Source organism: Muscardinus avellanarius, assembly GCF_963383645.1.
Source record: "Muscardinus avellanarius genome assembly, chromosome: 1".
Taxonomy (NCBI): domain Eukaryota; kingdom Metazoa; phylum Chordata; class Mammalia; order Rodentia; family Gliridae; genus Muscardinus; species Muscardinus avellanarius.
The window spans coordinates 139,021,397-139,093,485 of NC_137786.1; the positions used below are offsets into that span (position 1 = coordinate 139,021,397).

Here is a 72,089-nt window from a genome sequence, read left to right on the forward strand (position 1 = left end):
AGGGATGGAGCAAGGTAATTCATGCTAACAGAACTCAAAGGCAAGCAGGAGTATCAACTATGATATCAGACAAGTTATACTTCAAACCCAAACTTATTAGAAGAGACAAAGAAGGTCATATTTTACTGGTAAAAGGAATAATCCAGCAAGAGGAAATAATAATTAACATATATGCTCCAAACATAGTTGGAACTACTTTCATAAAACAAACTCTTTGTGACATGAATTCACACATAAAGCCCAATACAGTAATATGGGGAGACTTTAACACAACTCTTACACCATTAGACAGATCTTCCAGACTAAAGGTCAGTAAAGTTGCCTCAGAACTAAAGAACACCACTAATCAAATGGATCTGTTGGACATATATAGAATATTTCACCCAACTACAGCAGAGTTTACATTTTCTCAGCTGCTCAAGGAACCTTCTCCAAAATCACATCCTGAACCACAAAATGAGCACTAACAAATGCAAAAAAAGTTAATACTTCCCTTTGACATTTCAAACCATAATGGAATGAAACTAGAAATCAACTATAAGAAGACCCAGAGAAACAACATAAACATGTGGATACTGAACACCACACTTCTGAATGAAGAATGGGTCATAGAAGACATAAGAGGTGAAATCAAGAAATTTCTAGAAACAAATGAAAATAAAGATACAATATATTAAAACCTCTGGGACACTTTGAAGGCAGTATTAAGAGGAAATTTTATAGCACTGAATGCTCTTTTCACATAAGAAAAACAGAAAATCTTCAAATAAATAACCTAACAACATACCTCAAAGGCCTTAAAAAACAGGAACAATTGAACCCCAGAGCCAGTAGAAGACAGGAAATTATTAAAAATTAGAGCAGAAATTAATGAAATAGAGAATAAAAAACAATACAGAAAATCAACAAAACCAAAAGCTGAAAAAATTGAAAAAATTAACAAGATAGATAAACCACTAGCCAACCTAACTAAAAAAAAAGAGAATCAACCCAAATTATGAAGATAAAAGATGAAAAAGGAGACATTACTACTGATGGTGTAGAAAACCAGAGAATTATCAGAAACTACTTTGAAAAACTGTACTCCAACAAAATGGAAACTCTGGAGGAAATTGACAACTTTCTAGATAAATACAAACTTCCTAAACTGAGTCAAGAAGATATAGAAAATTTAAACCAACCAGTAGCAATCAAAGAGATTGAAACAGCAATAAAAAGTTTACCATAGAGACTTCTGGGAAGATGGCGATGGAGCAAAACAGGGCTTACGAGCCCCGCTAACAACCAATATATATTACCACAAAATCAGCGCCTTTCATAGCCAGAAAACACCATCAGCAAAGAAACAAAAAATGTGATTTTAAGGGACAGAGAAAAAGAGGGCTGGAAAAACGAGACACCAGAAACCAACCGCAGTGCTGCAGCCGGAGCCATGGCGTGAAGCGGCGGGCGCCATTTTGCCTTGCGGCACCAGGCTCCAGAGAGGAAGGGAACTCATAACGGAGCTCAGAAACCAGAGAGGAGATACACCGGCCTCACGCCCGAGAACGCGGCAGCAGTACCTTACTGCTGGCTGCAGCGGCGAGTTCACCAGACGGCACCAGACCAACACACTCAACAGCCTACCAAGCTCCAGAGAGGAGTGGCGGACAGCAAGCCGAGGTGAGCCGCTGCGGATCAGCTGGGCGGGATTCGGCAGATTTCTCAGCACAGAGAGCACCTAAAGCTCCCAGGGGCTGTGCTCAGCGCACCCTGCAGGGACCCATAGTGGAGTTCAAAAACAGAAAAGAAATACGCCAGCCTCACGGCTGAGGGCGCAGCAGCAGCGCCATATTGCTACCGGTGGCAGCAGCAGTGAATTCACCGAGTCCTCGACACCTCCATCTTCACACTAAACAGTGAGTCAAATTGGGGACCCTAGAGGAGAAATCCCAGTACTGACACCCAGGGACTTGACCCAGTGGGGGAGTGGTGGTGACAGAGATATTACACCATAGGAGAATGCCCAACCTGGCACACCCCATGTTCTAAAGCAGCCTCGATTGACTCCCTGGGTCTGTGACTCTGCGAAACAACCCAGTAGAGGAGTAGTGGGAACTGAGATACCATAGTCTCGAGAGCCACAGCACCTTAAGTGAAATTGTAGTGACCCAAGGGAAGAACCCAGAGAAGGCACAAACTTCCAAAATCATGGGAAAGAGGAATAACAATGGAGCAATGAATGCCCACAATCCCACAACAATAGAACCTGATAAAATAGAAATGCAGAGATTTATAGATCAAATCAGGAAAATAACTGTAGAAATAATAGAGGTGTTTCGAAAAGAATTCAGAGAGAGCCAAAGAGAGATAAAGGATGCAATTAATGAAGTAAAGGCCTCAATTCAAAGTACAAACAACCGATTAGACCACATGGAGAATAGAATCTTCCTCCTAGAAGATGATCATTCAAAAAATGAACGCATAGTTTCTAATTTAGAAAAAAAAATCTGACAGCAGGAATCTGACATTGAAGAAATATGAGCCCATTTTAAGAGAGCTAACCTAAGAATAATTGGAATAGAGGAGGGAAAAGAAAGTGAAACCAAAGGGATCAACAATCTCTTCAAGGAAGTAATAGCAGAAAATTTTCCAAACATAGAGCAAGAGGTTGATACACAGGTCCAGGAAACTTATAGAACTCCCTTTAGACAGGATGGAAGAAGAGGATCCCCATGCCACATAATTGTCAAAATGACCAATGTGGAAGCCAAGCAGAGAATCTTAAAGGTAACAAAAACAAAGGGCCAAGTGACATTCAGAGGCAAACCAATTAGAATCACTCCAGACTTCCCAAACCAAGTCATGAGAGCCAGAAGGGCTTGGAGTAACATATTCCAAACTCTGAAAGAAAACAACTTCCAGCCAAAAATTTCCTACCCAGCAAAACTTTCTATCAAATTAGATGGGGAAATAAGAAGCTTCCATGACAAACAGAAACTGAAGGAATTTATGTCTTCAAAACCAGCGCTAGAGAAAATAATCAAAGAGATTAACTACAAAGAAGAAATAGGTAACACACACCAGAACCAGAGAAACAAGATTTTCCATCCAACAGACAACTAAGATTGGTTATCTGTGGAGATTCTTTATTTATGTTAGTCTTTTACCTATCTCTAAATTGTATTGTTTGCTTTTATTGTTGCTAATTTTTAGGATTTCTATTTGGAATATTAATATACCTTCAGATATAGCATTTGGAAATATTTTATCCCATTCTATCAGTAACTTTTAACTCTGTTTACATTGTCTTTGGATATACAATATTTTTTTTATTTTTTAGGGAGTTTATTTACCCTTTTGTTGCCTGCGCCATTGAAATCATATCCAAGAAATCACTGCCAATTTCAATGTCATGAGGTTTTATGACCCAGATTTTCTTCTAAAAGTTTATAGTATTAAGATTTATACTTAGGTCTTTTATCTATTTTGAGTTAATATTTGTAAATATGTTAGGTAAGGGTCCAATTTTATTATTTTTCATGTAATTATTATTTTTCAACAATATTTAGTTAAAAGATTAGTATTTCCACCACCAAATCTTTGTGGAAACCTTGTCAAAAATTTCTTGACAATATAGGGAAGAAGTTAGCTCTAGGCTTTTATTTAACTCCAATGGTTTATATATCTGACTCTGGAACAGTACTACACTGTTTCAATTATTGTAGCTTTATATGGTTTTAAATCAGAAAGTATACATCTTCAAGCTTTGTTCTTCTTTGAGATTGTTTTGGGTATCTAGAGTCCATATTCCATATCAGGATAGATTTTTTCTGAAAAATAAATAAATAAATGTATGATAGCTTCACCTAAAAAAAAAAGAAAAGAAAAAAAATATTCTCTGGTAAGAAAGAAAGCAAAAAGAAATATTGAACTGTTATCTTTTAGTCATCAAAAGCTTGGTATCAGACAAATGAAACTGTTTTGTGAGATTATCATCGTTAATATTGGATAAATTGCTATAAAACCTGATGTCAACCACTAAGCCAAGCATGGGAAGGAGGGATGGGGAGGGAGCGAGGTGGGGATCGGGTAGGGGCTAACTGGGCGATGTGTGCATGTATGTCTACAAAAGTATTTTCTTTATACCATTATGATGTATGAATACATTGCACCAATAAAAAAAAAAGCTTACCATAGAAGAAAATCCCAGAACCAGATGGTTTTCCAAGTGAATTCTATAAAACCTTTATAAAATAGATAACCCCAATACTCCTCAACGTATTTTGTGAAATAGAAAAAATGCGAGTCACCCAAATACATTCTATGAAGCCAACATTATACTAACAGCAAAACCAAATAAAGACAGTTCAAGGAAGGAAAACTACAGGACTATATCTTTGATAATGCAAAAATACTAAACAAAATACTAGCAACATGCATTCAAAACCACATAAAGAAAATCATACACCATGACCAGGTAGGGTTTATCTCAGAAATGCAAGGCTGGTTCAACATATGAAAATCGATCCATGTAATTCATCATATAAACAGAATCAAAGAAAAAGTCACACGATAATTTCAATAGATTCTGAAAAAGCATTTGATAAAATCCAACATCCATTTATGATAAAAACACTGCAGAGAATTGGAATAGAAGGACCAGATTTCAACACCATAAAGGCAATCTACAATAAGCCCACAGCCAACATTACACTAAATGGGGAAAAACTTCAAGAATTTCCCCTAACAACTGGAAAAAGACAAGCATGTCCATTATCACCACTTCTCTTCAATATAGTACCAGAGACTCTAGCCAGAGCAATAAGGCAAGAAAAGGAAATCAATGGAGTACAAATAGGAAAAGAAGAACTAAATTTTTCACTATTTGCAGATGACATGATACTATATTTAGAAAACCCAATAAACTCAACCAAAAGGCTTATAGAACTGATCAATAAATTCATCAAAGTGGATACAAAATCAATCTTAAACATTAGTAGCTTTTCTGTACACCAACCATAAACTCCCTGAAAAATTCAGAAAACACCTCCACTCAGGATCTCCCACACAAAAAAAATAAAATACTTAGGAATAAACTTAACCAAGGAGGTAAAAGAACTCTATAAAGAAAATTATAGAATGTTAAAAAAAATCAAAGAAGATCTTAGAAGATGGAAAGATCTTCCATGTTCATGGATAGACAAAATAAATATTAAAATGCTCATCCTTGCCGGGCGTGGTGGTGCACGCATGTAATCCTCACGCTTGGGAGGCAGAGACAGGAGGATTGTGCTGGTTCAAAGCCAGCTACGCACACTGGCTTAAGAGACCCTGTTTCCAGATTTTTTTTTAAAGCATAAAAATAGGTCTGGGAGTGCAGCCTAGAGGTAGAAGGGTTTCCCTGTACCACCAAAAAAAAAAAAAAAAAAAAATGGCCATCCTTCCAAAAGTGATCTACAGATTCAATGCAATGCCCATTAAACTACCAAGATCATTCCTCACAGACATAGAAAAATCAGTCCTTAAATTTATTTGGAATAATGAAAAGTCTAGAATAGCCAAAGTAGTTCTCAAAAACAAAAACCATACAGGAGGAATCACAATACCTGACTTTAAACTATACTACAAAGCCATTGTAATAAAAACAGCATAGTACTGGCACAAAAACAGATACATAGACCAATGGAGCAGAATAGAAAACCTGGAAACAAGCTCACACACTTTCAGCCAATTAATTTTTGACAAAGGGGCCAAAAACATACACTGGAAAAAAGATAGCCTCTTCAACAAATGGTGTTGGCAAAACTGGTTAATCATATGCAGAAAATTGGATATTAATCCCACTTTCTCAGCCTGCACAAGAGTCAATTCAAGATGGATCAAAGACTTGGAAATTAAACCAGATACCTTGAAGCTCCTTGAAGAGGGCATAGGTCCAACACTGCAACATAAAAACTTTTTCAACAAGACCCCGAAAGCACAACAAACTAAAAGATGAATCAATATATGGAATTGCATGAAACTGAAGAGCGTCTATTCAAAGGAAACTGTGAAGAAACTTAAAAGAGAGCCAAGAGAATGGGAGATTTTTGCCACCTACACCTCCAATAGATAAATAATATCTAGAATATACAGAGAACTCAAGAAACTCAACACTAAGAAAATAAAGCATCCAATAACAAAATGGGCAAGCAAACTAAATAGACACATCACAAAAGAAGAAATTCAAATGGCACCATATATGCATGAAAAAATGCTCAACATCATTGGCAATCAGAGAGATACAAATCAAAACAACCCTGATATTTTACCTAACTCCAACTAGAATGGCAATCATTCAAAACACAAACAATAACAGATACTGGCAAGGATGTGGGGAAGTAAGAACCCTAAAACATTGTTGGTGGGATTGCAGATTAGTGCATCCACTTTGGAAAACAGTATGGAGAATCCTCAGAAGAATGGGAACAAATCTACCATTTAATTCAGCAATACCACTTCTGGGTATCTACCCCAAAGAAAGGAAACCAAACTACCAAACTAATGCATGTGTATCTATGTTCATAGCTGCACAATTCACCATATTCAAACCATGGAACCAGCCATGATGTCCATCAACAGATGAATGGATTACAAAACTGTGGGATATGTACACAATGGAATTTTACTCAGCCATAAAAAAACTCAATTACATCATTTTCAGGGAAATGGATGGAACTAGAGGACATTATGCTAAGTGAGATTAGTCCGTCACAAAAAATAAGAAATCGGGTGCTTTCCCTAATACATGAAATCTAAAGAGAAATGGGTCATAGGAGGAACTCTAGATGAAAAAGGAAATCCTACAGAGGAGCAAACAAGACAACCTAAATGAGGGGATTGGAGGTGGGAAGAAGGAAATTTCTAAAGCACACAGTGTATTTAAACATATCAAAGTCAACCACTAAGCCAAGCTTGGGAAGGAGGGATGGGGAGGGAATGGGGTGGGAATTGGGTAGGTGCTATATGGGTAATGTCTACATGTATGTCCACACAAGTTTTTTACCCCATTATGATGTATGAATATAATGCACCAATAAAAAATTTTAAAAAGTATATATAGCATGTGTAATATATGCTATACTTTTATGTGACTGGCAGTTTGTTTACACTAGCATCACCACAAATGTGAGTAATGTGTAGCACTACCATGTTACAACAGCTACAATACCACTAGGCAATGGGAATTTTTCAGCTTCATTATAATCTGATGGGAACACCTTAGTATGTGCAGCCAGTTTTCAAGTGGAATATCAGTATGTGGCACATGACGATAACCCTATCTGAAAATCAAGATGGTGACCAAAAAAAACTACATTTTTTTCTCTCTGTGTTTAATGGATTTAAAAACATTTTGAAAGCCAGGCGTGGTGGCGGAGACAGGAGGATCGGGCAGGTTCGAAGCCAGCTGCACACGCTGGCTTAGGAGACCCTGTTTCCAAAATGAAAATGTAAAAATAGGTCTGGGAGTGTAGCCCGGAGGTAGAAGGGCTTCCAGGAACCCCAGTACCACCAAAAAAAAAAAAAAAAAAAAAAAAAAAAAAAAAAAACCATTTTGACTATACTTTTCTAGTGAAATATAAAAGGATAAATAAGAGTAAAAATTAATGCCAAGCTTTACACAATAGTGTGTGTGCATGTGTGTGTGCGTGTGTGTTGTGTGTGTACCCCAGAGTTACATGCCTAGCCCTATTTTTTTATTTTTTATTTTAAGACAAAGTCTCACTAAGTTGCAGAGGGAGGACCTCACCTTACTAAGTAACCGAGGCTGTCCATGAACCTGCAATTCTCCTGTTTCAAAGGCTCCTAAGCACTGGGATTACAAATGTGTGCCACCATGCCTATCTAATAGCTTCTTTTTAATTAGAAGTAATATTCATATTATTATTGTTCAAGTGTTTTTATATTTTATTGGATAAAGTAAATGATTGCAATGACATTAGGAAATTAGATTTTAAGTGCAAGTTTAAAAAATTACGTTTTTTTTTTAAATTATGGGGATGTACCTATGAGTTATACCACAAGGCTTATTTTATTTTAGTTTTTTTTATTTAAACAGAATCTCACTAGGTTGTTGAGAGTCTCACAGCTTGCTGAGGCTGTTCTCAAACCTATGATCCTCTTGTCTCAGCCTCTAAAGTACTGGGATTATAGGCATATACCACCATGCTTGGATAGATTGTGGTTTTAAGAACCCTTCCTCACTAAAAGAAATCAGGCATCCTTGGGTGAAAGGCTAATTCCAAGAGTAAGTAATGTATATTTTTTTTTATATACCATGAGCCTGGATAACTTGTTATGCCAGAAAGCAAATTATCAAAAACAACTGAATCATATCATAGCACATGGTGCTAAACCAGAAAGGTCTTTCCATTGGCCAGAGATGGAACAATATCAGCAACAAAAAGAATATCTGCAGTCAATTAAAATACAGGATATGAGATAAGTCGGGTCCCTCCCCCACGTGATCTCGCAGTGAGGCAGGAGGTGGAACCCTGGAGGCAGAGTACACTCTGCAGACTACACATATCGCGAGAGGAGCAGCGTTTCCATGCTTAGTGCCACCCACCCCAAAATACTGGCTTAAAAGGACTACTTCCACCCTGGAACCCAGATGACTCCAATGGCCGATTGGGACTATTCCCTTTCCCCACGGCTGGCAGACCCATCCTAAAGGGTGCTGAATAAAACAGATTGCTGGCTGATTGTCTCCTTCGTAATTTTTTTGCCTCTATCGGAAATCTTTCATCTGGAGCTTTAACTCCAGATGAATGTGATCATATAGTAAGGGTGCCCGGTAGAAGGCTGACAAGGCTCACCTAACCAACCCACAGCTCCCTACCGGAACAACTGCAGTTCCTTCCAAGGATCCCCACTGGAATTATAATGATGGGGTGAGGGAATAAAAAACAAATCACATGATACTATGCCTTCTTGATGGCATGCGAGATGCCTCCCACAGAGCAGTTAATTATGATAAGCTTAAGGAAATCATGCAGGGTCCAGATGAAAAGCCAGCTGTTTTGCTTAATTGGTGGCAGGAGGCTTTTACCCTCTATACCCACTTAGATCCATCTTGTGAGGCAGTCTCTGTAGTATTGGTAACTCATTTTCTTGGGCAATCAGCCCCTGATATTTGGAAAACATTTAAAAAGGCTGAGGATGGTCCTCAAACGCCTATCTGATTTGGTGAACATGGCATTTAAAGTTTTTAATTCCAGAGACAAACAGGCGGAAGTGGAGCATACACTCCAACTTTGCCAGAAGGCAGAATTGCAAGCCTGAACCCTGATAGCTGCCCAGTGGAGGATCAGCCCTCAGGGTGATGAGTGCCACCTAGGGGTGGAGGACAGCAATGACAACGACCTCCAAGAGCCTATTTTAAGTATGGATTTACTGGGCACGTGGTTGCCTCCAGCCATGTCCACCAACCAGACCATGCCCGGCGTGTGGCCAGGAGGGACAATAAAAAAGAGGGTGCCCTTGGAAAAGTGGTGAGCCCCAGTTGCCTCAACACAGGGAAACCTGTGACGGATCAGCTCAGCTGGGCACTAGGGACTCTGCCGGGGTGTCGGGACACTTTGGGACTGATTTCTCAAAAGGTGGACAAAGGCTTCGGTTGTGGTTCTGCAGCCACTTATCTGCAGCAATTTTTACCTTTTTGTGAAATAAACTCCTTCAAGTTTCTGTTTACGATGCTAAAAGTGGAGATTCCTCTCTGGGAAAAATCTGAAATGACTGACACGGACAATTGCCTCCTCTCGCATGCAACTGACCACTTTATTTTAAAAACAAGATTTTTTATATTTCCCTATTTCCCAGTGATTCCCTAGTAGAAAAGTGTAAACACCAAAAAACAATAGTGAAATATACATGTAAATCACCAACCCTAAACAAGACAAAAGTAAGGCCTGTGACATCACAGGTCTTTTGTGATTGAAATCAGTCCCATGACCCTGCAGGTGGGTCTTGTGATTTAAGTCAGCCCCTTTGGCCTTGCCTTGGCCTTGCAGCTGCAGAGGCTTTTAATGGGCAAATTCCAGAAGAATAAAAGTCACACCCAAAATCATTTGAAGAGTTCAGTTCTTAGAATTTCTTTTTTAACCCTTTCGGAATGCATTTATAATGAGCCAAAGGGCTGCGGTGGAAATCTGTCCGGACCTGTCTGCTCCGCCATCTGAAGTCTGAAAGCTTAAACAAGCTCACAACACAGTTTAGCAGATAAACACCAAAAAGTAACCTGAAGTTCTTAGATTTAATTCTCAGGTGTACTCCTTTAGCCTCTACCATCCTCTTTTAATAATCCATCTTCATTACATATGCATATCACAAACCTTCTGGTTTTTTATCCTGGTCCTTTCTTTTCCCATTTGGGACAATCTTAGGATAAACTTTACTTTATACAAAATGCTTTCTTATTCTCACAAGATTTCTTAACCACGTGGCGTTGCCCTATCTCCAGGCAGTGCACGTCCTAGGTGCAAAGGTCAAGATTCTTTCTACCCTCGGCTCTATTGTAATGATTAAAATGAAGGTCAAAGATAGGGAGGAACTTCGCATCCCTCCCCTACCTAAATTCTTTCACAGCACCTAAATTATAACTTAGAGTAAGGCAGAGAAAGTCTGAGGGCTCAGACATTTTACTAGAAAATTTATCTTTCACGGACTCAACTTCTCCCACAGTCCTGATCTTACATCACTGGAGCAATTCGTGTGGAAAGTTAAAAGAATCATTACCAAAAGAATAATAGCTATGAAAGAATATCTAAGAGTGAGGAGTACTCTGGCCAGAGACAACGCTCCCTCCTCAGGGCTCTGCTTCCGTTAAGCATTCAGCCAATCATGCACGCAAATTTTTCACACACGCAGATGCTGAGGAAGAGGATGCGGCAGCAGGGACCACCTTTCCAGACCATACCCTGTAGCTGGCCCTACTCAGCCTGGCCGAAGACTGGCAGCTCCTGGACCCCTCAAAATCCATCCTCATTGCCAGCCCAGGGTAACTTTCCAGGTAGCAGATAAGCCAATATCCTTTTTGGTTGCCTGCTCGGTCCTTCCTACCTTTCAGGTCCTAGTTTTCCTTTTCCAATCTCAGTACAGGGGATTGACAGCAAGCTCTCCTGCCCATGCGCTACAGGCTCTCTTTTACAGTACAAAATTGCACTGCCTGAAGACCAGGCCAAGTCTAAACAGGGCTCCACTACAACATCCTCATGACAAATTCTCTTATACAGTGTTGGGGCCCATTAAGCTTCATTTTTATTGGCATAATTCTCTTTAATCTTTTTATTTTAGCAGATCCACTTTACATAGCACGGTGCTTTCCCTCTTCGGATGCCAGACAGCCATAAGTATTAAACTCCCTAAAATTCATTACTGATGCTCCTGACCCAATAGCATGTTTTCTCAGGAAAACTACTACTATCATATTAATAAATCTAGTGACAATCTACCTCATATTTATAAGGGCTCCAAGTGCCAGCAGCTGCTGGGCTTCTTCCCTTCCAGGCAAGGGCCAGTAGCTGGCGGGCTCCTGCCCAACATGGGGCCTGCTCTCATGAATTCCCTTTTCTTTTAATAGCTCCTTGTCTGTTAAAGTCTCTTCAAACACACATTACCAAGCTGTCCAGGGTAACCTCCAACTCCCACTGCAGCCATACTCCCACCTGTCCACTTCTGGAGGACCTGACCTCTCCCAGCCAAGGGGCCTCCTACGATGCCCCCTGACAACCGGAAGTAGCTTAAGACTCGGTCTCTGCCCATTATCACCAAAAGGCCGGGATGATAAGTCAGGTCCTTCCCCCACATGATCACACAGTGAGGGCAGGAGGTGGAACACCGAAGGTGGAGAGTACGCTCTGCAGACTACAGATATCACGAGAGGAGTGGCGTTCCCATGTTTAGTCCCACCCCATCCCCAAGTACTGGCTTAAAAGGACTACTTCCGCCCTGGAATCCAGATGACTCCAACAGCCTATTGGGACTGATCCCTTTACCCATGGCCGATGGACCCAACCTGAAGGGCGCCAATGGACCCAACCTGAAGGGCACTGAATAAAACAGATAGTTGGCTGATTGTCTCCTTTGTAATTTGTTGCCTCTATTGGAAACCTTTCAATACGTAAAACCAGTAGTTCACCGTGCTACCAAAAAAAAGAGACCTGAAATAGCAAAAACAAAAATGCTTAGGATACAATAGTGAAAATGGCCAAGTCCTTACTCTGAAAATTAGCAATTAAGGGGAAAGATACAAACATAAGCCCTCTTTCCTGTTACAGAGAAAGCCAGTAGCCCTAACACTTGAAGGAAAATTTATCTTTGGAGGAAGATTGTGATGAAACCCAGGACCTTTCTACCTCCAAACTACACCCCCAGCCTTTTTGTATTTTTTATTTTGAAACAGAGTTTCACTAAATCACTGAGAATCTCACCAAGTTGCTGAGGTTAGTCTTGAACTTGCAAGCCTTTCTTAGCCTCTCACATACTGGGATTACAAGTCTGTGTCACCACAGTAGACTAAAGGAAATTCCTCCTTTTTTGCATAAAAATTATAGTAATGTGTATGGAAGGAATGACAGAATAAAGAAAGCACCTTTTTAAAACGTCTGCATAAGTAATTAAGGTAGATATTGTCAGTGGGTGAAAATGCTGAAAAAGGTTGACTAAGAACTTTACTGTGGACACAGCAGGCCATGACCTCTGAACCCACGGACCAAGCTTAGCTTTATAAACAGCATGAAAACCCATCATTATATCAGTAGAGTGTGAGGATTGCAGGTAGTTATATTGTATATTTGACATTTTGCTTATGTGAATGATAGATATGCTAATTTGCTTGACCTTAATGATTTCACTATAAAAATATATAATTTCTAAAAATCCTCACACAATTTCATTCTAAAAATGGATTCCCACGCAATTCAAATACTTGTTCAAATACGCCAGTCTTCCCTACTTTTATGCCTCCCTCTGCCACAGCTCCTTCCCAGTCTGGACATGAGCAAGGCTCTGTCTAGTGGATTCCTGCAAGGCAGAAGATTCCAGGAAATGAGATGTGGCCTCTCCTTCTGGGGAATAGTTATATTGTGGGCTTCTCGGGAATTACATTCACAACCTGTTTGATATTACCTAAATGGATTCTGAAAAAATGTTACAAAAGCAAAATGTATCAGGTGATATAAACTATCCCTCTTAAAAGCAGGACAAGCTATTCTACCAGATATGCCTAATAAAGTGTTCTGGGACAGAGACAGTAATAAAATGGTAAGAGTCAATAATAGATGGGTTCCAAATCACACATTAAGATCATGGGATAAAATAAAGAAATCAGGACTTCCCTTGGTGTTAGTTAACTAAAGATTAAAAATGTAAACATATTAGACAAATTGACCTTTATTACAGGATAATTGGGCACCCAGAATGGATACGAGCTATAAATAATATAAAATAATTAATAAAACATGACCTTATAAACTTTCCAGGAACGCTTATAAAGAATGTAAAAGATCTGTGTTTAACATAGAACAAAAGGCCATGTTAAAGTCAGTGCCTAGACTATTTCCACTTATGACTTCATTCTGTAAACCGCAGAGCTTCTTAATATGCCAAAAAAGAAGTATAAAAACTGCTTGCTTAGTATGAATAAATCAGACATGTTTCTCCTTACACTGGTGTGCTGTCTCATTCTTCCCAGTCTACTCGAGTCACTCCACCAATCGAAGACCCCCGACTCCTGCTAGGGCTGGACCCCGGCATTTGTCCATGCTGTTTCTTGACTAACGTACCCTCCTGCCCTTCCTTCTGTCACAGAAAAAACAAGTCCGTGAAGGTTGTGGAGGAGTTCCCACAGTGGGAGAGGTGAACTCAACTCAGCAGAGACGGGCTCCTTGGCTAATGTAATGAAAAAAGAAGGTCAGCATGAGCCAGAGAATTACAGACTTATTTAGGAGAGCAAGAAATATATTCAAGGGAGAATGTGGGCCCTCTCCAGAGTGAGAGACATACTTTGGGGGCTCACAACTCTTAGGGAAACCTGGGTGAAGGGTGGGCAGAGAAGAGGTCTTTGGGGATAACATGAGCCCAAGCCCTGCAGTTGCAAGATGATTTGAGATGTTGTGGTCATGTTTTAGTTCCTGAGGGCCTTCATTGTCTAATCCATAGGTATATCTTCCATTTAAATTATTCCCAAGTGGGAGGGCTAACAGTGCAATTATCTTATCCTAAGTGAATGGGTTTCTTGTTTTGGTGGTCTTTCTGGATCCTTTGTGGAGCCTCCTGCTAAGAGATTACTAGGTGGAATAACTTAACATTTCTCAAGGAATTTACCAAATGAATGAATTCCCAGTACTGTATGAAGTCACCTTAAAGATATGCAAATTTCCCAGAAACCTGGGAGTGGGAGGCCTGGATTAGGAAGTGAAGAACTTTAGCACAGGCGAAGTTACATATTCCCCTTCCTTTATATCTCCTTTCCACCTATTTTTTTCTCTCCTACCTCACTTCCACTTGTCAAACTCTTTAAAACAGTTTGAGCCAGGTGTGGTGGTGCACGCTTATAAAACCAGCACTCAGGCGGCTGAGACCGGAGAATAACAGTTCTCGGACAGCCTCAGATACTTAGTGAGGCCCTCTGCAACTCAATAATACCCAGTTTCAATATAAAGAATAAAATATAGGGCAGGAGGTGCAGCTCAGAGGTCAAATGCCCCTGGATTCCATCCCCAGACCTGCAATAAATAAATAAATAAATAAATAAATAAATAAATAAATAAAACAGTTTGAATTGCCTTTCTTCTGTGAAGCCTCTCACAGGAAAAATGCTTAGACAGTATTTTGTATTTATTTTATAATTGAAAACAAAATGTGTATTTTTTCCTTCTTTTTTTTTTTCTTTGCATTGAAGGTTGAATCCAGAGGCATTCTACCTATGAGCTACACCCTAGCCCTACTTTTTTAACTTTTGAAACAGGGTCTCACTAAGTTGCTAAGGGAACTCACTAAGTTACTGAGGCTGTGTTCAAACCTGTCTCAACCTCCCAAGTACTAGAATTAAAGGCATGTGCTACCACATGTAGCAAAAAAAAATGTGTATTTAAAATTTGTCTCTCAGCTCTGTCTGAGGAAAGTTTAACTTTGCTTTCCCTCTAGTCTCAAGGAGAAATTCACCAAAACATTTCAGGGGTGAAAGTGTTAGGTAGTTAGAAATGAGCAGGTGGGCTGGCTTGAGACAGACCCGAAATAGGAATACCCTAAGGCTAAACCCCTGCAAGGCCCCACTTAGCCCTCCTTCTGGTGGGAAGTGGCAGACCCAGACTCCCAAGGTGGGCAGGGAAAGAGGTAGTGACTCCCCCAAATGCATTTGCATTAGGGAGGAAGTTTCTGGGATTCCTTTGAATAAAACTCACCCTGTAGAAGACTACACATTGTTTTGGACTCCCAGAAAGTGACTGCTTCAGACTCACCAAAGCATTGCTCCTTGGCCCATGCTATGTCTCAGCTCAAGGAAGCAGGTTCTCTTGGATTCTCTCTTCACCATGGTAACCTGACTCTTTCTCTGGAGTATAGCCCTCTTTCCCAGGGCCTTCTCTTAGTAATGCTCTCACTTCCTTAAACCTCTCATATTCCCTAGTTTTGTTTTTTGTTTAAAATCGTTCTCAGGAAGCAAAGACTGAGGAAGAGGGATTACCACCCTATATTTCTAGGTGGGAATTATTACCTGGTAGCAAAAGCTCTAGAAAGCTCCAGAATCTACAACCAGGAGTGTTACCAGGAAATAAATCAAAGCTATGACAGCATGTAATCCTGAAATGCCCTTTATAATCAACACAAATTCATTGGGCTCACTGAATTAGCCTAATTTTACCTAATTAGAAAACAAAGAGTTATGAAAGTATCTTTAGAAAACTACATATAATTCCATAGGTAATCAAAATTTAACCTATAACATACAAAGTGTACACAGCTGTGCCTCTAACCACTACCCATCTGTCATCTTGTTTAAGCTTTGGACACACTATGCCTGGACATTCTGGCTTGGTTCCTGAGGTTCTTGCTGATGGTTCTGATTCTGTAAGAGGAGGAGATGCAGAAACCTTGTCCCTGTGATTAACATGCATCCCACTGCCACAAGAAAAGTGGCCTATTAGCATTTAAACAGATTGCAAAGGTAATCACATTGTATGAAATTAACTAGAGGAATAATTATTTAAAACATGATTGTATAAATGTTTAAATCTTCATAATAACCTTAAGAATTAATGTCTAGTTATCACCCCTTATATTCAACATAATTGTAAATTGACATATTTGATCTACAGGGACTGAGATAAGTAAATTTGCAAACATTTAGTTAAAAGATTCCTTTCTTTTCTCTCAATTATTCCCCTGATTTCACAGCCCTACCTCAGATGAGTCAAAATTTTTGCTCAGCACAGAGAGAGAGACCTCAGATGGAGGGTGGCCTCCTCACTCAACTCCCCACCCACTCCCTCTGTATTTGTATTCCACTTCCAACAACTAAAATTAATTTCAAAATACACCCATCAGAACTTTAAAATTCTATTAAAGCACATACTTGTATATGGTAAAAACCTTCCTTCTTTATTGAGGTCTATTTTCTGGTCTTCACCTGATGCTGGCACTGGCAGCATCTTCTCTAATGACGGGGCATTATCCATTGAAATCCTCCATGCAGCTCTGTGGCTAACTAGGTGTTTTCCAGCCTAAAAGTATAAAACTTAAAGAAGAACTTCTCTGTGGTGGATCTGGACATGTCGAGCTCATCCTAAAGTTTTCTGCAGCTCTCAGCAGCTCTCAGCAAGGCAAAGCTGAAGCTGCAAAGCACAGTGAGTCCTGCCACTGATCTGGGTCTCAAAGCATCAGGCATGCGAAGGTGAACATGACACCCAACCCAGAGGTTTGTAACCAGAGTGTGGGAACTGTAACATTAAAATGGAGTCAGGATGTCAAGGGAGGCAAAACCCAGCAAAGGAGTGTGAGACAAGGCACTTTTTAACTAACTGGCATCCCCAGGTGAGGTCTGCCAACTGATAGTGTGAGGGGAGAACCAATAGGTCAGCAGTTGTGCTCAAAAGAGGAAGTGAGGGTATTTATGTAGCTGGGGTGTTGGGGTGGGGCTAGCAAGGCCGAAGAATGCTGATCCTCTCATGATATCTGGAGTCTGCCCCACCTCTGCTTCCAGCTTCCAGGGCCCCCTCTTCCTGTCCCAGCTGTAGAGTTCTGTGAGGGGAGGGGGAAGGGACCTGACTTATCATCCCGGCCTTTTGGTGATATTGGTTGATGATGACCGAGTCAATGACTACTTCCTGCTGGCAGAGTGGACATCATAGGGGCTCCTTGGCCAAGAGAGGTCAGGTCATTCGGAAGTGGGCAGGCGGGAGTATGGCTGCAGTGGGAGTTGGTTGAAGGTTAGTTATGCTAGGAAAAATGGAGCTTAGTGGGCCCCAACACTATACAGGAAATTTTTTCATGAGGCTATTGGAAGAGAGCCCTTTTTAGCCAAGTAAAGTGATGACAGTTGGGGTCACCCAGCAGTTTGGCCACAGTAGGTATGGTGAGGATAACTGTGAAGGGCCCAGACCACTGTGGTTGGAAATGTCTTGGTTGAGTGACTTAAGAAGAACTTGGTCTAAGGGCCTTGGTTGCAGGGTGTAAAGCCACTTCTTCAGTCCCAGGTTGGGAAAGCTATCAGTCAGTGTGTTCCCAAAGGAGGTGCCTGAGAAAAGACAAGTAAGGGAGATAGGAAGCCAAGGGAGGGGCAGCTGAAGGGAAAGAGTGATTAAGCAAAAAAGGGCAATGATACAACAATTCTAAGGGGCTCATGAAGGTGAGGCTTCAAGGGGTGGCCTGTATGTGAGCCAGAGCCAGTGGTAGGAGTTTGGGCTATGGCACCCACAGCTCCAGGGAAAGTTTTCCCATGGATCTATGCTACCTGTTGGGTAACTGTGCCAGTATTGGGAAATGGCTTCAAAATGTATTTGAAAATAACTTTGGTATTAGAAAGTCAGAGCTTGGGTGCAGGAAGGCATTCAGATAGGGAAGGGACCCTGCAGAGATCCAGGCAGCAAGGGTGATTAGCAAGAAAATAGAGGGAGGCCAGGGTCTTTTACATTTCTAAAACAAGCAGAATTCCCCAAGGATGGAGGGGGGATTCCATAAGCCTTCAAGAGATCCTAGACTCTGATAATCAATTAACACATTTTGGGGAGGAACAAAAGGCTTAGGGTCTGTACTCAAGACAGTGCAGGCCTATAGGAAGAAATCCCCACATCAAAAGACCTGCCCAGAGAAGGGGCAGATATAGTCAGGTCAGAAGACTATTGGTATAAAACTGTTCTGTATCCAAAAAAACCTTAAGTGACTTATTTTCAAGTCACCCCACTATGCAACTCTCTATGATGTAGTGCTTTAATCTAAGTTCTTCTTTCCATCTTTGTAATAATAAAATCACTTAAGCTTACAGCAAACAGAGTTCGGGCTATTCTTTTCTAAGATAGCTCAGAACAGGAACCCGCAGCTACATCTCACACGGGTACAGTTTTGTTATCCCACTGCAACAGTAACCTTAGAAATGAAAGCCAGTATCAGACTAATGAATTAGGTAGTAAAAACTGAGCGATCTTTAAGATCAATAACAGAGAAATGAGTGGTTGTGCTATAGCCTGGCAAAAGATGTGTGGGCTATCTCAGAAATCTTTGGGAATTACAGTCCAAGTGAATTGTTGAGTGACCTGTGTGTCAGGGTCCTCCCATGTCAACCTTTTGTGAGAGGGCATATGGGTGAAATCAATCTGCCAGTCCTGGCAAATATTCTCTCATTGGTGGGTAGGAAAAATAGTTGTTGCAGGAGGGAAGAATAGGAGGCCCAGTGTGTAGGGAATTATGTATTAGGTTAATGACCACTTTGGCCTGAGCCTCAGGCAGATCATAAGCCATCTGTCCTCTATGCAGGATGCCCCAAGTTAGGTCAGGTGCTCTTGTTCAGCCAAACTGTAGCTAGGCGTCATTATGGGACAAGTTAAAAATAAGATAGGGACAGGTAGATTCAATTGTGGTTGTTGTGACAGGTGCCTTGCCATGGAATCAGCCTTCTTTTATTACAAAGCAAGAGTCTACCTGGTGAGCCTTTCAGTTCCTTAAAGGGGATAATAGGGATATATGGGGAATTAGTAGAGACAAGCAGGCCCTGGACTAGGAGGTAAAAGATAATTGGTTTAAGTCTACACCGGTGGTGGAGGGGAATAGGGAACTGAGAATGGGCAGGAAAATAGTGGGGTCATAGAGGACAATCCAAACCAGAGTGTGGTGGGTTGCAACAACTGGAGTAGTGATGTTCTATACAATAGAATCTCTAAGGATGGGAGGTTTGGCCATCTGGTCATTATCTGTAAAAACAGTCATTAAAAGCATAAAAAAGTTCTAGCAGGAAAGGATAATCAGGCACAAGATGATTGGTATTCAATCTATGAATAAGTTCTTGGCATCTGCACAGTGGAAATAAGAAATTGAAGCACTTGATGGTTTTTACATGCACTCGTCATTGGAAACCCATGCCATACAAGAATCTCCATCTCAGTTATTTTGTGAACCACAGTGTAAATTAGAGAAAAAATACTGGAATCAATCTTGCTAAAGCAGGAACTTTTATTTATATGATTTTATACCAAACGAATGCATGTGTATCTATGTTCATAGCTTCACAAGTCACAATTGCCAAACTATGGCACCAGCCAAGATGTCCATCAATAGATGAATGGATTACAAAACTATGGAATATGTACACATGGAATTTTACTCAGCCATAAAGAAAAACACAATTATGTCATTTATGGTGAAATGGATGGAACTGGAGAACATTATGCTAAGTGAGATTAATCAGTCACAAAAAAATAAGAAATTGGATGCTCTCCCTAATATGTGAAAGCTAGGGGAAAAAATGGATTATAGGAGGAACTCTAGACTAAGAAGGAGATTTTATAGATGAGTAACTAAGACAACCTAACTGAGGCAATGGGTGGAGAAAGAAGGAAATTATCTAATATTCATAATGTACATTAACAAACATATCAAAGTCAATCACTGAGCCAAACATGAGGAGGAAAAAGGGGGAGGAGTGGGGCAGGAATTGGGTGAGGGCTAATTGGATGATGTATGCATGTATGCCTCTACCATCTTGTACTCCATTAAGATGTATGACTACAATGTAAAAATAAAAAAAATTTAAAAATACTTGGGAATAAACCTAACCAAGGAGGTGAAATATCTCTAAGGAAAATCAGAAAACATTAAAAAAGGAAATAGAAGACCTTTGGAAATGGAAAGATCTTCCCTGCTCTTGGATAGGCAGAATAAATATCATCAAAATAGCCATTCTTCCAAAAGTGATCTACATATTCAATGCAATACTCATTAAATTACCAAGGCTATTCTTTACAGACATAGAAAAACTAGTCCTGAAATTAATTTGGAACAACAAAAATCCAGAAGAGCCAGAGTAGTTCTCAGCAACAAGAACCATGCAGGAGGCTTCACAATACGTGACTTCAAATTCTACTACAAAGCCATAGTAATAAAAATAGCATGGTATTGACACAAAACAGGCACATAGACCAATGGGGCAGAATAGAAGACTCAGAAACAAATCTATATACTTACCGCCAATTGAGTTTTGACAAAGGAGCAAAAAACACACACTGGAAAACAGATGGCCTCTTCAACAAATGGCGTTGACAAAACTGGTTAACCATACTTAGAAAAATAGAAATAAATTCAACTTTCTCACCCTGCACAAGATGAATCAAAAACCTGGAAATTAGACCAGAGACTTTGTCATTACTTGAAGCAGCGGGAATAGGACCAACAATTCAACAGAGGCAAAGGTAAAAACTTCCTCAAAAGCCAGACATGGTGGTACTCATTTGTAACCCCAGTACTTGACAGGCTGAGACAGGAATATCACAGGTTTACATCCAGTCTCAGTTACTTAGTGAGGCCCTCTACAACTTAGTGAAACCCTATTTTAAAATAAATAATTAAAAATAGGGCTGAGGCATAGCTTAGAGGTAGAATGACCCTGGGTTCAATCCCCAGAATGGGAAAAATAAAACAAGGATTAATACATGGACTTGCATTAAATTGGAGAGTTTCTGTGCAGCAAAGAAAACTATCAAGAATCTCAAGGGAAGGCCTACAGAATGGGAGAAGAACTTTACCAGTTACTCCTCTAATAGAGGACTAATATCTAAAAACCCAATTAACAAATAGGTAAGCGAACTAAATAGACACTTCACAAAAAAAGAAATACAAATGGCCAATAAATATATGAAAAACTGTTCAACATCATTAGCAATCAGAGTTAAAATCAAAACCACCATGATATTTCACCTAACTCCAATTGGAATGGTAGTCATTAAAAACACAAACAATAGCTGGGTGTGGTGGCACACACCTGTAATCCCAATTGGGAGGCTGAGACAGGAGGATTGCAGGTTCACAGCCAGCCCCAGCTACATACTGATGCCCTCCACAACTTAGTGAGACCCTGTTTCAAAATAAAGAATAAAAAATAGGGCTGGGCGTGCAGCTCAAAGGTAGAATGCCCCTGTGTTCAATCCCTAGTACCACAAACAAAACAAAACAAGAAAAACACAATAATAACTGCTGATAGGATGTAGAGAAGTAGAAACTCTGATACATCGTTGGTGGGATTGCGAATTAGTGCAGACACGTTGGAAAACACTGTGGAGGATTCTCAGAAGAATAGGAATGTACCTACCATGTGATCCAGCTATTCCACTTTTGGGCACCTACCCAAAAAGACTGAAACCAGACTACCCTAGCAATGCATGCATATCTATGTTTATGGCTGCCTAATTCATAATTGTCAAACTATGGAATCAGATGAGATGTCCATCAACAGATTAAAGTATTACATGTGTATGAGATATATTACATGTGTTTGGGATACATACTCAATGGAATTCTACTCAGCTATAAAAAACAAAATTATATCATTTTCAAGGATGAATGGAACTGATGAATATTATGTTAAGTGAGATTAATCAGTCACAAAATAAATGAGTTAGATGTTCTCCCTCAACTGTAGAAGCTAAGAAGAAACTAGGACCCAGAAGAGACTCAGACAAAGGAGAAACCTGAGTAGAATTAAGGAAGTGAGTGAGATGGAAAGGGAGAGGAAGACATGAAGAGACATGATGGACATGATGTGCATACACAACCTTACCAAAGTCCATCACCGTGCTGAGCTTGGCAAGGTGGAGAGAAAAAAAGTGGGGTGGGGATGGATGGAGGGTGTATGGATGCCTCTACTGCCTGAACTGCATCAAGATATATGATTACAATGTACCAGTGAGAGAGAGAGAGAGAGAGAGAGAGAGAGAGAGAGAGAGAGAGAGAGCGATAGAACATTAATGAGCAATAGACTTCCAAGGGGAAGCCCACGAAGTGTATGGCCCAAGGTTGAGGGGCTGCAACTGGTAACTATTTTCTTGCTGACAAAGCCCCACTAGGGGGCAGAGCACCACACAGGGAGAGAGCCCTACAATATTTTTCTTAATAAACTATTATACAGATAATATGCTACTTCAGATGTGGTGTGAGTCCTTTAAGATAGTTTTTCCAACATTCTACCTTTCATGCTTTGTTCTTTTGTTGTTATGCAACTTAAAGTGTACTGGAAACACATACTTCAGTGTTTACTATTTTTGCATATTGAGTCATTTATCTTTCAGAGCAATTAAAAGTATGAAAAAATCAACTGTATTTCACCTTCTTTGCCTTCTTAATTATTTTCAACACTATATTTTTTGTGCATTTCTGACTTTCTCTCTGATATCATATTCCTGTTACTAAAGGCAAAACATCTGCTGGTAGTAATAACATGAATTCTGCTTTTGTTTTAGAAAGTATTTCTACTTTGTTTTTTAAAGGTATTTCTGCTGGGCTTACGATTCTGGATGTATTTTTTTCAGGGCATTAAAGATGTCATTATTGTAGTTGCATGGGTCCTGGTGATCTGCTATAATTCTTCTTACATGTGATTTGTCCTTTTTCTCCAACTGCCTTTGATATTTTCCTCTTTGTCTTTTGTTTCCAGCAGTTTGAATGTTGTCCACCATTTTGTTAGAGACTTGATCTAATTAATCGTAGTATTTTATAATTCCCTATTAGATTCTCTCAGGGTATGTGTCATATGTGAGGCTCATTCTATTAATGAATCTTGCCTCATACAAGTGTGTCATTTTGTTTCTTGCCTCTCTATATGCCCCACATTTTAGGTTGAAGTTGGGACATTCTTTACAGATAGTATAGATCTGAGTAAATAATTATTGTTTTATTTTTTATTTTATTTTAGTGGTACTGGGGTTCCTGGAAACCCTTCTACCTCCGGGCTACACTCCCAGACCTATTTTATATTTTTTATTTGGAAACAGGGTCTCTTAAGTCAGCAAGGCTGGCTTCAAACCTGTGCGATCCTCCTGTCTCCACCTCCCAAGAGTGGGGATTACAAGTGTGCGCCACCATGCCTGGCAATTATTCTGTTTTAAAACTGGCATATGTTTCTTCTAGTAGGATTATAATGTGGTGAATTGTGCTATTTTAGGCAGGAATTGGGCAAGTTTGAAGTTAATTGTTAGTGTGGCTGTCCTCAATATAACAAAGCTTCAAATTTTTTTTTTAGCAATATATAATGTTTGGAATAGAGGCTAGTTTTCCATAGGAATTTTCTCAATATCTGTTTCAACCATAGTTTTAGGTCTTCCTTAGTGTTATATCTGAGGATATCTTTCAGTATTTACCATAGAAATTTCTTGTAGTACTTAGCTGTTGCTCAATATCTACTAGGCTGGTGGTAGGGTCTGAGAAAATATAGGAGGTTCTGTTGTTCTGAGTAAGCCCTTTTGCTGTGTCTCAAGTATAGCTTAGGCCCTTGCTTTCATTTTTTAAAATCAGACCTGAGTTTAGGCTATAATTTTCAATAGCTATCAGTGCAAAGGTAAAAGAAAGAAGACAGTACAATGAAAAAAATCTAATTTTTAATTGAATATTACTACACACAGAGACTCAAACCCCAAACTAGATCTTTTGCATCTACTTCTACCTCCCTAGACACAGCTTATTCTTAAAAAGAGAGAGAAAGAGATTAAGAAAACTCCATACTTTGAAATCCACATCAAATTGACTATCAGGGAAAGTTTCATCATGAACATTAATAGTACAAGCCAGTCTCCACTGGGTAAATGGAAGTCATTAATCCTTACAGTCTCTGTTCCAACCACAGGTGACTAGGGAATCAACCCTGCATTTCTTTCTACTGCTGGTCAGGATCTCTATTTGCAGTTAATGGTAAGCAGCTACTTAAATGGAAACAAAAACCCTGAAAGAGGAAGCAGTAATTTACACAAGTGGAACAATTCCAGTTTAAATAGAGAACCAGGCAAGGTAACCTTCTGAGAAAGCATGCACCTCAATCATGCATCTATTTACATTATGTAATGGAATGTTCTGCATTCTAAAACATCTGCATTCAAGTTAGTCACTCATGTTTTCTGCAAGAAGGGGAGCTCACACTTGCTTTGCAATTATACAAAAGGACCTAGATGGTGGAAGGGAGCCAGCCAATCTTAAAAGGAAAAAAAACTGCTTGCAAATGAAAAATATAAGCTCCTCCTCTATTTATTTGGGGTATGGATAAAATCTCAGGTAGGCAAACGTGTTATATCAAACACAGGCTTAAATCAACCAGACAACCAACTGCCCATGTTCTCCTGTTGAGGTATAAACCCATTAAAGTCACTCAGGAAATCAACCACATGACTTATCTGGACAAACATATTTGTTTGTCCACTACCTTTTTCAAAGAGGTAAAGACACAGCAGTCACTGTGAGCTCCATACATTTCTCTATACATGACTGAAAACTCCACAGAGTCCATGACCCTCTGTAACTAGCAACTCTGGATCCATGGTGAACCGTCTGCTCATGTACCCAGCATTGGCCTTTTCATTGGTGAAATAGAGGTTGGGCTGCAACAGCCTGTGCCTTTCATTTCCTGACCAGTCCTGTGCCAAGTGCTCACTGCTGGAATTTTGGGTCATTCTTAGTGTTGTGTCTTCTCTAGTCTTAACATCCACCCTTCCAGAGTAGGGAACTCCCCTCCCCGGTATTCAAATCCCATAGAAATGAGACTTTCTACCATGTAGCATGATACGGTTTCGGAAAATGTCCCCAAGGATCTTTGTTAGACCCCTGGGAATAATTTCCTGAAAACTCACCAAAGAAAGAAAAAAAAACAGAAAAAGAGAAAAAGAGAGAAATACAGAAAATAGTTACAGCCCCATGCCAAAATGGCATGGTGGGGGAGAGGGTGGTCCGAGCCGATTCACCCCCTCACCCCAAGATACAGCATGTGGACGGAACTTACGTGAACAAGATGGAGGTCATCGGTATAAAAAAGGTCGAGTCCACGTGTATTCATCCTTTGGTGTATTCATTCGAGTCCCCCCTCCATGCCAGTCTGGTATGGAGCTGTACCTATCCTCTGTATTTCTATCTTTTAATAAACTTCTTTAAATCTTCAGCAAGAGTTCGGGCTAATGTGTATTTATACTTAGCTCAGAACAGGATCCTGTGGTTTTTCTGTTTTTGGTCGTTTTGGGTTTTGCTGTGGTTTGAGGGAAATTGTGTCCGGGACCCTAACAGGGGTCCCTGGGAACAGTTTCCCCACAACCATACTCTCCCAAACCATATCACTGAGTAGTGAAAAGTGTTCTTCATCAGTGATCAAAATGACGAGAACCCTAAATTAACCACATTTCGAAACTTACTAGATGTCCTGGAACAACGTGTTTAAACTCTTCTGTGCTCTTAGTTCTTAAAATCAAGAACATCTAGTATATCTTTTTCATAAAAAGATGCCAGATTCACATTGTTAATATCTATTTAAAGTAAATTAAAATCTATAAATATAGTTTATTCAAAGTAGGCTCTGAGCTTGAGTGGTTGCTGGCATCAGTCTCCTAAAAAGCAGCCAAACCAAGCCCACTGAAGATATTTTTATTTTATTATAGGTTCCTTAGAACAGAGTTGAACAATCCTAGACCCAGCTACATAAGGTTAAGACAGTCTTTGCAGCCGTCATATAAAGACATTAGTAAGTATTTTTTATGATACTGAGAATTAATCCCAGGGGTGTTCTATTGCTGAGCTATGTGCCACAGCTCTTTTTATTTTTTATTTTATTTATTTATTTATTTTGTAGTACTAGGGATTGAACCCAAGGGCCTTGTGACCTCCAGGCTACACTCTCAGACCTATTTTATACTTTGTTTGGAAACAAGGTCTCACTAAGTTGCTGAGAGCCTCATTAAGTAGTTGAGGCCGGCTTCGAACCTGTGCAATCCTCCTGTCTCAGCCTCCCAAGCACTAGGACTACAAGCATGTGCCACCATGCCCAGTTCTTTCTTTCTTTCTTTATTATTTTTTTTGAAACAAGTTCTCAGTAAATTGCTGAGGTTTTCATTGAGCTGTGGAGGCTGGCTTGAAATCTGTGTTCCTCCTGTCTTAACCTCCCAAGCTTTCGGATTATTATGGTGTGTACCGCCATATCTGGCTAAAAAGTATTTCTGAAGCTAGTTTGGTAGGGCAGCATAAATGAGACCAGAGAAGGAACTACATTGCACCCAGCTCCTGCTTCCTTATAGCGCGGGTGGGTGCATCCTGGGCACCTGTTCTTCTTGGCACAACTTTTATCAGATCAAAACTTTAAAACCCTGATGGATTCACGCCTATGAAGGCAAGCAGTCGTTTTCTCCACCAGAGAAATAATCGAGATTGTTGTCTTTGTCTTTGTTGTATTTGAGGTTCTTTCAGTTCGATTAAGCAAATTTTACTGAATATGCACCATATACAAGATAATACACACTCAATTCTGGCAACTGAGTTTTGATGATAAGGCTCCAGTGGAAACTAAGTTCAGCTCTCCTTGGGTGATTACTCTCTCTGCTCCCAATCATTCAAACTTTTGACTTCAACCACTTTTCCCTTGTCAGGTACCTATCACATGCTTACTAGAATTAGATTTCTCAAGTCTCAGGGCATTGAAATAATTTTTCTGCTTGTCAAGAGTATTTCCTTTCTCCCTCCCGCCTCTGCCTGACATGATGGAAAGCATTTGTGAACCAGGCCACTCCTTAAGGTGGAGCTTGCATACCTAACATTTCTGAATTTAATCAAGTCGAAGGTTATAAGAACGTCCAGGCTGGAATCTATGCTTGCGACTTGTTTTTGTCCAGAGAAGAGGCACTCAGTAGCAAGTGGCTTCAGAAAAAAAATCTTCCAAACCCACTCACCTGAATTTCTAGGTATGGGACTGAACAAAGTCTTTATATTGAAGGAGGAAAAACTTTGCAAAAGGAAGGCGAGGGGAAATGGTAACATTTGTTGTTGGGTGCAGAAACCTCTAATATTTATATATGAACTGGGGATCCAGGGTAGGAGGCATTTGTATGGGAGAGCAGCTGTTCAGGATAGAAAATTTTAGAGGGCAGCATTCAAGCAATCGGCTTTCTTTGTTTCTTTGTTTCTTTCTTTTTTCATGCTGGGGATCAAACATAGAGCCTCATGCATGATAGACAGGCACTGGACCAGAGCTTCTGATTTTAAGACTACTTAAAATTTCAAGTCAAAGGCAAATATAAATATTAATGAGAGAAAAATGCTGATAAAGCCTGAAAGTTTTAAAAATAAAATAATAAAGGAATTTAAAATATATGTATTTTCAGGGTTGTGCTGGGCGTGGTGGCGCACACTTGTAATCCCCGACTTGGGAGGCAGAGACTGGAAGATCATGCCGGTTCAAAGCCAGCCATGCTGGGTTAAGAGACTCTGTTTCCAAATTAAAAAAAAAAAAAAAAAAAAAAAAATATATATATATATATATATATATATATATATATATATATATATATATATATAGTCTGGGAGTGTAGCCCAGAGGTAGAAGGGCTTCCAGAAACCCCAGGGTTGCTAGAAAGGCTGGTTAAACAAAAAAAAAGAGGGAAACATTTTTACAGAAAGGGATTAATAAAGCTGGGAAAAATAAATTTACCTTAGACCCTGTGAGAATATGGCTCTCAATATCAATATTTGCTGAAGTGTATAGTTTGCTCCCATGTTTAGGAGAAGAAAATAGGGAATTTGTGAGAAATAAGATCCTGAAACGTCACCCTGGCATGAGCAACCTGCATCCTTGAGGTGCTTAGTAGCTGCCCAGTTAAGTCCACAGTGGGCTCCACAGCTCAGCTCTTGGTGGAATGTACATGCTGACGGCCAAGGACAGCACCTGGTAGGAGACAAAGGTTAGTTCTAGGAGTAACTTGAGGACAAAAATCAGGAGGCATAAAAATTCATGTGTTTCCATGTTTTGTTTTCTGTTCTGTTTCATTGTGTGTTTGTTTTAGCATTTTGTAGTATCCTGACCATGAAAAGAGTTGTGACATTTCCCAAGTCACTGTTGGTACTGTTGCTCATATTAACCTTCTGGATCACTTTTATACTTTTCCAAAACTCCAAAAAGGTAGGAATTGCTTTCTTTCTATATTTTATGAAAGTATATTTGAACTTAATACCTCATCTGTTCTAGGAAAGTCCAAACGACAAGATCTAAAAATTATAGTGGAAGAATTTCAAAAATCCAAACTATAAGACATATAGATTGTAGTGGAGGAGTTTCAGCCCTTTGTAAAGCCTCATTTAAAACAGGCGTGGTGCCACATGCCTGTCATCCTAGTACTGGAGGGTGAAACAAGAGAAGTGCAGGTTCAAAGCCAGTCTCCACTACTTAGCAAGATCTTGTTTCAAACTAAAAGAAAATAAGAATGGAGCTGGGGAGTTTGGCTCAGAGAGAGGTAGAATGCCCCTGAGTTTAATCCCCAGTACCACACACAAACAGTACGTGAGAGGATAAGACATTCTTCCTTTCCCACCTGTTTAAGCACTGTAACTCACTTTCCACAGCATTTAGCCTATCTTTACAGCTTCTTTAAGGAAACTTCTGAAGAACAGAATATTTTCATTTTTAGATAGTAAAATTTATCTGTTTTTAAGAATAGTTTATGCTTTTTGAAGAGAAGCATTTCCCTACCCCAACATGAGAGTATTTCTCTAAATGTTCTACTAAAACTTTTCGATGCAGCCTTCTAATGCCCATGTTTTATTCTGGATTGGTGTTTTGCTGATTGTTCTTTTATTTCGATAAGGATCATCACTTTTCCACCTTCATTTATTTATTACAGTCATTTCTTTCCAGGCCATCCCAGCTTCACTCTGTATCAAGTGTCCCTATAAGCCAAGGTCCCTTTCAGGATTCTTTGTTTTGTTGCATTATCCATTGGTCTTCCCTGAGCCAGTGACTACATGGCTATGAGTAACAGCCTCATAATTAGTCTCGAGCTGGGCGTGGTGGCGCACGCTTGTAATCCCTGTGCTTGGGAGGCTGAGACAGGAGGATCACACAGGTTCTAAGCCAGCCTCAGCTACTTAGTGAGGCTCTCAGCAACTTAGTGAGACCCTGTTTCCAAATAAAGTATAAAATAGGTCTGGGAGTATAGACCAGAGGTAGAAAGCCTCTGGGTTCCACCCCCAGTACCACAAAAAATAAAATAAAATAAAATAAAATAAAATAAAATAAAATAAAATAAAATAAATAATAATAATAATTAGTCTTGAAAACTTTAAGGCCATGCTCTCATTGTTTATTCTACTTCAGAAGGTTCTTGAAAAAATCCTGTTTAAGTTAAATATGCATTACGTTAACTATCTGGTCAAAGTGGGAAAACTGACTTTATATTTTTCTCTGTAGCAACATCTACTATCTATTTACTTAGGTTTTCTCCAAAATCTTTCAGTATATTTTTATAGTTCTTAACTGTAGGTTTTACACATTTTTTATAGTTTTAACCTACAGGTTTTAAGTATCTTGTTATATTTATTTCTAGGTATTTAATAATTATGTGTTGCTCTAATTTTTTGTTTGTAATTGCTATTATTTTTAAATTACATTCTTATTGATTGTTGCTGGCATAAACAAGAGTGCAATCGACTTTTGCCTATTAAACAGCAAAATTTTAACTTCTTAGTTCTTTAATGTCCAGTATCCCTCTTTAACATTCAGTATCCCTCTAAGGATAAAATGTATATTTTTGCTAAAGCTTCCATCTTTATAGAACTCTCATCTGTGTTTTGTTTTGTTTTGTTTGTTGCCGGTCTGGGGATAGAACCCAGGGGTATTCCACCTCTGAGCTACACCCCCTGCCCTATTTTTTTTATTCTTTATTTTGAAACAGGGTCTCACTAAGTTGCAGAGGGCCTAAGTAGCTTAGGCTGTCCACGAACCATAATCCTCCAGTCTCAGCCTCCCAAATGCTGGGATTACAAGCGTGCACCACCATGCCCGGCTTTCATGTGTGTTTGAAGATACAATTTTCTTCCCTAATTTTATCTCATCTGTCTTTATTTTTCAGGAAATTCACCATAAGTATTTATTTCATTAAGGTATTGCTTTATAGAGTTCTTTCCCATCTTTTATAGGACTTTTATGACAAGAAATTGAAGCTGCAGTATTTGCTTAGTCCTGCATCTTTAATCAGAATTTTATGGTTATATTTCAACCCCAAATCCTGAGCACAGAAAATTATTACACAATTCTAAAAATCACTTATCATTTTTATTTGAAATTGTAATCATAAAAATAACCTACCTGAGCATGGTGGTGCATGCCTATAATCCCAGTACTTGGGAGGCTGAGACAAGTAGGATCTCAGGTTCAAGGCCAGCTTTAGCAACTTAATGAGACTCTGTTTCAAAATAAAAATTAAAGGACGGGCGTGGTGGCGCACGCTTGTAATCCTCGCGTTTGGGGGCTGAGACAGGAGGATCGCACGGGTTCGTAGCCAGCCTCAGCTACTTAGTCAGGCTCTTAGCAACTTAGTGAAATTCTGTTTCCAAATAAAGTATAAAATGTCTAGAAGTATATCCCGGAGGTAGAAAAGCCCCTGGGTTTCACCCCCACTACCACACAAAAAAGAAAAGAAATATTAAAATAGAGGTGGGGTCTAGCTTTGAGGTAGAATGCCTCTAGGTTTAATCCCTGTACCAAAAATAAATTATAAAGAGAGTAGTGTAGTGTTATCATACATTCTACATGATAATGTTGTTTAGTTCCTCTGGATTCTTGCTCATTTTTTCATGTAGTTCTCATAGCAACTGCTTAAAGAGGTTATTAAATTTCCAATTGTGATTGTGGATTTTTTCATTTCTCCCTTCTAATTTGTCAAACTTTGCTTCATATATAGGCTTCTGTATGTGTAAGTATAAACACATTTCAGACTGTTATGTTTTCTGACAAATTGGTCCTTTATCACTATAAAATGTTCATGTGTATTTTTAGTGATAATCTTTGTCCTGAAGACTAATTTAATAGTATTGGGGTTTTAATTCTCACATTGTATATCACTTTATATATGTAATATGGTATGTTTCTTTCAACCTATAGGTATGTTCATAGGTAAGCTGCATTTTTTGCAGAGAGCAAATAGTTGGTGCTTGCTTTTTTGAGTATGCCTTTTACTGAAGAGTTTAGTTCACTTACATTGAATTGAATTATTAATATGAGTGAGTTTAGACCCATTGCTTTGTTATTTATTTTATATTTGGTACCTTTATTTTAGTGTTGTTGCTATTGTTATTGTTGCTTCTCTGTTTTTCTCTTCCTGCCTTATTTTGAGTTAACTTTTTTAGTATATACCTTTAGTTTCTATATTATTTTTCCAATAGTTTATCTAGGGATTATATAATATTCTTAACTTTTAGAGTTATTAATATGTAGTCTATAGTAAATTTAAAACACTTCTGTTATACCCAACCATATTCTCTGGGCTATAGTTGTGATTTTATTACAAATCTATAGATTTTTTTATTTTAACTCACTTTAAATAGTTATATATACTTTAAAGAAATAAAAAGAAATAGTATTTTATACTTATCTATACATTTCCCATTTCTGGTGCTTTTTATTCCTTCCTGAAGATAAGAGTTCCCATGTAATGTAATTTTCCTTCAGCCTAAAAAACTTAAGTTAGCACTGCCATCATGCAAGTCCTAGGCCATCCTCCCTTCCAGTAGCTATGCTTGTCTTCATTCTCCATTGCTTTTAGAGAGTTGTTTCCTTTTTTAAAATAATTTGTTCAGTTCATCCTTATTATCTAGAGGAGAATTTGTGCAATACAATCCACTCTGCCTTTATTGGACATTCTGATTAATGTTTAATAGCAATCATTCATCTTATTACTACTTTATTATTTGACATGTTAAATAATATTCTTTATTTTGAAACAGGGTCTCACTGAGTTGAAAAGGGTTTCACTAAGTAGCTGAGGCTGTCCGTGAACCGCGATCCTCCAGTCTCGGCCTCCCAAATGCTGGGATTACAAGCATGTGCCACCACACCTGGCTGACATGTTAAAATATTTTAACAAAATCATTTATCAAAAAAAAAGGTAGTAATAATGAACTCTTAGCATATGCCAGGTACCATTTTATACACTTTACATGCTTTTTCATTAATCCTCACAGTAACCACATAAAGTATTTATTTTTGTGACCTGATACTCAGATAAAACTAATTCATGGAGAAGGTAAGGAATTGATCTGTATTGTATAGCTAGCCAGAGAAAGAACTGGGCTTCCATCACATCTCTAAAAAGGAGTAACCCAGTGCTGAGAGCATACACATAGTAAGATTAAAATTCTCATGTACTTCTAGTGTGGATATAAATTGATTTTTTTTTAAATTCATAGCATGTTTCAAAACTTTTTAACAGTCTTCACAACATTCTTACCAATAATTCTATATCTGTGATCCTAAGTTAATTTCTTTTCCTTCCTTTCTTTCTTTCTTTCTCTCTTTCTCTCTTTCTTTCTTTCTCTCTTTCTCTCTTTCTTTCTTTCTTTCTTTCTTTCTTTCTTTCTTTCTTTCTTTCTTTCTTTCTTCTTCTTTCTTTTTTTTTTTTTTGGTGGTACTGGGGAGGATGGAACCCAGGCAGGGACATTCTACCTTCAAGCTACATCCTAGCCCTATTTTTTTTTAATTATTATTTATTTTTCTTTCTTTCTTTCTTTTTATTTTTTAATGTGCACGTGGTGCTAGGAATTGAACCCAGGGCCTATACTTGACATGATAGGCAAGTATTCTACCATGAAGCCACATCCCCAGCTCCTAAATTATTCTTTATTTTGAAACAAGGTCTCACTAAGTTGCAGAGGGCCGAACAAAGTGGTTGAGGCTGGCTGCGAACCCAAATCCTCCTGTCTCAGCCTCCCGAATGCCGAGCTAGGTTAATTTCTTGAATTGCAAAGAAAGATTTTTAAAAAGAGGTATTCTTTACAGAATTATCTATTATAAAAAAAAGTTGACAGTAATAAATGCCCAAAACAATGGAACAGGTAAAATATTAAATGACTGGCTGGAATAATATATGGGACTTTACCATAAGGTAGGGAGGTTTCAATGCAACTGTTTAAGAATAAAATTTCAGTGGTGAATATTTAATATATTCACTATGATGTAAAGTGATACAGAAGGAATGAGAGATATTCACTAAAATTTTAACAGTAGTTATCTATAAATGGCATGATTATGGCTGATTTTATTTCCTATGCACTTTCAGCATTTTATAATTTTAATATTAAATTACTGTTATCTTATTATAAAATAACATTTTATAAACATATATTTCTGTGTTTCTCAAGTTAGCAAAACAATCTGAAATATACTAATAAGTAACACAGAATGTTCAAGAAAAGTATAAAAAATAAATATTAAAATATATACCTATACTTTACATAAAATCCCAATGCTCTTAAACTTTTAACATTTTGAACTTATTTTAACTGACAAGTGAAAACTGTATATATGTGTTTTGTATACAGATGTTTTGAAATATGCATACATTGTGAAATAACGATCTAATTAATATAGGCATTATCTCATCTACTTAATTTTGTGTGTGTGTAGTGGCAACACTTCAAATTAACTAAGCAATTTACTTTTATTGTTTTTGTTTTATATTGTTGATTCTGTTTTTTCAGTCTTTGGGAATAAACCCAGGGCATTGTATATACTAGGTGAGCACATTACTACTTAGTTATATCTGTAGGCAACAGAAATTTTCAAGAATATAACTGTAGTCACCGGGTTAGATAATCCATCTCTTGAAGTAATTTCTTTTAAGTAAAATTCTGTGGCCAACATCTTTTTGTGTTTATAGTTCCAAATCATTGCCCAAACCAATGTCATGAAGCTTTTCCCCTATGTTTTTGAGTAGTTTTTCATTTTCAGGCATTATATTTAAGTCTACAATCAACCTGGGTTAATTTTTGTTTTAAGGGTGATATGAGGGTCCAGTTACATTCTTCTTTAAGTAAGTATCCATTTGTCCCAATGCTTTTTATTAAAGACTGACACTTTCCTATTGTGTGTTTTTGGCACTCTTTTTAAAAAATTATAGATCACAAATAATATGAATTTATTTCTAGGCTCTCTAGTCTGTTGGTCTATGTATCTATTTTATTTTTTTTTTAATTTTATTTTATTGGTGCACTGTATTCATACATCATAGTGGGATACAAACTTTTGTAGACATACATGCACACATCGCCCAGTCAGCCCCCACCCAATCCCCACCCCATTCTCTCCCCATCCCTCCCTCCCATGCTTGGCTTAGTGGTTGACATCTAGTATTATAGCAATTTATCCAAAATTAAAAATGATAATCTCACATAACAGTTTCATTTGTCTGATACCAAGCTTTTGATGACTTAACGATAACATTTCAATATTTCTTTTTGCTTTCTTTCTTACCAGAGAATATTTTTTTCTTTTTTTTAGGTGAAACTATCATATATTTATTTTTCAGAAAAAAATCTATCCTGATATGGAATATGGACTCTAGATACCCAAAACAATCTCGAAGCAAAAACAAAGCTAGAAGATGTATATTTTCTGATTTCAAACCATATAAAGCTACAATAATTGAAACAGTGTAGTACTGTTCTAAAGGCAGATATATAGACCATTGGAGTTAAATACAAGCCTAGAGCTAACTTCTTCCCTATATTGTCAAGAAATTTTTGACAAGGTTTCCACAAAGATTTGGTGGTGGAAATAATAATCTTTTAACTAAATATTGTTGAAAAATAATAATTACATGGAAAAGAATAAAATTGGACCCTTACCTAATCCCACATACAAGTATTAACTCAAACTAGATAAAAGACCTAAATATAAATCTTAAGACTATAAACTTTTAGGAGAAAATCTGGGTCATAAAACCTCACAACATTGAAATTGGCAGTGATTTCTTGGATATGATTTCAATGGCACAGGCAACAGAAGAATATACAAACTCCCTAAAAAATAAAAGAAAATATTGTATATCCAAAGACAATGTAAACAGAGTTAAAAGTTACTAATAGAATTGGATAAAATATTTCCAAATGCTATATCTGAAGGTATATTAATATTCCAACTAGAAATCCTAAAAATTAACAACAATAAAGGCAAACAATACAATTTAGAGATAGGTAAAAGACTAACATAAATAATGAATCTCCACAGATAACCAATCTTAGTTGTCTGTTGGATGGAAACTCTTGTTTCTCTGGTTCTGGTGAGTGTTACCTATTTCTTCTTTGTAGTTAATCTCTTTGAGTATTTTCTCTAGCGCTGGTTTTGAAGACATAAATTCCTTCAGTTTCTGTTTGTCATGGAAGCTTCTTATTTCTCCATCTAATTTGATAGAAAGTTTTGCTGGATAGGAAATTTTTGGCTGGAAGTTGTTTTCTTTCAGAGTTTGGAATATGTTACTCCAAGCCCTTCTGGCTCTCATGACTTGGTTTGGGAAGTCTGGAGTGATTCTAATTGGTTTGCCTCTGAATGTCACTTGGCCCTTTGTTTTTGTTGCCTTTAAGATTCTCTGCTTGGCTTCCACATTGGTCATTTTGACAATTATATGGCGTGGGGATCCTCTTCTCGGATCCTGTCTAAAGGGAGTTCTATAAGTTTCCTGGATCTGTGTATCAACCTCTTGCTCTATATTTGGAAAATTTTCTGCTATTACTTCCTTGAAGAGATTGTTGATCCCTTTGGTATCACTTTCTTTTCCCTCCTCTATTCCAATTATTCTTAGGTTAGCTCTCTTAAGATGGGCCCATATTTCTTCAATGTCAGATTCCTGCTGTTGGATATCTTTTTCTAGATTAGAAACTATGCATTCATTTTTGGATTGCTCATCTTCTAAGAGCGAGATTCTGTTCTCCATGTGGTCTAATCGGTTGTTTGTGCTTTGAATTGAGGCCTTTACTTCATTAATTGCATCCTTTATCTCTTTTTGGCTCTCTCTGAGTTCTTTTCGAAGCACCTCTATTATTTCTACAGTTATTTTCCTGATTTGATCTTCTAGAAATCTCTGATTTTCTGTTTTATCAGGTTCTGATGTTGTGGGGTTGTGCACATTCATTACTTCAGTGTTATTCCTCTTTCCCATGATTTCGGAGGTTTGTGCCTTCTTTGGGTTCTTCCCTTGGGTCACTATGGCTTCACTTAAGGTGCTCTGGATCTCGAGTCTGTATTATCTCAGACCCTACTACTCCTTTACTGGGTTGTATCACAGAGTCTCCGACCCAGAGAGTCGATAGAGGCTGCTTTAAACTATGGGGGGTGCCAGGTTGCACGCTCTCCTATGGTGTGATATCTCTGCCACCACCACTCCCTCACTGGGTCAAGTCCCAGGAGGCACAATACTGGGATTTCTCCTCTGTGGCCCGCAATTTGACTCACTGTTCTTGAGTACGTAGATGTAGCTGTACTGGACTCAGTGAATTCACTGCTGCTGCCGCCGCCGGTGGCAATATGGCGCCTCTGCCACGCCCTCGGCCATGAGGCTGGCGTATTTTTTCTTCTCTGGTTTTGATTTCCACTCTGAATCCCTGCAGCGTGTGCTGAGCTCAGCCACTGGGAGCTTTAAATGCTGTCTGCGCCGAAAGATCCCGCCTGGCTGTTCCGCATCGGCTCACCTCGGCTTGCTGTAGCCGTCCGCTGAGTTCGCCGCTGCCGCCGGCAGTATGGCGCTGCTGCCGCGTCCTCGGGCGCGTGTGTCTCCTCTGTGGCCCTGAGCTCTGTTCTCAGTCCGCTTTCTCTCTGGAGCCTGGTGGTTTTTTTGTTTTTCTGGTGATGGTGTTTTCTGGCTATGAAAGGCGCTCTTTTTGTGGTAATGGAGATTGGTTGTTAGCGAGACTCTTAAGCCCCGCTTTTCTCGGTCGCCATCTTCCCGGAAGTCCTATGTATCTATTTTATGACATTACTAAGCTGTTTTGATTACTAGACATTTGTAATATATTTTGAAGTCAGATAGTGTGACCTCCCCTTTGGTTTTGTTTTTGTTTTGCACAAGATTGCTTTAGCTATTCAAGATCTTCTAGTTCATGTAAATTTAGAATTTGTTTTTCTATTTCTGTGAAAAATATAATTGATATTTTGAAAGGAGTTGCACTGAATCTGCAGATTGCTTTGGGTAGGACATTTTAGGAATATTAAGTCTCTCTATCATGAACATGGACATTTAGGAATATTAAGTCTCTCTTTCATGAACATGAAGAATCTTATTTATTTGTATCTTCAATTTCTTTTATTAATATCCTATAGTTTTCAGTTTACAATTCTTTTACCTCCTTTGTTAAATTTATCCCTAAGTATTTTATCTTTTTTATGTATTTTTCCATTTATTTCTATCTTTCAATTCTTTCACTAAAATTTTTATAGTTCTTAATGTACAGCTCTTTTATTTTCTTGGTTAAATTTATTTCTAAGTATTTGGTTAAATTTATTTCTAAGTATTTTGTTATTGTTTTATAGCTATTATAAATGAGATAATTTTGTTAATTTTCTTTCTGTTTGTTTTACTGTTCAGAAATGTTTTTTGTATGTTGATTTTATATCCTGTAACTTCACTAAACTCATATTTTAGTTCTAGTAGGTTTTTTTTCTTTCTTATATATTTATTGGTGGAGTCTTCAGGTTTTCTATATGTAAGCTTACATTGTTTACAAACAGGGATAATTTAACTTCATCTTTTCTAATGTATTTGCTGTTGGATATAGCCTTTACTGTGTTGAGGTAAGTTCGAAGTTTTTATTATGAAAATATATTTTGTCGAATGCTTTTTCTATATCTATGGAAATTGTTATATGATTTTTGTCCTTCATTCTGTTAATGTTTCACATTTATAGATTTGCATGTTGAACCATCCTTGTATCCCTGGGAGCAATCTCACCTGATCATAGTAAATTATTCTTTAAAGTGCTATCGATGGACAGGCATGGTGGTGCACATTTGTAATCCCAGCATTCAGGAGGCCAAGACAGGAGGATCTCGGTTCTTGGACAGCCTCAGCTACTTAGTGAGGCCCTTTGCAACTCAGTGAAACCCTGTTTCAAAATAAAGAATAAAAAATGGAGCTGTATTTTTTTTTGTTGTTCATTTGGATTTGGGTTTTCTGTTGATTTGTTTGATTGCAGTTCTGGGGATTGAACACAATGGCTCATAATTGCTAAGAAAGTGCTCTATCACTGGGCTACATCTTTAGCCCAACTAAAGTGTAGTTTAGTTATAATATTTTCTTTCTAATTTTCTATCTGGATGATCTGTCCACTGCCAAAACCAAAATACCGGAGTCCCTTATTTTCATTATATGGTGGTCTATTTTTCTCTTCAGCTCTATTAATAATGTTTTGTATATTGGGGTGCTTCAATACTAGATGCACATATGTCTGCACAATTGCTATTTACTCTTAATAAATTGACCACTGTATCATTGTATAATAATCCTCTTTTTTAACTTTTTTACTTAAAGTCTACTTTATCTTATCTAAGTATTTCTATTACAGCTTTCTTTTCGTTTCCATTTGCATGGATATCTTTCACAATTCCTTCATTTTCAGTCTAATGTTACATAGGAAGTAGACATCTGCCTAGAGGCAGCATATTGGTGAAATCATTTGTGTGTGTGTTTATTCAGCCACTATGTCTTTTTTCTTTTTTAATAAAACTTCATTAGTATGAGGTATTTTTTCTTTTTCTTTCTCTTTTCTTTCTTTCTTTTTTTTTTTTTGTGGTACTGGGGTTCCTGGAAGCCCTTCTACCTCTGGGCTACACTCCCAGACCTATTTTTTATTTATTTATTTATTTTTTGAAACAGGGTCTCTTAAGCCAGCGTGACTGGCTTTGAACCTGCGCGATCCTCCTGTCTCCACCTCCCAACCGCGGGGATTACAAGCGTGCACCACCACACTTGGCTCTTTTTCTCTTTTTTAATTGGTGCATTGTAGTCACACATATTAATACAAGATAGTAGAGGCATACATGCACACATTATTCATTTAGCCCTTCCCCAGTTCCCACCCCATTCGCTCTCTCCTCCCTCCTTCTCATGTTTGGCATAGTATTTGTTTTTATATGTTTGTGAAAGTACATAATGTACATTAGAAAATTTCTTTCTTCCCCCTCAAATTCTCCTTCGTTAGGTTGGCTTATTTACCCATCTATGGTTTTTTCTTCCTTGCTTCCAGATATTAGGGAAAGCATCTGACTTCTTGCTTTTTGTAACTGACTAATCTCACTTAGCATAATGTTCTCAAGTTCCATTCATTTCCCTGTAAATGATGTAATTTGTTCTTCTTTATGGCTGCATAAAATTTCACTGTGTACAAAGCCCATAGTTTTCTAATCCACTCATCTGTTGATGGACATCTTGGCTGGTTCCATAGTTTGCCAATTGTGAATTGTGTGGCTATGAATATAGATATACATGCATTAGTTTGGTTTTTGGTTTCCATTCTTTAGGGTAAATACCCAGAAGTGGTATTGCTGGATCATATAACAGGTTCATTCCTATTTTTCTGAGGATCCCCCATGATGTTTTCCAAAGTAGTTGCACTAATTTGCAATCCCATCAACAATATATTAGAGTACCCACTTCTCCACATCCTTGCCAGCATTTGTTGTTGTTTGTGTTTTAAATGGTTGCCATTCTAGTTGGAGTTAGGTAAAATCTCAGGGTAGTTTTGATTTACATCTCTCTGATTGCTAACAATGTCAAACACTTTTCATACATTAATTGGCCATTTGAATTTTTTTCTTATTTTTTAATTTTTTTATTGGGGCATTGTATTCATACATCATAATGGTATAAAAATAATACTTTTGTAGACATACATGCACACATCGCCCAGTCAGCCCCTACCCAATCCCCACCCCGTTCCCTCCCCATCCCTCCATCCTATGCTTGGCTTAGTGGTTGACATCTAGTATTATAGCAATTTATCCAAAATTAACGTTGATAATCTCACATAACAGTTGCATTTGTCTGATACTAAGCTTTTGATAACTTAAAGATAACATTTCAATATTTCTTTTTGCTTTCTTTCTTACCAGAGAATATTTCTTTCTTTTTCTTTTTTAAGGTGAAACTATTGTATATTTATTTATTTTTCACAAAAAATCTATCCTAATATGGAATATGGACTCTAGATACCCAAAACAATCTTGAAAAAGAACAAAGCTAGAAGATGTATATTTTCTGATTTCAAACCATGTAAAGCTGCAATAATTGAAATAGTGTAGTACTGCTATAAAGGCAGATATATAAATTAGTGGAGTAAAATAAAAAGCCTAGAAGTAAATTCTTCCATATATGGTCAAGTTATTTTTGACAAGATTTCCACGAACATTTGGTGGAAGAAATAATTATCTTTTAACTTAATATTGTTGAAAAATAATAATTACATGAAAAAGAATAAAATCAGACCCTTACCTAACACCATATACAAATATTAACTCAAAATAGATAAAAGACCTAAATATAAATCTTAAGACTATAAACTTTTAGAAGAAAATCTGGGTCATAAAACCTCACAACATTGAAAGTGGCAGTGATTTCTTGGATATGATTTCAATGGCACAGGCAACAAAAGGGTAAACAAACTCCCTAAAAAATAAAAACATATTGTATATCCAGAGACAATGTGAACAGAGTTAAAAGTTACTGATAGAATGGGATAAAATATTTCCAAATGCTATATCTGAAGGTATATTAGTATTCCAAATAGAAATCCTAAAAATTAGCAACAATAAAAGCAAACAATACAATTTAGAGATAGGTAAAAGACTAACATAAATAAAGAATCTCCACAGATAACCAATCTTAGTTGTCTGTTGAATAGAAAATCTTGTTTCTCTGGTTCTGGTGTGTGTTACCTATTTCTTCTTTGTAGTTAATCTCTTTGATTATTTTCTCTAGCGCTGGTTTTGAAGACATAAATTCCTTCAGTTTCTGTTTGTCATGGAAGCTTCTTATTTCCCCATCTAATTTGATAGAAAGTTTTGCTGGGTAGGAAATTTTTGGCTGGAAGTTGTTTTCTTTCAGAGTTTGGAATATGTTACTCCAAGCCCTTCTGGCTCTCATGACTTGGTTTGGGAAGTCTGGAGTGATTCTAATTGGTTTGCCTCTGAATGTCACTTGGCCCTTTGTTTTTGTTGCCTTTAAGATTCTCTGCTTGGCTTCCACATTGGTCAATTTGACAATTATGTAGCATGGGGATCCTCTTCTCCGATCCTGTCTAAAGGGAGTTCTATAAGTTTCCTGGACCTGTGTATTGACCTCTTGCTCTATGTTTGGAAATTTTTCTGCTATTATTTCTTTGAAGATATTACTTATCCCTTTGGTTTCACCTTCTTTTCCCTCCTCTATTCCAATTATTCTTAGGTTAGCTCTCTTAAAATGGGCTCATATTTCTTCAATGTCAGATTCCTGCTGTCGGATTTTTTTTTCTAAATTAGAAACTGTGTTCATTTTTTGAATGATCTTCTTCTAAGATCAAGATTCTATTCTCCATGTGGTCTAGTCAGTTGTTTGTACTTTGAATTGAGGCCTTTACTTCATTAATTGCATCCTTTATCTCTTTTTGACTCTCTCTGAATTCTTTTCGAAACACCTCTACTATTTCTACAGTTATTTTCCTGATTTGATCTTCTAGAAATCTCTGATTTTCTGTTTTATCAGGTTTTGATGTTGTGGGGTTGTGGGCATTCATTGCTCCATTGTTATTCCTCTTTCCCATGATTTCGGAAGTTTGTGCCTTCTCTGGGTTCTTCCCTTGGGTCACTACGACTTCACTTAAGGTGCTTTGGATCTCTAGTCTGTGGTATCTAGGTCCCCACTACTCCTGTACTGGGTTGTATCGCAGAGTCTCAGACCCAGGGAGTCAATCGAGGCTGCTTTAGACCATGGGGGGTTGCCAGGTTGGGCTTTCTCCTATGGTGTGATATCTCTGCCACTGCCACTCCCCCACTGGGTCAAGTCCCTAGTAGTACAGTACTGGGATTTCTCCTCCAGGGCCCGCAATTTGACTCACTGTTGTTGAATGCACAGATGGAGCTGTAGTGGACTCGGTGATTTCGCTGCTGCTGCCACTGGTGGCAATATGGCGCCGCTGCCACGCCCTCGGCTGTGAGGCTGGCATATTTCTTTTCTGTTTTTGAGCTCCGCTCTGAGTCCCTGCAAGTGTGCTGAGCCCAGCCCCTGGGAGCTTTAGATGATCCCTGCACCGAGAAATCTGCAGAATTCCTCCCGGCTGATCCACAGCGGCTCACCTCGGCTCGCTGTCCGCTGCTCCTCTCTGGAGTCTGGTGGGCTGTTGAGTGCATAGGTCTGGTGCCGTTCGGTGAACTCGCCGCTGCTGCCAGCAGTAAGACGCTGCTGCTGCGTCCTCAGCCGTGAGGCCGGCGTATCTCCTCTGTGGCTCTGGGCTCCGTTCTGAGTCCCCCTCCTCTCTGGGGCCTGGTGCTGCAAGAAAACATGGCACCCGTGCCGTTCCACGCCATGGCTCCGGCTGCAGCACTGTGGTCTGGTTTCTTTCTGGTGCCTCGTTTTTCCAGCCCTTTTTTTCTCTGTCCCTTCTAATTACATTTTTTTGTTTCTCTGCTGATGGTGTTTTCTGGCTATGAAAGGCGCTGATTTTGTGGTAATAGAGATTGGTTGTTAGCGGTGCTTGTAAGCCCCGCTTTCCTCCATCGCCATCTTCCCGGAAGTATCCCATCTGAATTTTTTTATGAAGTGTCTATTGAGTTTACTTGCCCATTTTTTATATTTTATTTTTTGTTGGTACTGGGGTTCCTGGAAACCCTTCTACCTTCAGGGTACACTCAGACCTATTTTATATTTTTATTTGGAAACAGGGTCTCTAAGCCAGCGCAGCTGGCTTCAAACCAGCAGGATTCTCCTGTTTCCACCTCCCAAGTACAGGGATTACAAGCGTGCACCACCACTCCTGGCACTTGCCCATTTTTTGATTATTTGTTAGTGCTGAGTTTCTTGAGTTTTCTGTATATTCTAGATATTAGTCCTCTATCAGAGGAGTAGTTAGCAAAAATGTTCTCTCATTCTTTCAGCTCTCTGATGAGATTCTTGATAGATTCCTTTGCTGAACAGAAGCTCTTAAGTTTGATGCAATCCCATGTATTAATCCTGTTTATGATTGCTTGTGCCTTTGGAGTCTTGTTGAGAAAGGTTTTTACCTGTGCCTATGTGTTGAAGTATTGATCCTATGCCCTAGGGTCTGATTTCTGAGTCTTTGATCCATCTTGAATTGACTCTTGTGCAGGGTGATAAAGTGGGGCTTATTTCCATTTTTCTGAATATGACTAGCCAGTTTTTGCCAACACCATTTGTTGAACAGGCTATCTTTTTTCCAGTGTATGTTTTTGCCTCTTTTGTTAAAACTCAATTGCTGTAACTGTGCAGATTTGTTTCTGAATCTTCTGTTCTGCTCCATTGGTCTATGTTTCTGTTTTTGTGCTAGTACCATGCTGGGTTTTTTGTTTTGTTTTTGTTTTTTGCTGTGGCTTTGTAGTATACTTTGAGTTGAGGTATTGGGATGCCTCCTGCATGGTTCTGAACTACTTTGGCTATTTGGGGTTTTAGTTGTTCCAAATGAATTTCAGGACTGATTTTTCTGTCTGTGAGAAATGATTTTGATAATTTAATGAGTATTGCATTGAATCTGTAGATGACTTTTGGAAGAATAGCCATTTTGATTATATTTATTCTGCTGATCCAAGCACATGGAAAATCTTTCCATCTTCTAATCAAAGCTCTTCTTTTATTTCTTTTTCCAATGTTTCATAATTTTCTTTGTAGAAGTCTGTTACTTCCTTGGTTTATTCCTAAGTATTTTATTTTTTTGTGGGATATCCTGGGTGGAATTGTTTTCTGGATTTTTTTAAAAGAATATAAAAGATTTTTTTATTCTTTATGGATTTTTTATTCTCTATGAATTTTTATTCTGCATGGATTTATAGTTGACATACAGAAAAGTTTCTGAATATTTTTAAGATTTATTTTGTATTCATACACTTCCCTGAATTTGTTGATCAGTTCTATAAGCCTTTTGGTTGAGTTTGTTGGATCTTCTAAGTATAGTATCATATAATCTTCCAATAGTGATTGTTTTAGCTCTTTTCCCATTTGTACTCCTTTGATTTCCTTCTTTTGTCTTATCACCCTGGCAAAGTCTCAAGTTCTATATTAAAAAGAAGTGGTGACAATGGACATCCTTGTCTTGTTCCTATTTTTAGGGGAAATTCTTGAAGTTTTTTCCATTTAATATAATGTTGGCTGTGGGCCTATTTTATATTGGCTTATGATGTGGAACTATGTTCCTTCTATTCCAATTTTCTGCAATTCTTTTAGCATAAATAATTGTTGGATTTTGTCAAATTCTTTCTCAGCATCTATTAAAATGATAATATAATCTTTGTCTTTGGTTCTGTTTATGTGATAAATTACATAAATTGTTTTTCTTTTGTTAAACTAGCCTTAAATCCATGAAATGAACCCTACTTGGTCATGTTGTATAATTTTCTTGATGTAGTTTTGAATGTGTATTGCTAGTTGCTAGTATTTTGTTTAGTAGTTTGCATCTAGGTTCACCAATGATATAAGCCTGTAGTTTTCTTTTCTTGAGCTATCTTTATTTGGTTTTTTGTATTAATGTGATGTTGGCTTCATACAGTGTATTCGGGAGAGTCCCATTTTTTTCTACTTTATGGAATAGTTTGAGAAGTAATGGGATTATCTCTTCTATAAAGGTTTTATAAAATTCATTTAGGTAACAATATGGTCCTGGGCTTTTGTTTGATGGTAGACTATTATGTCCTCAATCTCTTTGACTGATATTGATCAGTTTAGATTTTCTATCTTATTGGTTCAATTTAGAAAGCTTGTATGTTTCTATAAAATTCTCAACTTTTACTAGATTATCCATTTGTTGGAGTATAGGTTTTCAAAATAGTTTCTGACAATCCTATAAATTTATATGCTGTTGGTAATATCTCCTTCACCTCTTATTTTAGTAATTTGGTTTTTAAATTTTTTATTGATGCATTATAGTCATACATCTTATTGGGTACAAGATGGTCAAGACATGCATGCACATAGCATCCAATTAGCCCTTATCCAATCCCCACTCCATTCCATCACCCTCCCTCCTCTCTAATGTGCATGATATTCTTTAACAAACATATCAATGTCAATCATTAAGCCAAATATTTTAGTAATTTTGATTGATTCTTTCTTTTGTTGGTAAGGTTGGCTAGTGGTTTATCTACCTTGATTTTTTTTTTTTTTAGAAACCAGCTTTTGATTTTGTTGGTTTCCTGTATTTTTTTTATTCTCTACATCACTGATATTTACTAAATCTTAATAATATTTTGTCTTCTAATGGCTTTGGGGTTAGACTGTTCCTGTTTTTTAAAGGCTTTGAGTTGTGTCATTAGGTTATTTATTTGGTGATTTTCTGTTATTCTTATGTGGGCACTCAGTGCTATGAATTTTTCTCTTAATACTGCCTTCAAATTGTCCCATAGATTTTTGTAATGTATCTTTATTTTCATTTGTTTCTAGGAGATCCCCCCCCCAGCTGGTCTGGGGATGGAACCCAGAGGCATTTGACCTCAGGGCTACACCCTCTGCCCAATTTTTTATTCTTTATTTTGAAACAGGGTCTCACTGAGTTGCAAAGGGCCTCACTAAGTAGCTGAGGCTGTCCGCAAACCACGATCCTCCGGTCTCAGCCCAAATGCTGGGATTACAAGCATTTGCTATCCCCCCCCCCAGCTTGTTTCTAAGAATTTTTAAATTTCATCCCTTACTTTCTTTATGACCCATTTCTCCATTTTTCATTCCGTATTGTGGTGTTCGGTCTCCACATATTTATGTGGTTACTCTGAGTATTTTTATAATTGATTTCTAGTTTCACTCAATTGTGATTTGAAGACACAGGGGAGTAAATTACATTTTTTTTTTAAATTTGCTAGATCACTTTGTGGCCTAGGATGTGGTCTATTTTGGAGAAGGTTCTGTGAGTAGCTGAGAAAAATGTGAAATCTGCTGTAGTTGGGTGAAATATTCAGCATGTTTCTTTTTTATTTTTTCGGGTCTGGGGGTGGAACCCAGAGGCATTCAACCTCTGAGCTGTACCCCCTGCCCTATTTTTTATTCTTTATTTTGAAACCAGGTATCACTGAGTTGCAGAGGGCCTCACTAAGTAGCTGAGGCTGTCACTGAACCACGATCCTCCGGTCTCAGCCTCCCAAATGGTGGGATTACAAGTGTGCGCCACCACACCCAGCTATTCTGCATGTTTCTAATTGGGCCATTTGGTTTATAGTGTTCTTTAGATCTAAGGCATCTTTACTGACCTTTTGTCTAGCAGGGTATGAAGAATGTTGAAGTCTCCTGGTATTATCTTATTTGGATCTATGCATGACTTAATGTCACAAAGCATTTGTTTTATGAAAGTAGCTGCACCTATGTTTGGGGCATAAGTGGTGTTGAGTATCATTATTTCTTTTTGCTGGATTATTTCTTTTTCCAGTAAAAAATGACCTGCTTTGTCTCTTTGAATAAGCTCAAGCTCAAGTCTAATTTGTCCGATATCATTGTTACTATTCCTGCTTGTCTACGAGTTTCATTGGCATGGATTATCTTGATCCAGCCCTTCACCTTTAGTTTGTTACTATCTTTACTTGTAAGATGTGTTTCTTGCAGACAGCATATAGATGGATTCTGGCTTTTAGTTCATTTTGCCACCTTTTTTTTTTTTAAACTGAGAATGAGGTCATTTATGTTCAGCATGATTACTGAGAGATAATTTTAATTTGTAACATTTTGAGTTTTAATTTCATTTGAGGTAGCATTTTTTTCTTCTTTGCTTAGTAGTTTGATGGAAATTATTGTATCACTGATTCTGGCATTTATTACTTATTTCTTCTTTGCAGTTAATCTCTTTGAGTATATTTTGTAATGCTAGTTTGGAAGACACAAATTCTTTCAGCTTCCAATGGAAGATTTTTGTTTCCCCATCAAATCTGAGAGAGAGTTTTACGAGTAGAAAATTTTACCCTACAAATTGTTTTTTCTTCAGAGTTTGGAATATGTTGTTCCGGGTCCTTCTGGCTTTCATGACTTGGTTTGGGAAGTTGGGAGTGATTGTAATTGGTTTGCCTCTGAATATCACTTGGCCTTTTGCTTTTATTGCCTTTAAGATTCTCTCCTTGGCTTTTAATCTGCGTCTCTGCTGTGTCTGACAGCAGACTCTACCCCCACCTTCACCAGGGTGAACTACAAAGTCTCATATCCTTTGAGTCTATTGTTTGCTTTGCAAATCCCTGTGACTGCACTCAGTAGTCTGTCTCTCTTGGGGAAGGCTGGTTCACTTAGGGTATTGTTGAGTGCCACTCTGGATCTCTGGATGACTCAGTGAGCCATTGCTACAAGTTGTAGCTGGGGTCCGAGCAAGAGGAGCAGACCACTTATAATTATGATGAGCTGCAGCCACTTCAGGGCACTGGCCTTTTGGCTGGCATTCCTAAAGGTACAATGATGGAAGTCCTGGTATGGTAAGACAAGATGGTGCCACCATAGCCCCCTCAGCCACAGTCATTAAAGGTGGTTAGGGTACTTTTCTGTTCTCACTTCTGCCTTCTTGCTTTGTTTTTGCTGCCTTTCAATTGCTTGTGCTCTGTTCAAATTTATGCTGGATTTTTCTCTTGTCAAGACACTGTTTTTGCAGTGATAGAGATCAAGTGTCAATAGGACTGATATGTGCTACTTCCCTCAGTCACCATCTTCCCCAATATCCCACTATGTCTTTTGATTAGAGAATTTAATTTGTTATATATAGACAGGTAATTATTGATACATAAGGACTTACTACTAACATTCTTCTAATTATTTTCTAGTTGTTTTGTAGATCATTTATTTCTTTTTTCCATGCTTGCTTTCTTTTGTAATTGATGATTTTATCTAGTGGTTTTTTATTTTGTTTTTGTGGTACGGGGGATGGAACCCCTGGAATTCTACCTCTGAGCTACACCTCCAGTCCGACTTTTTTTTATTATTATTATTCATTTTGAAATAGGTCTCACTGAGTTGCAAAAGACCTCACTAAGTAGCTGAGGCTATTGGTGAACTGCGATCCTCCTATCTCAGCCCCCCTAAATACTGGGATTACAGTGTGCACTCCCACGCCCAGCTAGTGATATGCTTTTATTCTTTACTTTTCATTTTGTTTTCTTTTTTGTGGTACTGGGGGCTGAACCCAGGGCATTCTAACTCCAAGCTACACTACTAGCCTATTGCTTTATTCTATATTTTTGAAACAGAGTCTCACCAAGCTACATAAGGCCTCACAAAGTAGCTGAAGCTAGCTGCAAATCTGTGATCTTCCTATCTCAGCCTCTCTAGTACTGGGATTATAAGCACGTGCCACTGTGCCTGGCTACTTTTGATCTTTTATGTATCCACTATAGATGTTTTCCTTGTGATTATCATGAAACATGCAAGGAAAAACCTTATTGTTATAATACCCTATTTTAAGGTAGCTTAAGTTTGATAACACGAAAACCTCTATATCTGATGTCACAATTCATCTTTTTATATTGTGTATCATTTAATAAATTACTATTTTAATAGTTTTGTTTTTAGCCTTAATGATAAATATAAAAATGATTTACACACCACCATTAAGGTATTAGAGCACTGTGATTCTGACCATGTACTTACTTTTACCCATGAGTTCTATGCACTCTTATGTTTTTTTTAATACACTTTTATTAGTGCACTGGAATTATAGAGTGATAGAAACATACATGCACAACACTTGGTGGATTTTTTGTTATTAATTAGTATCATTTCTCCATCTTGAAGAACTAACCTTAGCATTCTTGTAAGAGAGATTAGGTAGTAAAGAACAACTTAATTTTTGTTTGAGATTATTTTTCACTAAATTTTAGTTTTAAGATAAAAACAATAGTACAATAAGAGTTTGTTCTCCACAATGCAGTTAACATATACTCATTTGGTCTTTGCAGTTGACCCTGTAAGGTACATTTTATCACCCTCATTTTAAGAAATAAGATCCCAGAGCTCTTTGGGGGTGAAAAAGATCTTCTAAAATAAATTAGCCAATGAAAACTAGAATACTACTAATAGGGTTTCTAAACAAAAGAATATTGCATATTTAATACATATGATTATGAGATATCAGTGTCCTTTAAAATTTTTACCTCTCATTATTCTATGAAACACAAAAATCAGACAGGTATAGTGGTACATGCCTATAATATCAGCACTTAAAAGGCTGAGACAGGAGGATTGCAGGTTAAAGGCTGGCCTCAGCAATTTAGTATGGCCCTCAGCAACTTAGTGAGAACTTTGTGTTTGTGTGTGTGTGTGTGTGTGTGTGTGTGTGTGTGTGTGTGGTACTGGGGGGTAGAACCCAGGGACTTTTCTACCACCAGGCTATACTCTTTTATATTTTATTTGGAAACAGGGTCTCACTAAGTTGCTGAGAGCCTCACTAAGTAGCTGAGACTGGCTTTGAACCTATGCAATCCTCCTGTCTCTACCTCCCAAGCACTGGATTACAAGTGTGAGCCAACACACCCAGCTTAAAACCCTGTTTCAAATTTTTTTTAAAAAAATGGGCTGGGCGTGGTGGCACCCACTTGTAGTCCCTGCACTTGGGAGGCGGAGACAGGAGGATCACGCAGGTTCGAAGCCAGCTGCGCTGGCTTAAGAGACCCTGTTTCCAAATAAAAATATAAAAAATAGGTGTCTGGGAGTGTAGCCCAGAGGTAGAAGGGCTTCCAGGAATCCCAGTACCACCAAAAAAAAAAAAAAAAAAAAATGGGCCTGGGGATGTAACTCAGTGATAGAACACCCCTGGGTTCAATCTCCAGTAAGAAAGAAAGTTGGTGGGGGGAGAAAGGGAGGGAAAAAGCGAAGGAGGGAGGCTAATATGGCATTAAATGGGATCATTTTTGATCTCCTAAAATCTATTTCTTGTCATTTCAGATATGGACTGTTTTCAATTTACCCAACTCTCTCCATAGCTGGAATTTCATTTCAGAGTCCCCATTTCCTAAAGCCCCTTTGGATCCAGCACGTTTACCAAAAGAGACTGAAATGAAAGTAAAGGAGATTATAGAGAAACTAGACCAGCTGATCCCACCCAGGCCCTTCACCCACGTGAACACCACCACCAGCGCCACACACTGCAGAGCCACCATCCTCAACCCTCAAGACACGTACTGCAGAGGGGACCAGCTGCACATCCTGCTGGAGGCCAGGGACTACCTGGGACGCAGGAAGGAATATGGAGGGGACTTCCTGAGGGCCAGGATGTTCTCCCCAGCCCTGATGGCGGGCGCTTCAGGAAAGGTGACCGACTTCAACAATGGTACCTACCTCATCAGCTTCACTCTGTTCTGGGAGGGCCAGGTCTCCCTGTCTCTCCTGCTCATCCACCCCAGCGAAGGGGCATCGGCTCTCTGGAGGGCAAGGAACCAAGGCTATGACAGGGTGACCTTCAGGGGCCACTTCATCAATGGGACCTCTCAGGTTCTCTCTGAATGTGGCCTGGCCCTTAAGTCAAATTCTGAATTGTGCCAGTACCTGTATGCTCAAGACCAAGAAGCCTTCTACTGTGTGAGACCTCAGCATGTGCCCTGCGCTGCGCTCACCCACATGCACTCTGAGAACAAGGACATTTCCTATCTAAGTAAACAAGAAAAGAGCATCTTTGTAAGGTAAATAATTGTTTCTTGAGATTACATGGTTGAACGTGATGATTTGGGCTATATATAAGTCCGAAGGAAAGACCTCTACATATGTGTACCAACTTTGGGACTTGTCTTATCATTCTCACTGTTCATTAAATCTAATCTAAAAGACTGACCCCATGATTTAAGAAGAAAGGTTTCTTTGTGCATAGTTTTTCTTGGAGATCATGGGGTTTGGTCCATATGAGGCTGGTAACCAAAGATCTCAGGGCGTGGTGGTGGCAGGAGGCAGAGATAGGGACCACACGGTGCTTTGCTCCTCACATCATGGAGTGAAGAATCAAGAGAGCAAGCAGGGAGGCAGAGAACCATATGTAGCTCCCAAGGCCACAGCCCCAGGGACCCCTCCTTAACACCCAAGCCTTCCGTCCAACACTGCTACCTTGTTTCTTTCAGGGCTGAGGGACATTCTCTTTCCAAACCATTACAGGACTCTTTAAAAAAAGTCATTTTGGAAAGTATGTATATATTCATTTGGGGACAGGACTCACTGTCCAGAAGTCACCATGCTTTAGAATATCTAATCCTTATCAATTAACTAAAAAATAAAGGCAGAATAAAAAAAAAGAAAAGAAACAAGAAATTTGTGTATATTCTCTGGCATTTCTTTCTCCATCTCAAAATCAACCACCTTACACACTTTCTGTGTGCCAGTATCCTATGGAACAATGAGCAAAGAAATGGAAATTCACTAAATGGACTGAGGATAACTTGGTTTCTAAAATGTTTCCTGATTTGAGGCCACTAGCAGGCTAACGACTGTACTTCTCTTCTTAAGGTCAAATGTGGGTGTGGAGATTATGCGAAACTTCAAAGCAATTAGTGTTTCCAAATGCAACAGTAAGTGTTCCTGGGTTTGGTAGTTGGTACTTAGTACCAGACCTACTTAAAGGGTTTTTTCTTTCTGTTGGAATTGTTCCCTGTATCAGTCCTATCAGCCCTTTGTTCATTTGTCTTGTCTAAGGAGTACCAGGTACCTCCAGGACTCTCTCCAGCCTAAAGTCATGTGTAAAGAGCTTTGCAGAAAAGTAGGCTCAAATCATAGGATGCTTTTCCTTTATTCTGCAAGAATTGATGATTTTGTTTTTATAGGAAGGTTGACAAATAATTAAATTTTCTCAGAAGGCTTTTTCCCCTGAAAGAAAACATGTGCTTTAAAATGAACATTAACACATATCATTAAGGAAAATATGTTTACTAAAAAATAGCTATTCCATTTTGAAAATATTTCTGTAAGGTTTTTCTACCAACAGCAACACTTCAACTCCTGTTAAGAGGATACTTAGGCAGAAGGTGTTTTAGCATATAATGATGCACAATTTGATATTTAGAAGATCCTATCTATCTTTTGCAGAAGAAATGGTTCCAGTGAAAAAGAAATGCAAGCCTGGAATGCCATCCACAGTCCCCAGTGGACATGTCTGGAAAAACACATGGAATCCTGCCACCTGTAGTTTGGCTGCAGTTCAAATGAAAAACTGCCTGAGAGGAAAATTCATATATCTTATGGGAGATTCCACAATCCGCCAGTGGATTGAATACTTCAAAACCAAAATCAATAGTATGCCTCATTCATATACCTCATTCACATATATTATTCATATACCTTTCAGACACTTGGGGGTTTTATTTCAAGGGGAGAAAGGAATATGGGAAATGCCTTTTCTTTATATTTCTTCATTATGATATGCCAAAATCTTTCACAAGACATTGTTATCTTTTCTTATAAAAATGCCTTTATCTGAATGGAAGGGGGCCAATGCTGAAAAATGTTTATTACCTCCCCATCCCTGCAAAATCCACACTTCAGATATATACCCAGTAGGTTTAGAAAATTATAAATGGACTTCAAGCTGATTTGAGATACTGATCACTTTCTAAATTTGACATGATGACCAAGGGAGTGGATTGTAGATCCAGACAATATATCTGATGCATTCAGAAAGTAACTTATTTTTAGTGTAATCTGCCATTGCCTGGAAATAGGACAATAGGATACACGCAGTAGCAAGGTAATAACTTTGTAGTACGTAGGCATGATGTTTAAAAGCATGGGATTTAAGCTGGGCGTGGTGGCACATGCTTGTAATCCCAGCATTTGGGAGGCTGAGACAGGAGGATCACAGTCTGAGGACAGCCTCAGCTACTACTTAGTGAGGCCCATGCAACTCAGTGAGACGCTGTTTCAAAATAAAGAAAAAAAATAGGGCTGGAGGTGTAGCTCAGAGGTAGAATGGCCTTGGGTTCCATTCCCAATACTTAAAAAAAAAAAAAGCATGAAATTTAGATTCTAAAAACCTAGATTGTGCCACTTATAAACAGTGACCTTTGACATGTTATTTTTTTTCTCTGCCTCATTTCCCCATCCATTCACTAGAAACTACATTGCAAGGCACAATGACACATAGATTGCTCACCAAAAGTAATAACAATTGCAATTATTATCATTAATGTCCATTTGGAGATAGAATCTAGTTACAAGAATCCTATTCTTACTTAACCAAGAGTGTAATAGTGATAGTTTAGAGGCCACTAACATATCTTAGCAATCCCAATTAGATAACCACCACAACTTGCTCCTCTATGATTCTGGGTCCCACTCTCAACCTGAGGATAGTACAGTGGCATTGGCTCCATCATCGCCTTCTTGATATGAAGTCACTCTTGGATTCTCCAACCTAGAAAGAAAGCTAATTCTCCCAATAAAAAGTGGGAAATTGGTTGAGCGTGGGGTCCAAAGATTCTCCAAGGAGAACTCCCAACAAAGGGAGAATTTTAAATCCTGATTGCTGGTAAATAATAGAACTCCTTGGGACTTCAGTTTTCTCACCATAATAGAAAGGTCTGGGAATAATCTTCAGAATCACATTCTACGAAGTGGGCATCTTGGGTCCTACAAAGTGTTGTGCTATTGATTTTATGCCCTACTCACTCATCTCAAAACTTGAGGAGGAAAAACAACTCTTGTAGATTTTGTTATATGTTAAATTCAAGCATAAGAGTGTCCTTTGGAAACCTGAAATAAGCTGTAAGCAGAGTGAGGAAAATATTTTGCCATTTTCCTCTAACCAACCTTCTAGTATCTCTGTTTCCCAACTGTTGGGTTAAGACTTTAAATTTAGGCCTTTATGTCTAAGGTAGTACATGTTACAAAGCATTGACAATCACTTACTATACATTTCCCCCTGGATGTATAGTACGTGATTGTTACTGTTACACTCTTGGTCAAGTAAGATTGGGATTCCTGTAACTGGATTCTTGCTATAAATCAGCTGGCCTTGATATTCTGATTACAGTATAATTGATAAGATGAAAAATGGAAGGCCTTCATCTTACTTCGTTCATATTGTGCTTATTTTAAGAAGTGTTTAGATCAGGTAGAAAAGGTTCACAAGAAATGGGAGGAACCTCAAGTGTAAGTGCTGATTCTCTTACAAACTGTGAATGTGAGTAGGTGATTCCTTCTCTTGGTTTTCTTTTCAATTAAATATATAAGTGAGGGCCTGCTGCATCTACAGAGAAGATCTTCATAAAATGGAAAGAACTTCACAATTAAGGAGTATTATTATTATTATTATTAATCATCATCATCATAAATTATCATCAGTTCATATATATGAAAGAAAACAAAAGAATAGAATGTCTCAGACTTAAGAAAAATTACATAGTAGTTGGGAAAACAAGTTTACTTGGCTTTGTTAGGTAAATAACATCTATTAGTAACTTTCTCTATCCTAAAATGAGCTTTGTCTGTAATTAACAAATTATACAAGAAAAATACTGACAAAATTAACCACATTGCCCTCCAATGAAGTTAGCTCAATGCCTTACCAGCCCCATTTCATTTCAATCTGCATGGTTCTGCCAGAGGACATACATAATCTCATGCGTGTGTGTGTGTGTACATGAGTGTGTTTTGCTGGGGATTGAGCCCAGGGGCATTCTACCTCTGAACTATACCTCAAGCCCTATTTAATTTTTTTTATTTTAAAATAAGATCTCACTAAGTTAGGGAGGGCCTTGCTAAGATGTTGAGGTGGGCTATGTTGTATAACATTTTTAATTGTTCATGTAATTTTAAAACTATTTCTTAAGTTAAACCTTTAACAAATTAAACATGATTAGCTTATTTACTCTAAATACCAAAATCTCTCCCCTACCTCTGTGACTGGTCAATCTTTGTAACTTCATTCTTTTTTCATTTTGGGATTGCTTATTTTTCATCAGCACTAAAGTCAGTGGATCTGCATGAGTCTGGAAAACTGCAACACCAACTTTCTGTGGACTTGGACAGCAATATCAACATCCAGTGGCAAAAACATGGTTACCCACTGGTTGGATCATCACGCTATTCAGTCAAAGAGATTGAGTGCATCGCACAAGTCATAGATAGAACTGGAGGAGAAAAAAACACCATCATCATTATTTCCCTGGGCCAGCATTTTAGACCTTTTCCCATTTATGTTTTTATCCAAAGGGCCCTCAATGTCCACAAAGCTGTGCAGCGACTTCTTCTTAGAAGCCCAGATACCACAGTCATCATCAAGACAGAAAACATCAGGGAGATGCACAATGATGTGGAAAGATTTAGTGACTTTCATGGTTACATTCAATACCTTGTCCTGAAGGACATTTTCCAAGATCTCAATGTGGGTATCATTGATGCCTGGGACATAACAATTGCATATGGCACAAATAATGTCCACCCACCTCAATATGTCGTTGAAAATCAAATTAATATATTCTTAAGCTATATTTGCTAAGCAGCACATACTTCTGAAATGCTCTCATTTAGGTAGAAAGATCTACTGTGTATCTGCTAGCATGCCAGGTTCTGTGTTACCTCTGAGTTCCCCAATAGCCTGAGAAGATAATCTGCACTGTGGCTGATGTGCATGAAGTAGTTCAGCTAAATAAGCTACCTCCAACTTGGGCTTCCACTGAAAAAGGAAACAAGAGTAGTCATGAAAAGGTCCCACCCTGCTTGATCAGCCTCATTTCACTCTTTACCAAGGGGAAGTCAAGAGGCCTCTGGGTAAAAGTTCTCTCTGATGCATGGAAATTCAGAGCAATAAAGAAATTATAAAATCAAGATTTGGAGAAAGTAGTCTCATTTCTTTACTTCTACTACTAATGTCAGGTGCAAGATGATTTCCAAATGAGGTAATTCTCCTGTAGTCGTAGGGGAAAGGAAGCAGAATCCCAGATCCTGGAAACCTCTGACTTTCCTTATAGGAACCCCCACTGCTAGGCACTAATCTGATTTTATAGAGTTTAGTGGCAGAGGCGGCGCCATTCCTGCTGTATGACAGGGTCACAGCTAGGAAGAGAATTCCGCAGGGCTGGAAGACCCTGACAAAACTGAAGCCATTATCCCTCTTGATTTTAGTTATAATAATGATAATATTAATGAAATTTAAGAATTGCTTTGAATGGGGATTGCTGTTTTGTAATAATCTAAAAATAGATGTGAATATGACTAGAAAATGCCTAAGATTTGTGCTGGGAATAGCACTAAGAAGATTATGACTATGGGAGAACTTTCAAGAAGCTACATAGAAAAGGGCTCTTTGCTCCTCTGCTTACATTGAACTCACTTAAGGTTTTAGTCATGAAAGGAAAAGTTAACTTTAGGCAAATTATACCTATTGTGTAAGGCCCTCCATACATTGCTTATAAGTTAGGGGGTCGACTGTAGTATCCCCTTCAGGGAGCTAGCACTAATCAGAATACTTTTCCACCTCCAACCAATCCTCCACTTTCTTATGCAGGAGTGTATGGTGAATAGAAAGCACAGAGCTAATATTACTGGAAAATGACTTGATGTCAGGACTCTACCATTCCTACAGAGGGTTGGGCAGGCAGGGACCTCCTTGGTGCCTGCTCACTAAAGCACAAAAGATTTCTCTTGGTAAATAACTTAAAAGTTATTATAAAAATTAGGACGGGCGTGGTGGTGCACGCTTGTAATCCCAGCATTTGGAGGTTGAGACCAGAGGATCCTGGTTCGCAGACAGCCTCAGCTACTTAGTGATGCCCTCTGCAACTCAGTGAGACTGGGTTTCAAAATAAAGAATTAAAAAAAAAAAAAAGGGCAGAGGGTGTAGCTCAGAGGTCAAATGCTCCTGGGTTCCATCCCCAAACCTGCAATAATAATAATAATAATAATAATAATAATAATAATAATAATAATTAGGTGTAGGCATATGTTAGAGAAATAGAATAAGTTCAGTTGAGTTTTGGTGGTTGGGTCAAAATAAGTTAATAATAAGCCGGGCATGGTGGCACACGCTTGTAATCCCCGCGCTTGGGAGGCTGAGACAGGCGGATCGCGCAGGTTCGAAGCCAGCCTCAGCTGTTTTAAGAGACCCTGTTTCCAAATAAAATATAAAAATAGGTCTGGGAGTATAGCCCGGAGGTAGAAGGACCCTGGGTTCCATTCCCAGTACCACCAAAAAAAAAAAAAAAGTTAATAAAATACCTTGACTAAAATAGCAGATAAAATTAGCAGTTAATTTTAGAAATAGAGACCGTAAATCTAATATTTAGTAGTTTAGATAGAGGATAAGTTCAGTTAAAGTTTATTATATGTGATGTAGAGTAGTAATAAGTTTTGTAGGTCAATTCATTACAAATTAATAAAAAAAAACAGGAAAAACAGGTGGCTTTGAGGTATGACTGCTATGTGGAATTTAGGTTAATGAAAAACTAAATAAAAAACAATGTACATGTAATGTGGTTTTGAAAAACTAAATGAAAAATACATATGATGTGGCTTGTTGTAATTTGTCAGATTCATGTATAAATAAAGTATATTCTAGGGCATAGGCAGAGATGCCTTTCCCCCGCTACTAAGCATGGCATCTCTCATTCTTCAATCTCCTTCAAGACCCCTGGACTGGGCGAGGCTGGACCCTGACAGTTTTGCATCTAGGAAATAGAATGACACAGGTAAAAGCATTCACTATGCACTGGAATCTACAGAACTGAGTTTTAATACTATTGCTACCAAGAATCTTAAGACTTTGAATAATCACTTCATCTTTCTGGGCCTCAGTTTCCCAAATGAAGGCATTAGTCTAAGACTTATGATCTTAAAATCTTGCTCAGTGTAGCCTCTGGATGCCATAGGTGGTCCTCCAGACATGACCTTGAGGGACAAGAGTCAGGAGAGGTGTGTGGTGAGCAGAGCACAGATCTCCCCAACACACTACTTCAGCCTGACTATCAGCCACTTTTACCTCTGTGTATACTGCACTTCTGGTTGAACTTCTGGCATAAAAAAAAGTGTTTGAAAGCTATTATGTACATAATTAACAAAATTAACTCCTATAATATGTATATGAAGATTGATATTTTAATTACTCTCATTTGCATTTTAATGGACCTTTCCAAAACTTGACCAAAAAGGAATGACTGGTATGAGAATTTTTGGTGAATAAAGCAATGTAATTTTGATAAAGTAACGTGACACCATATTCTCTTTAATTTTGTACTCTTCACAATGCCTTGGGGATCACAGAGACTTGACCTATTATTGCTACATCTGGGAAAAAGCAATCTGATAGAACATCTTGAACTTTTTAATCTAGTTTCCCTAGGTAGGTGACTAATACATGTCTTATTTATTTGCCAGTGAACCATAATTCACAATTCACTACCTAGCGTGCAAATATTTGACCTAGATGGTCAAAATATTTAATGAGTCTTTATTATAGGCCAAGCACTGTTCAAGTCTTTGGGGATAGAGTGATCAAAAAGACACATGAAACATCTGCCATCAAAGACTTTATATTCTCATCAAGGGAAGAGGTAATAAGCAGAAAACCAAAGATATAAAAATTCTATAATTATTATAGAATAATTCCAAAACTCTTAATAAAAAGGTATGACAAAACAACATGGTATAACATGGTAATGTGATATAGTGTCATGTCATGGTGATGGAGTGAACTAGTTAGAGAAGCATCTCAAATGGCAGCAAAATTACAGAAAGGTGGGTCACAGTGGTGCATACCTGTAATCTCAGCTACTTGGGAGGCTGAGATAGGAGGACTGCACGTTTGAAGCCAACCTGAGCAAAGCAGCAAGACTTTGTTTTAAAATAAAAAATAGAATGGGCTGGGGATAGAGATCAATGGTAAAGCACCCTGGGTTCAATCCCAAGTACTGAAAGAAAAAAAAAAAAAAAGATGGAAAGTAGGTAGCCATGAGACAAAGAGTGATCCTAGAAACGAATGGCCAGTGGAACACTCCTGAAGCACAGCAGTCCATGGATTGCTTATTACTAGTCTTCATCAAGGCAAGCAGAGAAAACGAAAGTAAGCGCTCAAAACCTGCAGGACAATTTTACATCGCCATGGCATTCGTGCAGATTTTATTGTATTTTCAAAAAGAGTGGTAGGTGACAGTGTGGAAATTGAAAACATAAATAAATAACTTGTCTTTCACCACAGATTAGTTTGAGGAACATTGTACCAGGGCTGTTTTGATACTGTAGAATAAAAGAAATAAAAATTTTAGGTAGAAAGGAGACTGATTGGGAAGGGAAGAAAGATAGGGTTTTAAAATCTGAAATCTTCAGTTAATAGAGCTTGGCTATTAATTAATTAATTAATTTATATATTTATTTATTTTTGCAGGCCTGGGGATGGAACCCAGGGACATTTGACCTCTGAGCTACACCCCCAGCCCTATTTTTTATTCTTTATTTGAAACAGGGTCTCACTAAGTTGCAGAGGGCCTCACTAAGTAGCTGAGGCTGTCCTCAAACCCCGATCCTCTGGTCTTAGCCTCCCAAATACTGGCACTACAAGCATGCACCACCACGCCCTGATGAGCTTGGTTATTCTTAAGTCAGGCCTAAGCTTTAAATTAAAATAGGATGGCTCAGGAAATTTCTGAGATCTTCACCCTTTGTCAAAGTTCCATCCCCCTCCAGGGAGATCCTCAGAAGTCAAACTTTTTATTAACAGAGCCTTATACCCCACAGACCTATTCTGCTCCTGACTTCCTGTCCCAAATTATCATCTTTTGTGAACCAAAAATCTTCAGAGAAGGAGCCTGCCATCCCATGAGACCTGGCTACCCCTCTCTAATAAGCCCTCTAAGAAAATAGAGCTCTGAGTTCTGGGCATTTGGGAGAGATTCTAGGTGAGCTTCTGCTATTTCAGCAACTTTAGGCCATTTGGGACCATTCTTGTCCATTTTGGGCCATTTTTGGCAATGTTTTGAACTCTTGGCCTCTCTCCCCACTGCCACTCTTGCACTTTCTTGAGATGGCCCGCATTTCCCCTGAACATTTATTTTTACTTTGCTTGCATTAAAACCTATGCCTTTATCTCTGACTGGCACGGGTTGAAATTCTTTTTGTCATGGAAGCCAAGAACCCACAAAAGTTATCATGCTGTTCTTAACAGTTTGACAAATGTATGTCACTTGGGGACTTGAAAACCGAATCTTAGCCGGGCGTGGTGGCGCATGTTTGTAATCCCCGTGCTTGGGAGGCAGAGACAGGAGGATCACGCAGATTCGAAGCCAGCCAGGCGCGCTGACTTAGGAGACCCTGTTTCCAAATAAAAATGTAAAAATAGGTCTGGAGGTAGAAGGGCTTCCAGGAACCCCCAGTACCACGAAAGAAAGAAAGAAAGAAAGAAAAGAAAGGAAGGAAGGAAGGAAGGAAGGAAGGAAGGAAGGAAGGAAGGAAGGAAGGAAGGAAGGAAGGAAACCAAATCTTAAACCAGGGATACTGGTTCACACCTGTAATCCCAATATTTGGGAGACTGAGACAGAAGGGTTGCAAGTACTAGGACAACTTAATCAGCAACTTAGTGAGGCCCTCGGAAACTTAGTAACTGTTTCAGAATTAAAAAAAAAAGAAAAAAATACAACCACTAAGCCAAGCATGGGAAGGAGGGATGGGGAGGGAATGGGTTAGGGACTGGGTAGGGGCTAACTGGGTGATGGGTGCATGTATGTCTACACAAGTTTTTTTTAATCCCATTCTGATGTATGAATACAATACATCAATAAAAAATTAAAAAATAAAAATAAAATAGGGCTGGGGGCAATCCCAAAGACAAAAGAGCCACACCCATTTCTCTAACCACCAAGGACATATTCCTTCTACATTTATGAGAGATCCTTTCCAAACTGATAGCGCTAGCTCAGCCACCCATTCACTCTCTGTATGGTGCTCACTGGCAATACTTTCTCCTATTTGGAACTGGCTTGAGACTTGAGATTTTCATAGGAGAATCTTCCACACAAGAAAGCAGAAAAATGTCATAAGTATTTTTACATTCTCTTCCTTTCTTTCTTCCTCCCTTCCTTCCTCCTTTTTTTTTTTTCTCTTTTTCTCTTGCGGTACTGGGGATAGAATCCAGGGGCATTCTACCTCAGAGCTATAACCCCAAGCCCTATTTTTTAGTCTTTTTATGTTTTGAAATAGGGTCTCACTGAGTTGCAAGGGGCCTAAGTAGCTGAGGCTGTCCATGAACCATGATCCTCCGGTCTCAGCCTCCCAAATGCTGGGATTACAAGCGTGCACCACCATGCTTTTCTTTTTATTTCTCTTTCTTTTTTCCTCTAAGAAACACCCCCAACCCTTTCTACTTTTCATTATAAAACAGGATCTCACTAGATTGCTGAAAGCCTTGCTAAGTTGCTAAGGCTGTTCTCAAACCTGTAATCCTTCTGTCTCAGCCTCTCAAGTACTGGGATTACAGGCACGTGCCATCATGCCCAGCTAATTTTACATATTTACAAAGATTATTTGGAGATGAGATACAAAGCCTTCAACAGATGGCTCATGTTCCAAAGAAGTTATAGAAACCCCTCTTCCAGGATATTGTCATCTTGCCCATAGTCAAAACAAGGCTGCTGACATAAGTTTGCACCACACAGAAAGAGCAAAAAGAGCCTGGAAGAGACAAGTCACATGTTGCCTCCGTTTATATTCCATTTTAGAGAAAGCAATCCCGTGGCCATGCCATCACCAAAGATCCAGGGAAAGTCAGGGTATTGGTGCTACCAGATGCCCAGCTACAGTAGTCTCTCAGTAGGGACAGAATGTTACCTCAGTTGTGCCTGGGGACAGTCAGATTTGAGCATGGAAGACAAGTCAGAGAGTGCCCGGGTTTCTAACTGGTGATGCAATTTACAAATATGAAGAAACGGAAAACTTTGAGGAAATATCCTAAATGGACAAGCGGTCTTTAAAATTCTTTTGAACAGAGCCAGGCATGGTGGCACACCCTTGCAATCCCAGCATTTGGGAGGCTGAGACAAGAGGATCGCAGTTCATAGACAGCCTCAGCTACTTAGTAAGGCCCTTTGCAATTCAGTGAGGCCCTGTTTCAAAATGAAGAATAAAAAATAGGACTGGGGGTATAGCTCAGAGGTAGAATACTCTTGGGTTCCATCCCTAGTACTGCAAAAAAAAAAAAAAAAAAAAAAGTTCTTTTGAACAGACATGTACTGATAAACCTGCTCCCTAAGTGGGAGCTCTCTTTCAGCCTTTCAGATTTCTAGAGGCAAATGTCATTTATGTGCGTTTGGAAAGAAATGCACACAATAGACCTCCATTAGCTGTCATAACTGTTAGGTCAGAGCAGGGATGTTGAGAGCTCCCAAGCCCTGAAAGTTCCAGTTGGTTGATGCATGTAACTGCAGTTAAACAACCATGACTAACTGCCTTGGCTGATGCGTACAACCACAAATACATGTGTCACCCAGTTCCCGACATAGGTGTCGCCCAGTTCCAATAACTTCAATACGGACCACTGCTTAAAAAACAACAACCTACCTGCCCCAAAAGCCTCCAACTCCCTGCTCTCCCCCACCCTCAAAGAAACAGCCCCATAAAAAGTTTCAACCTGCAGACAGTAGGTGCACGCTCCACTGGCCCCACCTTTGGACCAGTGAACCTCACCCCGGAGTGCAGAATAAAGCGCCTCTTGCTTTTTACTTTGCCTGCCTGCTTCATTCCCTGTGTTGCAACTTTATAATAACCTGGGTCCAGTACACTTCTGCGGTAAGGATTTCTAAGTGGAGATATCTGGAAGACATTCGAACATGCAGAGCTCAAGCTAAGGAGTAGAATGTGAATGAGGCTTTGATTTAGGAATAACTTAGATTATCTGTCTCTAAGACTCCAAACAAAATTGTGATCTGCATCTATTTTTGGCTTAGACAAACATAATCATGATTAAAGGTTCTCAGTAGAAAAAAAGATGCAAAAATGATTACAATGTTTTTCTAGACAGCTTTTTGTTGCTGGGACAAGATATATGGGAAAAACAGCCAGGCATGATGGCACGTGTCTATAATTGCAACTGCTCAGAAGGCTGAGGCCAAAGGATCATGAGTTCCAGACTAGCTTTGGCAACTTAGCCAGAATCTATCTCAGAAATATAAAATTAAAGCCTGCAGATGTATGCTTAGTGGTGGTGTGCTACTGGGTTCAATCCCCAGTACTATAAAAAAATAAAACCGAAACTGAACAACAGAACAAAACCTGAGAAAAACAACTTTAAAGAGGGTTACTTTGGCTTACTTTCAGAGGTTCAGTCCACACTGGCTCAGCCTCACCACTGTGAGCCCATGGTGAGTGGCACATCATGGTGGGAAGCACTTGGTAGAACAAAATCACCTCATGGGGGCTGGGAAGCAGCCAGAGAGAGGAGGGTCCACTGACAAAATATACCCTGAAAAGGCACACTACCCAGGGACCTACCTCTTCCAATTAGGCTCCTAAATTTTCTGCCACCTCTCAGTAATGCCACCAACTGGGGACTAAGTCTTCAATACATGAACCTCTGAGGAATATCCCAGATTCAAAAGGTAATAGTAAATGGAGGATGGCATTCCATTTCCAAGACCCTGCCTTTGGTAAAGTTCCTTCTTACAAAGCATGCTGGCCACTATCCAAGGAGGTTAATCTGGTTTTGTGGAGCATCTGTGGAAATGTTAGGCCAGGGATTGGTTGGTTGTCAGCTCCCATATGTTCTGGTGCACATACCAGCAATCTAAGGTGGATGAATTAAGCCTGAGATGATTTTTCTTTTGGATCAGGTAATCTCTGACTGTCCATCAACCTAATGATGGAACAGAGAGAAAGATGAGGGAGGCACAGAGGATTAATTATTAACTCAAACTACTGAGGAAAGAACTGCTAGTACTCAAGCACAAATTAAAAGAAGAGATAAGAATTTGCCAGATTTACCCATCAGTGCAGGGAAGGAAGAGCTGAGGAGAATCTCAGAGAGGTACAGGCAATGACAGAGAAGCAGGGAACAGTGGGCTTATTCAGAGACCAGCAAGGGTGTGGTACTTCTACTGCTGTACTCTAATCTCCATAGTGTTATTGTTAATTTATTTTATCTTCAGTGTATTCCAGGGTACCTGACACCTATGGATAAGTACTCAATTATTTTTGTGTGTGTGAGGGGGGGGGTTACAGGGGATGGAACCCAGAGGCCTTCTACCTCTGGTCTATACCCCAAGACCTATTTTTTCATGTTTTCTTTGGATACAGGGTCTCACTAAATTGCTGAGGCTGGCTTCAAACCTGTGAACCTCTTGTCTTAGCCTCCCAAGTACTGAGATTACAGGCATGCACCACCAGACCCAGCTTCAATATTTTTTAAATGAATTAATAAACACAATAAGCTTTATAATTTACGAAAATGAAGCTGATAGTCACAAAAGTGCAATGGTAATCACGTCCCCCCCCCCCCCACACTATGGCTGAAACTTATCCACACATACTATTCTCTAAGTTAGAAAAATGAATCAAGCCACTCATTATAACTCACACATTATGAAATCCACTTAAAAGTCTGAAAACCCGGTTTAGTTTTGTAATGGGGGCGAGGGGTACCAGAGTAGCACTTTGACTCTCTCATATTCTGTTCTTTTGTACATTCTTTGTGTACAGTTTAAGAAAATATGAAATCCCAAAAAACAGAAGTTGAAGTTGGTCTGAAAAGCAAGATGCTGGCTTTTTAAAAAGTATACTTTTATTGATATATCGCAATTATAAATCATAGTGAAGTTCAATGCAATACAAACATATATGCACACAGCACTTACTGTGATTCCCTGTGGATCCCATTCCCCACTCCCCTCCCTGTACATGTTAGTGAGATTGGTAGTAATAATATTTGTATATAGACAGAATAATTTGAACTGTTTCCTTCATCAAGCTTCCTTTTCCTTTTTCACCCACCTCCCCCAGGCCCCTTCCACTATATTACTGATCTCTCTTATGTATCTGAAGACCCTTTCATTTTCTATTGTCTTTCTAGCTTCCACATATAAGAGAAAACATACAACGCTTGATGTTTGAGGCTGGCTGATCTCACATAATATACAGTGGAAGTTTACTCAGCCATAAAGAACAACAAAATTATATCATCTGCAGGAAAATGGATGAAACTAAAAAAATTTGTGTGTGTGTGTGGTACTGAGGGTGGAACCCAGGGGCTTTCTACTTCCGAGCTATACTCCCAGCCTTATTTTATATTTTATTTGGAAACAGGGTCTCACTAAGTTGCTAAGAGCCTCACTAAGTAGCTGAGGCTGGTTTTGAACCTGTGCGATCCTCCTGTCTCAGCCTCCCAAGCGCAGGGATTACAAGCGTGCGCCACCACCCCTGACTTTTTTTTTTTTTAATAAGAATAATATACAATTAGCACATCAAACACTGGTAGAAGAAACACGGAAACAGAACGTGGAAGATGGAGTTCCAACTCTATCATTAATTTTGTGACTTTGGCCTTGTTTTTGTTTTTCAATTTCACAATTTTGCCCTCTCTCAACTGCAAGTAAAAAGTTGTATTAAAAAGAAATCTCAGCCAGGTGTGGTGGCACATGCTTATAATTTCAGTATGCAGGAGCCGGAGACAAGGAGAACAAGAAAAGCCTCAGCAATGTAGCAAGACTCTCAGCAACCTAATGAGACTGCTGCAAAACAAAAAATTAAAAAATTAAAAAACTAGGGGTGTAGCTTGTAAATAGAATGCCCCTGGGTTCAATCCCTAGTACCATGAAAAAAAAAATCTCTATCTTTACTCCTTATTTCAGCTCTAAAGCTTAGATTTTATAAAACTACTGTCCTTGAAATGTCTGGTATTTGGGCTTTTCAAAAGTTTCAACATTTTGCTCACAATATTTATTTGCCTAATCCTCCTTTTCCCTTTCTAGTTCAAATTTAAACTTATAATGATGAAAAGTTTTAAATTAGTACAATTAAATAAAGTCTTACTGTGGTGACTAACTTCATTTTAAATGAATCAATAAATATCGTGCAGTGACTGTGGTAGACACTGGGCAAACTGTGCTGAAATAGATATTAATTCTTTAGAAAATAAGTCTTTTTGGTGACAGAAAGAAAACTAACTACTACAATATAAAGATAGGTGTTGCAGCCGGTCGTGTAATCCCCAGCGCTTGGGAGGCAGAGACAGGAGGATCGCGCAGGTTCAAAGCCAGCCGTGCTGGCTTAAGAGACCCTGTTTCAAAAATATAAAATAGGTCTGAGAGTGTATCCCGGAGGTAGAAGGGCTTCTAGGAACCCCAGTACCACCAAAAAAAAAAAAAAAAAGATAGGTGTTGCACCCTTGAATTCCTTCAATTTATCTCCACACTGACCTGGACCCAGAGCTCAACACCTCTATTAGCTCCCCCATACCATGAATTAGTAATGAGGAGGTCAAAGTCCAATCATAAGACAGTGATTCTGCATGAGTGGTGACTGTGTATTACATCTCATTTAAAATCATTTCATCTTGGACTCTCCAAAAGTTTAACCTGCTTTAAACCAACCTTTTGTTCTCTAGCCTTCATTGTGCTTGGGAAGTATCTGTTTTTGCTCTGCACCAAATACCATCGTAGAACTTTTTTGGATTCTACCAGATAAATCTACTTACATGTAAGGTGTCCACACAATCTAGACTTCACTGAAAATTTGGTGAGAACAGAGAAAAACAGATTTAATTTTGCATCCTCAAATAAGCTATTTAAGGTATAGAATCTTGTTTCTGCTCTCCATGACCCCTTTAACATGGATATGGTGAGAAGGAGCTTGTCTCCCTTCATTTCTCTATTTCGCACTACTCTTCCCCCACTGTCTCCATCTTTTTCTTTTTCCTCATCTCATCTGCTACATAGTCTTATTACATCATCTGTTTTCTTCTTTCCTTTTTTTTTTTTTTTTGACTTTTTGGTCCTGGAGATTAAACCGAGGGGCATTCTTTCTCCAAGCCACACTCCCCATTTCACTTTATTGTTGCTTTTGAAACAGGGTACATGGATAATTGGGAAATCGTCTAACCCTTGGTATAAACAAGTATATAAGTTTTAACATCAACCAGTGAATAGAGCACAATGCCCTGTACCCTCACATCAAGATAATAGACTGGGCATTCATTTACAAAATAAGCCCAAGAACGTTTGCTATCCTTAAAAACTAAAGAAAGGTGGCCAAGCATGGTGGCGCACACTTGTAATCCCAGCATTTGGAAGGTGGAGACCAAAGGATATAGCAGTTCTCAGACAGCCTCGGTTACTTAGGGAGGCCCTTTGCAACTCAGTGAAACCCTGTTTAAAAAAAAAAAAAAAAAAAAAAAAAAAAACCTAAAAAATAAGGCTGGGAGTGTACCCGTATTAGGAAATGGCTTAAAAATATTAAAAAAAAAATAGAGCAGGGCATGGTGGCACACACTTGTAATCCCAGCATTCAGGAGGCTGAGGCAAGAGAATCATGGTTCGTGGACAGCCTCAGATACTTGAGAGGCCCTCTGCAACTTAGTGAGACCCTGTTTCAAAATAAATAATAAAAAACAGGGCAAGAGGTGTAGCTCAGAGGTCAAATGCCCCTGGGCTCCATCCCCAGACCTGCACACACACACAAAAAAATTCGAAAATAGTTTGGGTTTTAATGTATCAAAAGTTGGTTTGTTGAAAGTGGAGTTCAAAATGTAACAAGAAAAGCAGTTAAGGGCCTGGTTATTGCCAGGTGCTCAGGTAGCTGATAAAATGCAAAGTACCCTCACTAAAAGTAATTAGCAAGTCGATAGAGGAATTGGGACCTAGGACCTTCACATTCTAAAAACAGGTTTACATAATAAATGACATCTACCAAAAGCTAAGAATTTCCCAAGAGTGTAGGAGGAGGGTACCTCTGTGAAAGGGGAGTGGATACTACATGACTCCTGACCTTGTGAATCATTCTGGTCCTAACAAAGAAATATAGGCTTATACCTGCAGTAAAGCAGAAAGGTTTTTTTGGCCAAGCCAGAAATCCTCATATTCATAACAAAAGACCTGCCCCTGAAGAATGGGTGGATCTAGTTGGGTCAGAAGACTATTGGTATAAAATGCTCTGAGTCCAGAAGGCTCAGGTGACTTTTTTTATTTGGAAACAGGGTCTCCTAAGGCTTCGGACCTGCGCGATCCTCCTGTCTCCACCTCCCAAGTGCGGGGATTACAAGTGTGCGCCACCACGCCCAGCAGGATGGGATCTCTTTAAAACTCATAAGGTGCATAAACAGTTATATCAAAGATAATCACCAGTTAAGCATGGGATCAAGGGGGGGAGAGAATGGGATGGGGATTGGATAAGGACTTATTGGATGATATGTGCTTGTATATCCTCTCAAGTCTTGTATTCCAAAGAGATGGATGATTACAAATAATAATAATAATAATAATAATAATAATAATAATAATAATAAAAATCATAATGCCCTATTTCCCCAACTGAAATTTCTGGTAAAAAAAGGATCCCTCCAAAAAGTCTGACCTTGGGTGGAGCCCATGTCTCACACAGCACCTGACCAAAACAGCATGACCTTGCATACCTTGATAAGCTAACTGCAAGTTTCTGCTTCTGTAAACCCACTAGCTTATTTTAGCATAATAGATGGCTCATCCCCTTGTGGTTTTCTTCCTTATAAGCCCCTACCTCTGGACAGTTGGGGTGCCCCTCTAGTCAGATTTCTAGACTAAGGGTACCACCACTGGCCAGCTAATAAAAGCTTCAATTGACACTCCCCTTAGACTCTCAAGTCTCTCGTTTCTTGTTAAACCTGCATACAACATTTGGAGGTTCCACTGAGATTTTTGAGAAAAAATAGGAGTTCCCAGCAGGAATCAAATTTTGCCTCCCCTCTTGATCCTCTGGGCTGGTCTATGGGGTTAGGAGAGCTCCTGAGAAGAAATTATTAGCCTCACTATCCACTGCCATCCTGAGTCCACAATAGGACACCCTCCAGTGAAGCCACCTGAATACCGAGTAGGTCTGGGTCAACCATATGAGGAGTTTGGACAGGCTGGATGAAGCCAATCACTCCAACTCCAGGGAGAGAATGAGACATTATCCTGGGCCTCTGTCAGGACTGTCTAGTCTTCCATGTTGCCCAAATATCTGTTGTATTTCAGTGTTTGTTCTTATCTTCGTTTTGTGGTTTGTTTTCATCCTAATATATGCTCTTGCTTTGTTAAGCCTTATACCCTTTTTCAATTATGGGTCAGACTCAGTTCTCAACCTCCAAATAGCCAACTGGTTTTCAATGTTTTCTTGACCATTTTCAGGACTTCCAGAAAGACACCTCAGAATATGGCACTTCTGTTGATTCCTTTGTTCTCCACAGACTCTGTGAGACCAACTGGCCATATTTCAATGTTGGATGGCCGCAAGAGGGAACCACTGATATACCCACTATCCTCCGAGGGCAAAGAGTCATCTTTGGGCAGCCAGGCGATTCCGACCAAGCTCCATACATTCTAATTTGGTCTGATATTCTAATAAACCAAAATGGCTATAGACTTACCTTTCAGGTCATTCCTGGAATCTACCAGATTCCACACAGCCACATGTTAAGAAATCTATATTGATCACTCATACAAAGACCAAGGATAAACCTTCCTTGCTCGATTCTCTTCCAGGACCACCCAAGGTTCTCCAGATGCTGAAGGAACCACTGGACTCCTCCTCACATCCCTTACTCTTCTCTCCCCCACCATATCCACCCTCTCTTCCTTCTGCCCCCACTCCACCAGAGTCTGCCCTCACCTCGCCAGAGTCATCCCCCACACCCCTGACTCCATGTCTTCCTCACTCACCTCCACACCCAAGCACAACTGCCTTGAGATTCTCAGTGAATTCCAGGGAACAAGATGTGACTTAAAAAACTCACCCTGGAAACAGCCAGATGAGGAACTCTTCACAGATGGTAGCAGTTTTAACCTAGACAGTGTTCAATACACTGGTACAGCTGTGGTGATGGCCGACAGAGTAATATGGGCCCATGACTTGGTATATGGGACTTCAGCCCAAAGAACAGAACTGATTTCCCTAACACAAATCCTCCAGTATGGGAAAAAAAAGATTATTAACATTTCATGGACAGTTACTGCCCATGTACATGGAGCCATATATAAAGAAAGAGGCCTCCTAACCTTGGAAGTGTACCAGTATTGGGAATGGCCTAGGAAGATTTGAGAAAGCTATGATTAAAATCTGTGCAAGGACTTGGTTTCTGCCTAAAAGCAGGCAACTATTCCAATGTAAATTAACCTAGCTAAAAATAATTAACCAGTCAATAGGAGAGGAGAACTAGGCCTGTCTCTATCTAAAGACAGATCTTAGTTGAGGAGAATTAAGCCTTTATCTAAAGACAGATCTACATGATTGGATAAGCTAAGATGGTAGGAGGGGTCCACCTTCATGAAAGGAGACACCTCGCCACACCTTGTTGGTGGAGGTACCTTACAGGGTAAGGGGAGGTACCTTACAGGGATGTTCACTAGTCAGAATTATGTAAACAAGATGGAGGTCATGGGTATAAAAAGTCTGGTCCATGTGTAATCCCTTTCGTGTATTCATGTTTTCACCCCCCCCATGCCATTTTGGCATGGGGCTGTATTTCTATTTTCTGTATTCCTATATTTCTAATAAACTTCTTTAAATCTTCAGCAACTGTTCAAGCTATGCATATTTATTCTTAGCTTAGGACAAGAACCTGCAGTTTTTTTCTGTTTTTGGTTGTTTTGGGGTTATGTTATGGGTTGAGGGAAAGTGTGTCTGGGACCCTAGCCGGGGTCCCCGGGAACAGTTTCCCCACACCATACTCCCTCAATCTGTAACACACATGACCTCCATCTTGTTCATGTAATTCTGAAGTAGTAAACGTCCCTGTAAGGTACCTCCCCTTACTTTCCCACCAAGGTGTACTTTCCCACCTAGGTGTCTCTTTTCATGAAGGTCATGGTCAAGGTTGACCCCCTCCTCCCATCCTAGCTAGATTATCCAATTATTATGTAAACCTGTCTTTAGAATGAGTATGAGGAAGTCCTAGTTCCCCTCTCCTATGGACTTGCTAATTACCTTTAGCTAGGTTAATTTACATTGGAATAGTTGCCTGCTTTTTCTGGCAGAAACCAAGTCCTTTCACTAATTTTTGAAATATAATAATCATAGCTTTCTCAAATCTTCCTAGGGCATTCACAATACTGGTACATTTTTAAATGTTTCAGGGGTGCTGGTCAACTTCTCATTGTTTTCTGTGCACCTCCTTCTCCCATCCTCTGCTAGCCACAGTCCCTGCAAACTTCAGTGGTGTGATTCAGTCCACTCCTTCTCTTCCCACAACGTGCCACAAATTATCTCAGGTTCCTTTATGGCTCCCTCCCCATAGACCTAACATTTCCACTTCAGTAACCTGCACCA

The 72,089-nt window shown here is 38.9% G+C and overlaps 1 protein-coding gene across 1 annotated transcript; it reads left to right on the top strand.

Moving 5' to 3' along the window:
• Positions 1-25,492: 25,492 nt before the first annotated feature.
• Positions 25,493-56,118, top strand: LOC308279733 (NXPE family member 4-like; the record flags this gene model as incomplete). The annotated part of the gene is made up of 6 exons (XM_080719881.1): positions 25,493-25,505; positions 28,521-28,636; positions 50,589-51,322; positions 52,134-52,195; positions 52,710-52,916; positions 55,583-56,118. 6 exons carry the CDS (start codon positions 25,493-25,495, stop codon positions 56,116-56,118), a joined length of 1,668 nt encoding a protein of 555 aa, XP_080576007.1.
• Between the last annotated feature and the right edge of the window lie 15,971 nt (positions 56,119-72,089).